Source organism: Thermobia domestica, chromosome 2 (assembly GCF_964235325.1).
Source record: "Thermobia domestica chromosome 2, izTheDome1.hap1.1, whole genome shotgun sequence".
Lineage (NCBI taxonomy): Eukaryota > Metazoa > Arthropoda > Insecta > Zygentoma > Lepismatidae > Thermobia > Thermobia domestica.
Genome location: NC_137455.1, coordinates 13,225,771 through 13,297,859, shown reverse-complemented (window position 1 = coordinate 13,297,859; position 72,089 = coordinate 13,225,771). Strand labels below are relative to the sequence as shown.

General features: G+C 34.3%; 2 protein-coding genes across 2 annotated transcripts; both read left to right on the top strand.

Moving 5' to 3' along the window:
• Positions 1 to 21,675: 21,675 nt before the first annotated feature.
• Positions 21,676 to 25,768, top strand: LOC145679654 (uncharacterized). The gene is made up of 2 exons (XM_081750231.1): positions 21,676 to 22,194; positions 25,335 to 25,768. Exons 1-2 carry the CDS (start codon positions 21,995 to 21,997, stop codon positions 25,765 to 25,767), a joined length of 633 nt encoding a protein of 210 aa, XP_081606357.1. The 5' UTR covers positions 21,676 to 21,994; the 3' UTR covers position 25,768.
• A 2,106-nt stretch (positions 25,769 to 27,874) lies between these two features.
• On the top strand, positions 27,875 to 44,868 carry LOC145678948 (uncharacterized). The gene is made up of 5 exons (XM_081749555.1): positions 27,875 to 28,295; positions 32,304 to 33,326; positions 33,795 to 34,113; positions 35,490 to 35,910; positions 44,751 to 44,868. Exons 1-5 carry the CDS (start codon positions 28,149 to 28,151, stop codon positions 44,866 to 44,868), a joined length of 2,028 nt encoding a protein of 675 aa, XP_081605681.1. The 5' UTR covers positions 27,875 to 28,148.
• Positions 44,869 to 72,089: the final 27,221 nt, after the last annotated feature.

Below are 72,089 nucleotides of genomic sequence, written 5' to 3'. Positions count from 1 at the left end.
TTTCATGAGCAACATTTTAAATTGTAGAGTTGGCGCCAATTTTAACGTATTCTGAAAAGCTGTGAAACAGCTCTCCAAGGTTGAGACGAAGAGTGTGGGAAACAAGATATTTGTTGAACCTTGGTATTTGATAAGAATAACTGTAATTTTTTTCTGTAACTTATTTTTCGGGTTCAACATTGGACATTTTTCTTTTCTTTCTTTTTTCTTTTTCTTTTTTTTTCACTTCAAGACTAGCTATGGAAGGAAGGACTGCAAAATTTAACGCTAACTGCAACAAGAGACTTCACAATTGTCGGCAGTGTTTACAGTTGCAGGTACATGTTAAAAGATGAGAAAAAGTGGCAAAAAGGAAAAAAAATTACTCAACAATATACAGTACACCCCTGCTTCAATGTGTGAACAGTGATAGAGTAAGAAAGCAAAATACTTATACCGTACATTTTACTCACATTTGTGGTAGCGTTCCAAATTAAGTTTTTTCACTATTTTAGCGAAACCATTGAAACTAGAAAAGTGAAATTTTTCTAGTCATTCTTCAGAGCCGTAACTTGGGGGTTGGGGGCAACTGCCCCCCAGAGAAGCTCCCACCGTTCAAGGGGGCGTAATTTAAGACAAAATGTTCTTATTCCGTATACGATACGAACATGAAATTATAAATGAAGCATCAAACAGGTCCACTACATTACATAAACGAAACAGCGCACAAAAGGTAAATAAAACAGAAATGAGTCGTGGGTTCATTTCAGTAAAAAATGCCTGGTATTAGGGGTCTTAGAAATAATATTTATTCGCATGGCTTTGAGATTTGTTAATATTGTTTCCTTAATTAATTTGTCATATATGGAAACGGGACTAGAGGTGTAACTAATGGCCCAACAGCCTCCGGGGGCCCATAAATAGTAAAAGAAAGATGGAAAGAGGGAGCCCAAGAATTAGAAAACCAACTTTTGCAAGTTGGCCCAAATACGTGTATTAATGCTTGCCCCCTCCCCTCCATAAAAAAGTCTAAGTTACGACGCTGTTATTTTTTATTTAGTTCTTTTTTATTCTTTGTTAAATGGTGTTGATTTCAGTGTTTGTTCATCGGCTGCAATCCAAACAGATAACAAATTGTGTTTAGAATATAAAATATATGGCAAAAAGCCTACATATCACAAGGCCGTGGATGTTTATCCTTAAAGTACTCATTTTAGCATTTTAGCATTTTAGCATCCTTAAAGTACTCATTATGCTTGTTCAATTAATTACACAAACCATTAACAAGTGTAGATGTGAATGAAGTTCTTTAATGCTGCAAAAACAAAATCGAAATTAAATCTCTGATAAAAGCCCACGGGGTAAAAACATAAAATTCAAAGGATAATCAACTTATTTAGTATAACTATTTCATTATAAATTATACCACTATGTCGTAATATAGTTAAAATATATAAGCCATAACCAAAAAAAAAGCATAGCCAGCAAATTGACCTAGTAATTCCATAGTAATTACTTCTAGTGATCATAGTAATTTATTTGATGTAAGGTATTTTTGTATGAAATAGATGCGTACATATGAAATAGATAATCACTGCTTTTGTTAACAAGTGCTTTTCCCTAACAGCACAATTACATAGCAGGCGTATGCCTATCATGTTCCCTCAGGTACATTGGAATACCCCAGTATGTGCCTTATGTACCTATGAGAGAGAAATCACATAGGTGGCAAGTGATAGTCACAGTCTATGTCCACCCCTAGGCACATGCCTGACATGTACATAAGGAACTTACCTAATATGTTCTAGGTATGTTTTTCACCATACCGTAAGCGAAAATTACTCCAAAATATGTTAAATCGCCTTTATGCGTAACTGGTTTACTTTAAGGTGAGTCTAAACAACACCTAAAACAATTTTAAAAAAAGTAGCCGGGGTTGTGCGCGAACCACCAACCCTTTGGTTACTGGGTGCGTGCTCTTCCGACTTGGCCACGGAGGCGATGAGGAAAATATCGCTTGTAGATGAATAAATTCTTGGGGTCTTTTTAATTTGGCTAAGCAGAGTGCTCTTGTAACCCTGTATATTCGACGATAGCCGTTTAGGATCAAATTAAATTCGCTCGCCATGTAATTTTGTAACAAAATGAAGCACGTCTCCTTACTTTATTTCATGGTTCTTCCATATTCACTTTCAAATGATCGGCGATAGTTGGCATCTAAAAAATACAATTCTTTATCGCTAACTACGTAAATAATTAAATGTTCACATATGTATGAAAGATTCATCTTAATTTTTATTCATCAGTTATGTCATTTCTTTCTTCTAAATTGAACTCCCAAATTTGATGCATTTGTTGCTTCTTTTTTCTAAGCGATTGTGTACTAGAAGAGAAATCGGGGCAGAAAGCACGAGAAACCGTGGCATGTTACTGCGCATGAGCATATAAAAACAGCTGACTGTCATTCATGCGTCGCTTCAGATATCAATTATGTGCCATAAGTATCTGAAAAAGTATGCACCTAAAGGAAGTACCCCGACCGAACATGAAAGATATGTGTCCCAAGTGACGACATAAAAACAAATGACTATCACAGTGCAAAACTGAGCCAGGTATATAAGTGTTACATTTGTGGTACACTTGTGTCCAAAATTGTTGTCGCATGTCTTTAGAAATTACATAAATAGAAATAACTCTCTTTCTTGTGATAGAAAATGTCACATTTCTTCTTTGAAATAAGCAGAAAAACAAAACACATATTTCCAAAAAATATTTCAATAAAAAATTAAGAAATAAGCAAGTTATAATTAAAAAAAGAAATCTCCGAAACTTTCATCGAAAAATTCTAAGTTCCATTTTCGTAAACGTGGCAAACGCGCAGCGAAATTTACAAAGAGGGAGGGAATTTTATGCTTTGTTAGAAATACAACGTAAATCTGTCATAAGGTTAGTTACTATACATGTGGCACAGCTCTAACAATCATTGCTATTAAGCATTTTACATTTAAACAAACGACTAAATAGAAATAAGCTACAAAATGTGCGAAGCGATCAGGCATTTTGTGTTAGTGGTTTCGGTACATACGTCTACCAAGGTACCGTCCGTATCGTGCCTTTGTAGAGTAGTCGGTTAAAGCTTCTTCTTTACATACTTTATTTTTCCACGATCATCACTTCGAATCCCATACCCTATAGTAACTTTTTTTTTTTAAGAAAAGATTGATTCTGTGAATTTTTTAAGGAACAATGTTTTGTTCTAATAATGCTCCTTAGTATTATTCTCTTCATTCTAGTTTATTTGAATATTTCCAAATAATTTAGAATTATGTCTTTAAAAACATTAAAACTCAAGAATTTTATAAAAAGCGGAAGCTTCATTTATAATCATTTTCATAACCGAAATGAGAAACTTACAAATAGTGGAATTATAATTAACATATGGCTAAGCTTTCATAAAACAGTAACTAATAAAAAAAAACATTTACTCCGCATAGTTTCTGCAAGTAATATGCAGATAATAGGCAGAAAAATTAACGTAAACTGTTAGATGTCGATTAAGAATTAGTAGGGATAGTTCTAAAGCCAAGTAGAAAATTATCTCTGCTTCATGAAAGTAATGAACATTTTCCAAAAATAATGGTATTTTTGCTATATCGGAAATTTGTTTAGTAAATAAATAAATAAATAAATAAAATACAATTACATAATTCAATCACTCTTACTCGATAGCTTGAAGAGAAACTGTTCGGCCGGAATCCTTCGGTTTTCTTCGTAGCACACGATGGGACACGAAGTTGATCCGAACCAAGGGAAAGGGTGTAGAAAGAAATAGTGTCACGCCACAGAACGGCATGATATGTGACAATGGCCACAGCAGTGACACGGACGGATCATGGCAGGGGAATGACATGGGCATGATACACTATGTGTGAATTGATATTTAACTGAAAACTGGCACATTCAGTACACGAGGGAGTCAAGTTCACTTTTGAAATTTTAGACATGTTTTATCTTTAAGATCTCTACTTGAATCTCCTTTCAGAGCGCATAAGGTTCAAAGATTCATGTTCAGAAATTGTTAAAAATGCAAAGTATATCTGTCATAATGTTAGTTACTATACATATGGAATAACTCTAATAATGATATTAAGCATTTTGCACGTAAACAAAGAAATAAATAGAAATAAGCTAGAAAATATGTTAAACGATCATGCATTTTGTGTTAGTGGTTTCCTTATATGCGTCTGCAAGTAGTTCGCTCTTAACTTACCTTTGTAGAGTAGTTACTTAGCACTTGCTCTTTATTCTTTATTTTTCCATAACCATCAGTACAAATCACATACCCGGTATTTTTTTTCTTTTCTTTTTTTGGCCTATGTTTAGCAGAAGGGGTCCAGCTCTTTTCTCTAAAAAATGTTACAATTTTGGTAATTTCTGCTCACATTCGGTTAGTTTGGGGTAGGGTTGGTTAGTTTAAATTAGGTTAGGCTAGTTTAGGTTACGTTAGGTTAGTTTAGTTTATGTTATATTAGTGTAGGAGTCTCGCATAATTTTCAAAAAATGATAGAATTTCGCTTATTTCTACTAATATTACGTTAGTTTAGATTAGTTCAGGTCAGCTTACGTTAGTTTATGTTAGGTTAGGTTAGATTTGGTTACGTTATGTTACGTCTAAGTACTTGTATCACTCATTTCTCCTGTAAATTTTGCGTTTTTTACGTGCTTCTGGACCCCTTGTACTAAACATACCCCCCCTTTTTTTTTTTTTAAGAAACGCTTGTTCTCTCTATTCGTTATAGTGTTTTTCAACAAGTAGTAGGGTGATTTGTTAAAGCATGATTTAGTGCCCTCTTTTTTTTTTCGATGATCATTAGTTCCAGCTCCGTGCCTACAGTATTTTTAAAAGTTTGTTCGCGAGATTTTGTTATACACCTCTCTTCTATTAATAAAAGGTATTTGATATTATTCTTTTTATGTTAGTAATTTAAATATGGGCAAACAATTCAAATTTTTGCTTTTAGACGTGTTAAAATTATCAAGAGTTTTATCAAAAGTAGCAGCTTCATTGTCATAAAGTTTCATTGCGAAAATGAAACTTTAATAAAACTTAATCAACATATCATTAATTTTAATAAAACAATACTTCCGTTTTTATCACGAAGGGGCTAAACCATGGCTATACAAAGGATCGCCAAGAATTTCGCATGTGAGTCATACTCTTTATTGGGACAAGTGTCATCTTACTTTTCAAAAGGAGTTTATAAACAAAATTTAATCTGCCTATTTTAAGAGTTTCGGAAGATACTATATTTTTATCACAAATTTGAAGCCGATTTCTTCCTTAGGATACCGATTCTAATGAAAGCAATATGATAAAAAAAGAAAACTGATTCGACTATCTTCGAAGTTTAATTCCAAACGATTCAGTCATTATCCGTGATGAAAGTGATGAGTACAAACTATTTCTACCGGGGGAGAATTTCAATGTACAGGGTTAAAGTAGCATTGCAAAAGTACTGGTTTCTTCGGAAGTTTGGACGGGAGTATTAAGAATTTCATTGGTCCCAGGAGAAAATGTGCCCCTCTGCTACCCCCTGAAATCATCAGTACGTGGTGATGAGGTAATCAATATCAACTTAATTTTTACAAATTGCCCTTTCTCTTTTTAGAAGCCAAGCTATCCTAAACGCTGGAATAAGTCTTCACTTACTTCATTGACGAATTTATATAAGTAGTTTCAAGTCCCCAATGACGGACTTGCAGGATACACTATTTTATCATGTATTTTGAATCTCCTTCTGCTTTAGGATATATATTTTGGCGACAGTGAGGTGGTGAAATCACGACCCTAGCCAAATGATTTGGCGTGGTAGACCTGGGTTCGATTCCCGGAGGGAGCTCATGTGGTTCGGATTTCACATTAATCAGTAGGTCGCGTCTCATGTAGCCTCGCTGTTGAAAGGGACTTTAAACTCAAAATCAACTCAACTCTAGCCAAGTGATTCTGATTTTCAAAAATTCGTTTTACATAGTTCAGCGTTTACCTGTGATGAGGAGACAGAAAACTTCGATTCATATGTTGAGAAAGTATTATATAAATTACCTTTATACCTTTTCCTGTAGATGCTGAATATTCGAAAACTCGATTACACCGAACCATTTATTTTAGTGAGGAGTTTATATATCAAACTTCATCTATATAACATGAGGGACTTTTGAGATCCTTTATTTATAGGTTAAATTTTAAAATTCCATTTCCCCCTTAGGATGCAAATTTAGCAAAACATTGACAAGACGACAGTGCTAATTATGTTCAGAAAACCATTTAACTAGACTAAAAAATGAAGCAACCACCCCTTTTGTTTACATGTGTTATCGAGATGTATTCAATAAACTAGCAATCGTGGAGCAATCAATTAGTGTGCACTCACCAAATATTCACGTTTGGTGATGATCAGCAGTTCAAATCCTGCATACTAGTTTTTTTATTTATTATTATGTTCACATTTTGTTAGTGATATTTTTTAAACAACTCTCTTTTAATCCAGCGTGGGAGGCCCGGGTTCGATTCCCTTTGGGAGCTCATGTGGTTCGGATTTCACGTTAATCAGTAGGTCCACGTCTTATATAGTCTCGCTGCTGAACGGGACGTTAAACCCAACTCAACAATCTCTTTTAATCTAAAAAATATTTCTCAATATTACTAATTTAATGCTATTCAATTTGAATGTGTGCATAAAGTATAATTCAAACTTTTATATTTATCAAATATTACAATTAGCAAGATTTCAATAAAAAGAAGGAACTTAATTGTCACAACCTGAAAATGAAACTTTAATAAAAGTTTAGTCAACATGCCCGCAACTTTAATAAAACATTACTTTCCTATTTATTATGCATCATTTAGTGCTAACTATATTTGTTGTATAATTTTGCAAAACAAATTAATTTAAATATTCTAGAAAAAGTAACTACATTTGTTAATTCCTTTTGTACACAATACTGTGATAAATCGTTACATTACTACATAAACAAGTATGAAAGTATCAAAATTATTCTATCGAAAATTTCTTCTAATTGAATGCAGAATATTTTAAAATCATCATTCAATGTTTTGTTGCATAAAAATGACCATAATAGGATTGCTTTTTTTGTTTACTCTACATATGCACTGCAAGTTATACGTAAATGTAGTTGTAATAATTAATATAATATAAATATAATATATATATATATATATATATATATATATATATATATATATATATATATATATATATATATATATATATATATCAATTGGCGATTAAAAAAAGTGTTGGTCAATATGAAGATCTGCAAGTATGATTTTATGCGAAGTTGTCTAATATATATGTGAAATTAAAATTAAATATTTTTTTTAAAGACAGCACTCCAAGTTAATTTGTTTGATTGTAAATGTAATATTTTTTTTTTAAAAAAAAAGCGCTTAATACTCCTTGATGAGGGTGAAAAGGCGACGTAAATAAGTTTTCGGTTTGATGGCTGATCTTGAGTTTGTCGTCTCTTTGATCACTGAGACTATATGAGACGTAGATCTACAGCTTAATGTGGGTTCCGATACATATGCGCTCTCACCGGGAATCCGAACTGGATCGTTTGCGTCGAAAAGGCGTACGTGAACCTTATAATCACGAAGGAACAGTTTTCACTTCAAGGAGAAATCCCAGTCGGAGGTGACTAGAAAGAGTTTATTTCGGAAGAAAGATTAAATATTTGCATGAACTTCAGAATGGTTAACTTTTTCAGGTCTAAAAAACCTATTTAGTTGCGTCTGAACTTTTGGAAATATAATTTTGAAGGTAGATAGAGTCTTGAGTGTGTGTGTTTTATAATGTATTTTACAGTGACCTTATTGTTTCTCATAGTCATTCTCTGAAATGAAGTTTTTAAAGTGGCAATTTCAGTCGAAATCTTTTATTTTAAGGTATATGTATGAAATTAAGTTAGAAATCCCCCTTCAGTAGTGTTTGAAGGATTGATCTTAAACGCTTCATACTTAACACGTTATCTTTCACCCAGTGCTTCTTCCGGACAAGCTCTGACAGTGCCCCCCGTAATACTGACAAGGAGAAGGCATACGATGTTTAATTCATCGTATGTTTATAATGAATAAAACAATAGAAATTTTCAAATCTATTCCGTAAGTGAACTTCGGAGCCATTTTTTTTGGGGGGGGGAGGTTGTAGTGCACATTTAAAGAGTTAATATTACAAACTGAAGAGCGCCATGGCCAAAAATAACGAAGAAAAACCGTCTTAAAGTTTACTACTCGCGAATTGACTGTGTGGCAGAGTGAGTAAAATCTGTACTTCATGTGTAAAGTGTCCCGGGTTCGATTCCTGTTCGAGTCACACATTTTTTTTTTCAACCAATAAAGTAGGCATTTGTAACTATAAGTAAAATATTAATTCATCGTATGTTTATAATGAATAAAACAATAGAAATTTTCAAATAACTTGTAAAATCTTTCAATGTTCCATGTTAACTGGCAAACAAAATTTAATCTATTCCGTAAACATGCTGATATCATGAGTTATATTATGGTTACGACCAGTGGTGTATTTGCGATTTTATTTCGGGGGGGGGGGGGGGAGCTTTGCCAACTTTGGTCCTGGAAATGTGAAAATTCTCGAAGATATTTCATTTACTTTAATATAGTAAATAATATTTCGGGGGGGGGGCTTAAGCCCGGAAGCGCCCCCAATAAATACGCCACTGGTTACGACAGTCGTTGTGTATTAAATGTTGTTGACGCTTCGTGTCTACATCTGTTGACAATGTACGAATTACAAAGCAGTTGAGAGGGAAATCCCCTTTGCTAATACTGGATGTTGGTATAACCAAAGGAGATTTCCTCCTCATTTCCCTTGTAATTTGCACACTGTCTACAGATGTAAACATGAAGCGTCAAGAACATTTTTTACACAACGACTGCGGTAACAATAATATTTACGGAATAGATTCAATTTTGTTTCTACCGTAGTTAAAATGGAACATTGAAAGATTTTACAAGTGATTTGAAAATTTCTATTGTTTTATTCATTATAAACATATAATGAATTAATATTTTACTTATAGTTACAAATGGCTACTTTATTGGTTGAAGCAAAAAAAAGTGTATGACTCGAACAGGAATTGAATCCGGAACCCTTTACGCATGAGTCAAAGATTTTTTTTTCACTTTGCCACGCCGACACTTGGTAAATGTGTGTGTCGTACAATTCATGCAGCGAGTAAAAAACTTGAAGACGGTTTTTCTCCGTTATTTTTGGCCATTGCGCTCTCCCAGTTTGCAATATTAATTCTTTAAATGTGCACTAACAACTTGCAAAAAGTAGCCCAAGGTTTACTTACCAAAGTCTGCCTTCTCCTTGTGAATGTGCCCCCCCCCGGAACATTAATTCTGAAAGAAACAGTGCTTTCACCGATTACTGATTTTTGTTTCTAATCTTGTAGACATATCTGCTGAGGTGGTAGTCATAATTTACGTTTTAGCGAAATATTTCTGAATAGAATTTCGTTCAGACAAAGGATGACTTCAAATCTATACTTCCTACACATTATGGATTACAGGGGATACCTAGTACTTTGCCGTACTATGTAAGGTATGCCGAACAAATTGTTCGTAAGGGGAATGCACAAGAAAGTAAAAAAGCAGTGTCATCTTTAGACTTTTATTCAAAACTTTCAATTGAAATATAATTTGTTGAGCATTGAAACAATTTTAAACAAATTCAAAATACTTTGATGGATTCCTAATTGCAATTCTTAATTCAGAAATCTGAGGACGTCTATATTCTAAGTGACGAAAATACCAAAGTTTCTTGTCTAACGAGTTAATTGGCTTCCTAGAGTAATTCTTTATTTCTTTTCTGTACACGAAAATACCTATGATATTAATCAAAGAAACTTTTTTCTGACGTAACAAGCAATTATTATAATCACACTTATTTCTAATTTAATATGATGTATAACTCTTGTTATAGATGTTATATCAGCTTGAGAGTTTATACTGTAAAAGTTATAGGAAGAGAACCCTTAGCTATCTAATGATTAGGCTGCTCTAGAGTGTATTAACTGCTAAGGGGTGTGGGATTAAGCATTGTTCTATTCTTAAATTATTATTTATTATTTAACACTATTTTGAAGAGGGAACATAATTAAATTAACTCTCGCAGAAAATAATAAATATTTTACAAAAACAATTGTTTCAAAAACTTTATCACATGAATAATTCATGTGATAAAGTTTTTGAAACAATTGTTTTTGTAAAATATTTATTATTTTCTGCGAGAGTTAATTTAATTATGTTCCCTCTTCAAAATAGTGTTAAATAATAAATAATAATTTAAGAATAGAACAATTGTAACTAATGAATGTAGGTGTGCAGTTAGCACTGGCGCTTCAAAATCAGGAGTCTCCGTGTTTCAATTACATATATGCCTTCTTGGCTAGAGATTCTCCATCCCATTACGCGGAGGCAGGGATACATATTTTTAATATATAGCCATGGCTGAATTGATAAATATTCTGTTCATTTTTGTTAATGTTTCAGTGCACCTGGATCTTTTGGTTTATCAACTTTATCTAAAATCTTTTAAATAAATAAAACACATAACGCAATCACCATAATTTATTCCCAAATTGAATACAAGAGTGAAGTCAAAACATACTCTTACAAAACATTATACAGCTCAAAGAAGACAGTAAATATAAATTATTTATTCTAAATGAACGTTTAAAATAAATGTGAATACCATATTGTATGTATACTGATAATCAAATAATTTCCCTAATTTCAGAGATTCAGTTATTCAGGTAAGATTGAATATTAGCAAGTGCAATCCTTCTAGTTAGTGGTTTTATACAGGGTGTTTCAAAGCAACACCGACAAAATATTTGGGATGTGATTAATGACACCAAGGTAGGACAAAAAGTATAGACCAGTCTGGGTGCACAAATCCTTCCTTTCGGAGTTATAGTATGCCAAAAATATGAAAAATGAACTTCAAAGGTCCATAGGTCCAAACCTATGGCACTCACCGTGGTCGGGTCAAGGCTTCACTTAGGAACTATATGTGCTCTCTCCAAATATCCAACTTTCACAATCCTGCGGTACTTCCGCAACAATTTTTAGAGAGGTAGTTGGTGAGTACTTCAAATCATATGCCTTTAGCCAAACTCCCTCTATAGAAATTGTTGCGTGAGTACCTTAAGATTCTGAAACATGCATTTTTGGTTAACTCACGTATTAGTTTCTAAGTGAAGTCTTGACCCGACTACGGTAGGTCCCATAGTTTTGGACCTATGGACCTTTAAAATTCATTTTTGTTTTTTCATGTTTAAGGCAGCCTATAACTCCGAAAGGAAACATTTGTAAATCCAGGTTGGTCCATATTTTTTGTCTTGTTTTGGTTCAGGAATCACCTCCCAAACGTTATCGATGTTGTTTTGAAACATTCTGTATATTTGATACTAAATAATAGGTATGGTTCAGAAGTATAAAAAAGATAATAATCAAAATTCAGTAAGGTTTATCAAATTTGCTTTGGAAATACGCAAAAATCTAGTTAAGAATTTCAAAAGTACTTTAAGAAATTTATCCTAATTTAGAGATATGAATCCACTTCATTTTAATGGCGTAGAGGCTCGGATTCGATTCCCGGTGGGAGCTCATGTGGTTCGGATTCCACGTGAGTTAGTAGGTCCACGTCTAATATAGCCTCGCTGCTGAACGGGACGTTAAACTTAAAGTCAACTCAACCCAACTTCATTTCAAGTTTGGTTATGAATAATGAAGCCCTCCGTTTCAATGCAAGAGACGTCTTCTTAATAATGCCAAACAATGGTAGTAATTAGGTATCTCTCTTGTATATGATTTTTAATTACGAAGGAATGTTATGTATGAAATTTTGGCGGCTTGGCAGTAATTGTGCAAGGAATTGGTAGGCGTAACAGCTAGTGAGTGGCTAGAGTAGAGGTAGCGTTTCGGCTTTAGGTAGTGAGGGTTGCGAGATCGAATCCCACTCAAAGCCCATTTTATTTTTTAAAAATATATTTCGATGATTGCATCACAATTTTTTCTGCATGCTTAATCACATATTCACATAACATTTTATGGATGAAATGTAGCCCTTAAAAGGGCTGTTTGAAACTAAACACGTTCTTAATATGATGTCCAGTGACCACCTGCTTCAACAACCGCTAACATTCGACGAGGCATTCTTTCTATCATTCGACGGACATAGCCCGTGCCATTCGTAGCAAGATCTTCCCAAGCATTAACGATCGAATCCCAGAGCTCATTGGAAGTTCTAGGAACTTCATTAGCCCATTTCTCCCTCAAACATCTCTTTACCTCTGCCCAGACATTTTCTATTGGGTTAAGATCTGCTCCGCGTGGAGGCCAATTGATTACCTCTACATCATTTTGCTCTGCCAGCCACTCTTGGACAACTCGTGACATATGGACAGGTGACCGGTCGTGTTGAAAGTGGATTGCTCCCTCAGGATAACGTTCGCGAACAGATGGCAGCATAATATTCTCCAAGATGAACTTATACTGCGCACCTGTAAGACGCCCATCAATCCTGTGAAGATAATAACCCAAATCCATCTGCAGATATCCAGCCCCAGACAGCCACTGATATGCGTCCGCTGGAACGCTTGTGCCATATGTATCGAGGATCGAACCTGGAACCTCTCTCACGAAAGACACAAACTGGTCCATCATTTGCAGAAGAAAATATACATTCTTCGCTGAAAATGACATTTGTCCAGTTCCGATGCATATTTTCCTCTGCAAATTGACGTCGTCGTCTGATGTGTTCCGCAGAAAGAAATTCCTTAATGGCTGCACGCCGAGCGAATAGATTAGCCTCCCTGAGTCGCCTAATAGCTGTTTGACGTGATCCAGGAAAGTCAGCGGCTTGTCGCAGTTGACGCGAATTTGAATGGGGAGTTTCCTTGGCTTGTTCAACCAGACGACGGTCTTGCTCATTTGTGGTAACTCGGCGTCTCCCATTACCACGACGACGAATTGTTTCCCCGGTAACACGATATCTATGTGCCCACCGCTGACCAGTTCTAGGGTGAATGCCTACATGCTCCGCGGCTTGCTTAGCGCTGTAACCTTCGTCAAGAAGCGTTATGAAACGAATTCTTGCTTCCTCCATGACGTCTACCACTCAAATGTAAGGGAATGTCTATCTAAAAGAAATCCCATGTATTACGTGGCATTTACTAGACACGAACTCCCTTTTATCGAATTTTGATTGGTTGTCATATCAGATATTTGGTAGTGTGAATTGAGTCCTTACTTAATAGCCCTACAGTATCACACGAAACACAGCCAGAGGCGTTTTCTTTCAGCTTTACCTTTGAATGTGCATAATGTAACTTGTATTCTCCAGGCGTTTCAATAACCCAACACACTTAGCTTCAGAACTAGTAACAGTATATATGTATATACCTCAGTTTCATTCAATGACATCTAGAATACTTCTTCCAGCACCGAGGTTATATAAGACGTAGACTTACAGACTAGCGTTTAATTTGAACAAATGCACATTCACCGATAATCGAATCAGGCCCGTATCCAGGGGGTCTAGGGGGGCCGGCACCCCTAAATTTTAGCTGCCCCCTAAAAGTTTCACGGTAGGCTTGCAAATGAACTATAATATGGTGATGAACTATAATATGGTTGGATCGGGCCTCCCCTAACTTCAGCCGGACCCCCTTTACATTTTTGGGCTGGCTACTGGCCTGAATCGAATCCAAAGTGCCCCCATTCCTTTCACAAGGATACCCCTTAGCCGCAAGTGAACGCAACATTCCTTTAAATTATATATACCAGAACCACTTTAAATCACATATAGACCGAATTTCATTCATTTTTAATTTTCTTCGTAACAATAAATCCTATTTAATGTATGTATACAATTTACCGGTAAAATAAGTACAACTGAAATAGGAAATAGCGATGGCCAATTCCAGAATTTTTACCTCCCGGAATCCGAAAAGTAAAATCGGAAACATTCTAGATTTCGGAAAATTCCGATTTTGGAAAAAATTCGGAATTCGGAAAAATCCGGATTTCAGTAAAATTCCGACTTAATGAAATATGCATTTCTGGATTGCGTATGTGTGACTTCTTTTACCTGATAAGGACCACCACCCACAATTTCTGGAATTCGAAAGAGGACATATTGAAGTTTTGCTTTTTCGCGATTTTGGACAGCCCTAGCCATGAAACTATGCACTTTTCCCCACAGGTCCATATGAACTTTTTCTCTTATTTTGATGTAAGGAATCACCTCTTAGAGTTTGTCGGTATACTTCATTAACACCCTGTATAAAACTCTAGTACTACAAGTAATGGCTGTTCCTTTGACGAAAAGAAAAAATGTAAATATTACAAGTAATGGCTGTTTCTTCGGCGAGAAAAAACAAAACACACTTGACCACTGGCGTCTCTGGCATGTAAAATTTGGGGGGGACATCAAGGAAAGTGATTTAAATGATACTACCAAGCCCAACCTGTTTATTATCTTCGATTCCATTTGTTAGCTTTCTGATTACCTTCACGGACCCCTGAGGTATATCAAGTCTGTTATAATCCTTTCATAGCCAGAATATTATATTCCAAATAGTGTAATAATTATTTATATGTTATTCTGTCGTTAGTAAATAAATTAGAATAAAATATTGAATATTTTGTACTTCAAAATATTGAGGTGGACGCGCCCTTCTCAACCCCCCGCCAAAAACGCCCATGCACTTGACGAAGACTCGAACATGGATCAACTGATTGGTAGATTAGAACGTTATCTACTACGCCACATACTCAGTTGCTTTTTTTTTTTGCTATACACTTTAAATATCCAGTTTGTGATTTTTGTTTCTGTTGTCTTACCATATAACAGTTTCTCTGCTTTCCCTGCTTCTCACACTATTCGTGTTATTTGTTGTGTAAATTGCATCTGCAAACGTAATATATTTTGTTAATTTACCAGCACCCACAGCTTTTAAAAGTTTTAATGGTCAATTACATTAACTGAACCGATTTTCCCGTATTTTCCATCGCGTCAAGAAGCAACAAATACTATCCTACGGAGAACATGCATTTTCTTATGTGACAGGCAATACCTATCCCGCCCTGAGTGCCATTACACCCTTTCCCTTGGTTCGGATCAACTTCGTGTCCCTTCGTGTGATACGAAGAAAACCGAAGGGTCGCGGCCGACAGTTTCTCTTCAAGCTATCGAGTAAGAGTGATTGAATTATATAATTGTATTTTATTTATTAATTTACTAAACACATTTCCGATATAGCAAAAATGCCATTATTTTTATAAAATGTTTATTATTTTCATGAAGCAGAGAGAACTTTTTACTTGGCTTTAGAACTATCCCTACTAATTTTTAATCAACATCTAATATTTTACGTTCACTATTTCTGTCTATTACCTGAATATTACTTGCAGAAACTATGTTTTATTTAGTTCCTGTTTTATGAAAGTTTAGTCATATGTTAATTAAAATTTCACTATTTGTAAGTTTCTCATTTCGGTTATGAAAATGATTATAAATGAAGCTTCCACTTTTTATAAAATTCTTGACAGTTTTAATGTTTTAAGGACATAATTCTAAATTATTTGGAAATATTCAAATAAACTAGAATGAAGAGAATAATACTAAGGAGCATTATTAGAACAAAACATTGTTCCTTAAGGAATTCACAGAATCAAGCTTTTCTAAAAAAAAAAAAAAAAAAAAAAAAAAGTGACTATAGGGTATGGGATTCGAAGTGATGATCGTGGAAAAATAAAGTATGTAAAGAAGAAGCTTTAACCGACTACTCTACAAAGGCACGATACGGACGGCACCTTGGTAGACGTATGTACCGAAACCACTAACACAAAATGCCTGATCGCTTCGCACATTTTGTAGCTTATTTCTATTTAGTCGTTTGTTTAAATGTAAAATGCTTAATAGCAATGATTGTTAGAGCTGTGCCACATGTATAGTAACTAACCTTATGACAGATTTACGTTGTATTTCTAACAAAGCATAAAATTCCCTCCCTCTTTGTAAATTTCGCTGCGCGTTTGCCACGTTTACGAAAATGGAACTTAGAATTTTTCGATGAAAGTTTCGGAGATTTCTTTTTTTAATTATAACTTGCTTATTTCTTAGTTTTTTATTGAAATATTTTTTGGAAATATGTGTTTTGTTTTTCTGCTTATTTCAAAGAAGAAATGTGACATTTTCTATCACAAGAAAGAGAGTTATTTCTATTTATGTAATTTCTAAAGACATGCGACAACAATTTTGGACACAAGTGTACATAGTCGCAAATATCAATTAGGTGTAACAAGCACCTAAAACTTTAGGTAGCTGAAGTACATACTTAGCACATCAATACCATATGTACCAAGTGTCGGATACCTAAAAAGTAACTGGGGTACCTAAATGGCACATGCCTAGCACATCTTGTGCAGTTAGGGTTGAGGGCTCCACCCTGGCTAAGCGGTTGGCGTACGCGTCTTTGGCGCGGGAGACCCGGGTTCGATTCCCGGCGGAAGCTCATGTGCTTCGGATTCCCCGTTAATCAGTAGGTCCACGTCTCACATAGCCTTGCTGCTGAACGGGACGTTAAACTCACAATCAACTCAACTCAACTGTTAGGGTTGATATAAGTTTATGTCACTTATTTATATATAAGTATGGAAACACTGTCAGATCTTCTATGTGGGGGTATTTCCCTTCTGGTAAGATCGTTAGGCATAATGGGAATTGGCATTTCACCTAAAATGGTGGATGGTATTTTTTCTGTGATCGACAACAGATAAAGTGTTAGGCAAAATGAGAATTAGGCAAAGTTGGAAGACACCGTTCCAGGCCTACCTGAGCACCTACCACGAAACCACTGACATCAACGCTCAAATGCCAGATATAAACTTCTACTATTATTGAGTAATCTGTTTCTAAACCTGTGATCTTCTCTATTTTTGTCTTCAGATGATAAAACGTTAGTTTATATTCAGGACGTTGGCCGTAATTCAAATCCCAATCATACCATCCTGACAGGTTTTCATGTTTACCGCAATTCTACCAGCGGAATGCTGGGATGTTTCCCTAGAATAAAGGACTAATCATCACCTTCACCATCCCTTAGATCTTTGTCAGCTTAAATAAATTAAAGTAAAAATAAAAAAGAATTGTGTTCCGTCATCGCGTAAAATAGAGACGTTTATTAAAATGTAAATTAAATTCCGAGAAAACTGAAAATGTCTGACAAAAACAGAGATAACTGCTGAAACCATTACACTGATTTAAATTATTACTTTGGTCTGATGAAGGTTATTTCAGGCTTTGTCCAGCACCTAGAATACGATAGAACTTCCATATATAATAACATGGCAGACGTCTTTCGAAAGTATGGCGTGGGAGACCCGGGTCCGATCCCCGGTGGGAGCTCATGTGGTTCGGATTCCACGTTAATCAGTAGGTCCACGTCCCATATAGCCTCGCTGCTGAAAGGGACGCTAAACTAAAATCAACTCAACAGTCTTTCGAAAGTATTACGCAAATTATGCATTTCTTACATTTCGAAATTCATCCAGGTGTTTATTAAATATTTTATTTGCTTTTACTTTTTCCCACTAGGGTAATATTAGAGCATGATAGTTAAAAATTATTTTCCTTCTGTTTGATAGCTGTTTTAAACTTGGCTCTATTTGGCAACAGAATGATTGATGTTCCTTCTCGAACAAAACAGGCAGACTTCTTGGTTTCTTTCCCCACCTGCAAGACCTCCTCATAGTGCTTCGCATTATTTTGAAAACAATGACAATAAGAACGTGCCGTCTGTTTGACCGCTGGTAACACCAAAACCTGTTTTTCACTTGTAAATATCTTTTCCTATGCAATATAAGCATTTTCGCTGAGAAGGCAGTCACCTCATATGTATAGTTTGAAGCAGATTGTGGCTGACGATATTCAGAAGTTTCAGATATTCAGAACTTCCGTATCTGTGTTTCGTAATTCGTGTATTTGTTTTATTCAAGTCGTTCGAACTGTATGATTCAATCGAAAAGAAGATATGAAAAAAGAAGTGGGAGTAATAATCGTGCATTATCAGACTCCAAAGTGAGGAACAAACTCATTAAAAAACATATACTTATAGGTTATCTATATGTGAGACCAGATTCTAGAGATTTATCAACTGCCGAATTTATTTTAGGCTTGAGAAATTTTCTACACCAAATAATCATCTTGGATTGGTTGAATTGGAATTTAGCATTCCTTTCAGCACCGAGGCTATATGAGACGTGGGCATATAACTTAACGTGGAGTAAGATCTACATAAACTCCTCAACGGGAATCGAACCCAGGTTCTCCCGGACAGAAGGGTATTTGTATCATTGGTATTTAATTATTTTATTTGACATATTGTGAGCATGTAATTTTAAAATTAATTTAGTTTCATTGAAATCATCTGATAGATATATCTGATATGTAGATAGGTAGATTATATCTGAGAGGTAGATATAATGAAGTCTCTAATAAGAAGCACTTCAATGTAGTTCAGAGGTGAACATATGGAAGTGAATATTTATGGGGGTCATTTCGGAAGTTATAAAATGCACAAGATCAAAACTGAATTGAGCCTCACAGCACAAGTATTAAAATTCAGAGGTCCTAAAAACAATCAACATGCACAGGTCCTAAAATGTATTCACTGTCAATAATCCTGCATGCACAAGCCCTGAGTGCAGTAATCCTGTAAACCTCTTGTGACACTAGCATCAAGTGTTGAATTTCATGCGTTGTAGCAGAATATCTTTACATATACCGAAGGAGGGCGAAGGAGGTGTTCACAATTGATAAATTATAAATGCTTCTAAAAGTAGATACCATGATAGGGAGAATACTGGGGACGCGGCAGAAGACCTAAAACTAATTTTACGACACAAGACCTAAACGGCACTAGATCTAAAAATCATTTGGCGGCATAAGACCTAAAAATCATTTGGTGGCACAAGATCTAAACGACACTAGACCTAAAAATCTATTGTGGAGTTACCATCGCGTCCATGCCAAGAATACTGTCAATCTATTAGTCAAAGTTTTAGATATACAGTTCCATATTACAGAATCAAATTCTAGGTTAGGTCTTACAAGTAATTTGTAGAAGTACACATTATATCGTTCTGAAAAAAATAGAAAAAAGATAAAGCCTATTGTCCTTTCCTGCTTTTTGTATGATAGCATTTATATGGTGTCAAAATTTTAACTGCCTGTCAAATGTGAATCCCAGGTCCTTCAATTATTTTCTTTTTCTTTTTTCTTTTCTTTTTTCTTTCTTTTTTTTTTTTTTTTTTTTTGTATTTCCACACCATTGACCTCGTATTTACTAACATAATATCGTGTTTTAGTTATATATGTCATAAATTTAGTTTTCATTGTACTGAAGTACATTATTTTTTACACATAGCTATATTTATTGTATTCAAGTCTTTCTGTAGCAAATAACTGGCATGCTAGTTATTATTAATAATAATAGTTTTAGTATTACTAATAAGGCTGTTATCGTTGAAATTAACTGCGTTCGTAACAGTATTGTGGTAGCTACTTACTAATGAAATGCTTTATCGAATATTTACGTCTGTAGTTTGTAGCACGGGTGCCCTAAGAATTTAATGGGTTATAACGTAGCCCATAGTACGTCATTGAAATTATAGGGGACCTTTGAAAAGCAACTTAATTGAAATGAATGAGAAACTTAAAAATATGTTTAAAAGAATTTTAATGAAATTCAAGAACAATACATTTTAATTACGTCCCAACCGTGGTTGGGGAAGGTGTATTGAGGTACGAACCATTGAAATAGTTTAGAATCAGTGCATGGGATTCGTTCTTTTTTCTTTTCTTTTTTTCCTTTTTTTTTAGTTTCTGAGTTTTGCGTCCTTATACAACGTCGTGGTTACGAAGGAGAGAACCGGCTTTTATAAGATTGCCAGATTGAACTGAACATAATGCAATGAAACTGATATAAACATTAAATACACACTATAGGGTCTATGTAGGAAAGCGATGTATACATTTGAAGCGCAGTAAATTTAAAATTGAAAGGAAAATTTTATTCAGTATAATTACTACATCGACATGTATAAACGAAAAAAAAATCAACAAATAACGCTAGACTACAAACGTGATATACAACACAATACGTATACACAATACTAATATAGTCATTTAGAGATGTATCCAGCAAGTTATTCAAGGAGACATGAATGTTTTACGGGATGCAGGCAAGTCACCGGGATGCAGGCTTGTCACAAACAAAAAGAAACCAAAAGTTTCTTTCAAGATTTTGAAAGCACTAATAACAGATAGATACATACATATTGCAGAAATATTTGCGTACATATTATTATTATTAGTAGGAGTATAGTAATAATAATAGTAGTAGTAGTAGTAGCAGTACATTTCAAATATGCTACTTTTTTGAGACGTAAGTCTTTATACGAGTAGGTAAGGTTAAAAACAGGTTATGTCACGTGAGGCACAGGATGGCTTAACACCCAAAATAAACTGCTTACCCCCTTCCCTCCCAATTTGGTGTTAGTCTGTTGTATGTTTATTAAACTTACAGCAAATTTATTTTTATTACAATTATAGCAAATTAAGAATGTTTATAATAGAATGTAAAAAAAAAAGAACTTCACTTCAACATGCTAAAATAATTAATACAACCTAACTAATCATCCACTTTGTACTCTCTGCTTAACTGGATGAACCCAGTTAGGGATGCGCACGAGACAAGATTTGTGGCTGTCTCGTCTCGCAAATGTGCTGTAAAAGTAATGTCTCGACTCGAAAATTGTATATTTCTCTTGTCAGGAAAATCCTGTCTCGACTCGTCTCGCGCACATCCCTAAACCCAGTCCTAAATTTAGAACAGTTTTCTGCTCATATTTCATATACAGTGGGAAATTTTAATATTATAAATTAAATTGTATATTATAATTAAATAATTCAATTGTATATTATAATTATATTTTGCTAAGATAACGCTGAAATAGAAAGTATTTTGCACAGCGTTATACAGCAGGCGTTATGCGCAATATGGTAACATGCATCATCAGGAATAAGCACCATTATTTGTTTCCAAAGAGAGAAAAAAGTTTGCGCACGTAGGATATCTCTCTGTTGGTATATGCATCAATATGTTTATTTATAAAAATACCGCCCATTTACTTGATTCACAACGCTGTCTAATTATAAAAAATATGTTAAACGCAAAATACATTAATGTGGAGACTTAAGGGGACATTTGCCATTTTGAGATTTACTAATATTAATGCATTACTCATGTTCTGTCTGTATGAAAACACTATTACATTGACTATATGTATGATTAAAAGTGATTTTATACAAAATTAGATAATTAATTACTGCATAATTAATTATTAATTATGCATTTTTATTACGTGTTTTTCTCTGTAATCAATTGTCAGAAATATTTTTGTAAAAAAGTATATGATTCTTTACACATTTCTCATTGACGTAAAATAATAATACACGTCAATATCGTGACAGATATTAAATTATTATTAATTGAAAATGGAAAAGTGCATTGCTGATACTACTGAATTCCGTATGAGGAACAAACTTTCAGTTTTGAGCACTATTTTTGTGAAAAATACTTTATTTATTCCTATATATTGCATATCAGGCAAATCCCTATATATTTGTCTTTTGATTGGTACCACAGTTTTGGATATAGACATATGCATTTCAAAGTAAAACATGAAACAATTTCGTAATATGTAAAATGCCACCCTCTTGGTTTGTGAGGTGGCGCCTCCCACTTCAGGCGACGTTTTTTTTCGGAACTTCTTGCAGTCTGGATAAGTCTTGACAGAGTTACCAACGCACAGTTTTATTCAGCTAGTGTTTTAGAAATGGGTCGTACGCGGCGATGTCCTTCCAGAAGTAGGAAGAGAAATAAGCATTCTAAGGCTATTCGTTTATCTTGGATAAAAAGGCGTAAAATAGAAGATAGCTCCAAGTGTGACACTTCTGTTTGTGTATCTTTGGAAGAAACAAGTGGAAGTTCTATGGAGGTTCCAATTGCAAGGGATGAATCAAATGATAAAGAAAGGTGAGATTTATTTTACTTTCCATCTTGATTATTAATTACTTTGAACCAACATAAAATGATTCTTTTATAAAATTGTTATCATTCTATCTAAATGTATACAGGGAAAGAACATTGTAAATCCAGTTTTATTGATTTTATACCAAAACTCATTTTTGTAGTCTGACTGAGCGTGTTCTTTACGCATATAGCTGCTTTTAACATCCAATTTACAGAGGAATGATCAAAATTTTTTACCACTTTGAGTAGTCCAAAACATCGTGTGCAACGCATACTTTTACGGTTGGGTGCAATCTCAAAATCGAAGAAAAAAAATGTACTTACCATGTTCTTTCCCTGTACCCTTCACATGTTTCACTAATCTTTTAGTGGATTATTATAATATTGCTAGGTGTATTATTTTTTTAAAATACAATTACGTGAATCATTTGCGTGTTTAATTTTATACAGCGATACATATAATAATAGTATTATGCGCAATGTTATATATGAAGGGCTTGGAACAATATGCCACATTTTAAAAAAAAATCACTATTTTTAGGACCTTGCATATCTTACGACCTGCAGTAGTCGATTTGGCTTTAAAGAAGTGGGGGAACACTCTCTATGTATTAATATAAAATGCTCTAATACATTGAATAACAAAATTATTTTGTAAGATTCCGGGGTAACGCGTTCCAGAACGAAATAAAGTAGGGGAACGGATATTTGATTTTCTGGTAAATGGAGAACGACGTTCTCCGTATTTCCTCCAAATCGACCACTGATAACCCGTTGATCTTGACAAGTTTGCAAAAATCGAAATTAGGATCAGTAGATATAGTAAGTATTCTTGTTTAAATTACTTTTTTATGATGCAATGGCAAATTTCACTTTTCTCTCGGATCATAAATATATATTAGTTTAGAGTCCCTTGTCAGCAGCGAGGCTATATGAAACATGGACCTACTGGTTAACATGGAATCCGAACCACAATCGTTCTATGCTCTCCCTTCGGGACTCGAACCCAGGACCCCTTGCAGAGAAGCGCACGTGCTAGCCACTAGACCAGCGACATATATATATATATATATATATATATATATATATATATATATATATATATATATATATATATATATATATATATATATATATATATAAAAGAGAACGTACAAAATCCTTTGTCCGCTCATCACGCTAATACGGCTGAACCAATTTCTTTCATTTTTGGGGGGTTATTAGGATTTGGACCCTAGATGGTTTTTATCATATCACTTTAATTTTTAATTACCAGTGTCTTGAGATAATTGACCATTCAAGTGTCCATAACGTACAAATCCTTTGTTATTAGTTCATCATAGGTAAAAATAAACGTATTTATATGCAACCCGCATGACCGTGTCACTCGGCGGGTTAACATAAATGACAGGCGATATACAGCGGAAAATAGCTTGAATCTTCTGTTTAAAATTTTTTAATTGATTTGCTTATTTTTACAGACACTTTTACAATATGCCAGCACCGGGATGACCGCAGCGAAGCGGGGCGGGTTAACATAAATGACAGGCGATATAATGTTAAGATTTACTGCAATCTTCTATGGTTTTTATCATATCACTTGAAAGCGAAAAAGTAAAAATTATCTAAGTAACAAAGTTTATTGCGTTCCGGGGTGACCGCAGCGAAGCGGGGTGAACGCTGCTAGTATATATATATTGCATCTTATGTCTGAATATTATGTGTTTGTATATGTAGGTATTTTAGGAAATGTATTCTACCTTATTTATTAAGTGTTTACTTTTATTGGTTCAATAATATATATACCCTAATACACTTGCCATCTTCTTTGATACTGTTTAGAATTCACCTGAATTAGATGCTTTACAAAAACTTGTTATAATATACAGCTAAAATAAAAAATAGGAATTAATTTAACTGACAACATATAGAATTACAATAAGGATTAAACGATTATTTTACTTTAGGACTATTAATATTTCAGACTTGAAGAAATGTACTTTACTCGACTCATTCTATCACACATTTTATAATGGTTTACTGCTAAAATATGTACACTTCGAGGAAAATCACCTGCTAAATTGTTCATTGTAACTGAAGGTTTAGAGGAAAAAGTAATTATATATATATATATATATATATATATATATATATATATATATATATATATATATACAGTGGCGGATCCAGGATATGATCAAGGGAGGGGCTAAACCATAATTTGTCGTTTTATCCAGTGTAAAGCAGAATTGAAGCCCATTTTATCCAATGTAAACCTGAGCGTCAAGGGGGGGGCTATAGCCCCTTAGCCTCCCTTTGGATCCGCCCTTGTATATATATATATATATATATACATTGTTCACTAACTTAAAAGGCTTTTTTTTCGTGTGATTTATTTCTCTCATTTAATTTCAACAATACATATTTTCTTTATGTATCGAAATGTTACTTTAAAAAAAAAAGTCTGAAATTCAAACTTTAAATCTATACATAATTTATTAGTGGAAAGCTATTTAAAAAATCATGCTTAATTTACAGATTATTCCTACTAAATAATTTTTAGAAATCCTTGGTCAACTCACACCTGAAGGGGACTCAGCCTCCTACAACAACATTCAGTTGTTTGTTTACATCAAAGATTCCGGCAGCGTGATTTTCGCCCTCAACTTTTTTTTTTTTTTCGTCGTGACTTTTGCTCCATATGATTTTCTACTCTTGGTTATTCCCCGAAAAGTCATGAAACCGAGTCTAAAATTGCACTGTTTTAATCTATCTAAATTGCAAACCAAAGAACAAAACCAGTTTCACATTTGAACTTCATATAAAAGTTACTTTTTTGGTTTTAATTTTCGAGCGACAATAGGAGATAATATAATAGTCATAGAGAAGAAAATCTAATTCAAATGTTTAAAAAGATAAACACATTTCGCAGTCCTACATACAGGAAAAAAGTAATTTTTGACCATCTGTCCTTCAATTATTCACCCTATTCATATAAGCCATATCGTTCAACATATAAGCACTAAATTTCTATAAATTTCATTTTCATTTCTATAATTTATTATTATTATTATTATTATTATTATTATTATTATTATTATTATTATTATTATTATTATTATTATTATTATATGTCATTTCAGCTCTGACACTGAGTCTCTACCATCTCTTGTAGTGGAGCCCGAAACAGAGATTGTTAGTCGCAATGACTTTCCAAATGGCTACCGAATTGTAAATTTGGGCCACATTCTCAAGTGGTCCATAAAGCTCCAAGAAAACCACAGAAAGATATGTGTCTTAGGAAAAATGGATTTTCATAGAGAGAGACGTTCAGGACTAGTGTCTTACCTCTATTTCAAGTGCCGCGTGTGCAAACGCGAAGTATGTCACTCTACAGAGGAGGAACAACAGTCGAAAAGATCTGTAATCAATACTGCAGCTGTTTGGGGTACTGTTTCCATTGGAAGTGGGTATTCTCATCTAGAGGAATTTCTCAGTATTATGGATATCCCATGTATGAGCTTCAAACTTTTCAACAAGATTGAACAAGATCTGGAACCGGTAAGTAATAATTGACAAATCCGTTTGATCTAAAAAAAAAAAAAAAAAAAAAAAAAAAAAAAAAAAAAACTGACAAATATACTTTCCTACTTATCAACAATATCACAAGTGGCTAATATAATAGTTGTATTGATATAGTTCTGTATAGAAGATTTTATCATAATAGCACTTGCGGAATGAAAGTAATCTTAGTTACAAGCAGGCCCGCAACCAGCCATAGAAGTCTGGGGGTGCCATAAACATGTTAGGGGGGCCCAAGTCTTAAAATAATTGTTACAAATATATAAATTCATGATTTTTTGTGTTAATATAGTATATGATGCATTGAGATCTGCGAGCCATGAAAAATTTAGGGAGGTCTGGCCCCTTGCCCCCTTCTAGTTGCTGACCTGGTTACAAGGGCAACGTAGTAGTTTCAATTGCCAAAAATGTGGAAAATTCGAAAACGTAAATTAATCGTTAAAAAAAGAAAAAGAAAAAACACATAAAGCACATAAATCGGTGATTTCAGCTTTGATAGCGATCAAATATGACGGATTTATAATAAATTACTTTTGCTTTTGAGAAAATCTTTTTTTTTCTGCACCGCGACTAAGAAAGACGGTAATGATGAAATAAGCGATAATGGTGGAATGAAGGAAGTGGAAGGAAATTAGAGAACTCCAAAGAAAACACTTACGCGGTGTTTGTCCACCATAAAGTCCACATTGGTGGGACCGAGATCGAAGCAGGGTCCGTTCCACCACTGAACTAACGCGATCTCATAAGAAAAAATATATAAATGGGTCTCCCAAGCGGCTAATTTTGAATTGTAAATAAATTAATGACAAATAAATTTATCACCACTTCATATTGAACGGGGGAGTCTGAAAGAAAGCATGAATTCGCCGCCTAACTGCGAATATTTGAGTCGTGGTGGATGGTAGAGCGTTCACCTGGTACGTGGGTTTCCTGATTTGATCCCATCTCGCGCCAAACGGACAGATATCATTGCGTGGGTTTACTTGGGGGTTCTTTTCTTTCGTCCACTTTCTTCATTCAACCATTTCATTCATTATCATCATCAGCGTCTCCTTCAGGATCGGTGCATAAATTTCATATCTAAATGCGAATGCAGGATAAATTTGGGTTAAACAAAATGGGGTCAACATGGGCAGCTGTTGAAGGGTGGGGTGTAGTAAGATTTTTGAACTCACCACATTTTTAATTTTGCAATTTCAACTCAAAATAATGGAAAAAAGATGTTATAAATGGTTCAATAATATATTAACAAGCAAATTTTATTACAATTAACGTACGTAGTTAAAATCTACTTATTTTCAATCGCTGACTCCATTGGAGAAAATGATAAAATAACTTTAATCACAAGGAAATTGAGCGAGCGAGACCTTGATGTGAGGAGTTCGGCGCTTATATATATATATATATATATATATATATATATATATATATATATATATATATATATATATATATATATATATATATATATAAAGCCAGTATATGCATCTGACCCACAAAACCGGGTTCCTAATGGTTAAAATACTAACCTAACCTATCTATTTGGAGAAGTATCAAAGTTGAGACTTTGATTTAGGGGTTTTTGATTACGTTTTCGGAGTTTGCACCACTCTGCGACCCAAGCGTAGTCTCGCTATGATCCTCAGCTTCCGTAACCCGCCATATAACGAATTGTGGATCACACTCGTTTTGCTGCTCTCGTGGAATTTTCATATTGATGTTGTCAAGAATACTTTATGGTGTGTGTGATGAGATGGTTGCGCACCGGAGCCATACGAGACTTTAATCTGTAAATTAACGTGAAATCCAAACCATTGATCTTTCACGAAATATTACCCGAATCTCCCACACAGCAAGCGAGAACGCTATTTAGCCACAAGGAAATAGTTTTAGAAACCTTTCTGCAACAAATCCTCCGGTATTTCGACTGTAATTCAGCACTCTTGCAGGGGTGCGGGGCCGTAGGCTAACCAAACATTGATGATTTCATGTTTATGAGATGCGAGATCGGAGAGTGAGCATATGTGGGATTCAAGAGGTGAAGCCTCAGTCGCTATCTACATTTTATACAAAGTAAAATTCAAACTGATATTTTCTGAACGCTGCTAGTCTTTGCAATGCATACCAGACAAAGCATGCAGAGACAAATAATAACTATTTATCCGTATAGTTTCTGCACAATCATAGAGAAACTGAGTCACATTCTCGATGACTAGGGAAATTTATCTTGTTCGTTATTGATATCACTCAAAGTAGAAAGTAAATGGGTAATGAGATTTGTAATGAATCAAAATTAGAACAAAATAACGATATGCCATGTTTTCTAAAACAATGTATATCTTTTATAGGTGTGGACAGATTCTCTTTGGAGTCAGATGAAAGAAGCTGGAGAGGAAGAAAGAAGATTAGCAATTGAAAAGGGTCATGTAGATCCAGATGGTATACCATGGATAACTGTATACGTGGACGGAGGGTGGAGCAAAAGAAGTTATGGACATGGATACAATGCAGCTTCTGGAGTGGTGAGTATAATTATACAAATTTAATGACTTATATAGGAAGGAATTAAAAACTAAACCATATAGAAGTCAAAATAAAAAATTAGGACAATACATAGGATTTGTGACGTAGAGTACCACTAAGGAATGATTTTCGGAAATGCGACAGGGATAGAATGAAAATGGTGTCTGAAATATTTTAATAAAATGGAATTATTTCCGAATCTCGTGACGTTAGATACTTTAAATTTGATATTTGCATTTCTCATTGAAAATCATTTGACATGTTTTTAGCGTTTTGTGATGTTTTAATTAGATGGGACGAAGAGGAGGGAAGAAAAGGAAAATGGCGAAAGGGAAAGGAAAATAGGAAGGGGAGAAAAGGAAAATGCAATGGGAGTTGCAATTCGTATCTTGCCAATATCTCGGAAACTCTGACGGTTAGAAACATAGAATTTCGTATTTGGACTTTTCATTTAAAATAATGTAGCACGTATTTCAGTGCCTTTTTTTTAATATGGCCCAGAAGGGAAGAAAAATGGACGTGGATTATAATTACTATAATAAGATGTTCACTCCGGGTTAGAGACTTGAAATTTGGTATTGGGATTTCCCATTTAAAATAAATTAACACATGTTTCAGCATTTTTTGATATTTTAGTGAAAGTAGAAGAAAAGAGCTACATTGTAATTCTTATAATAAGATGTCGATATCTTGGAATCTTTGAAGGTTAGGAACATGGATGTGGTATTTATACTTTTCAATGAAGATTATTAGATACTTATTAAGCGTTTTTATGTACACCGGTGTATATCCTAGAAGGAAAGAAAAGAGGCGGGAAGAAAAGATGTTCAAATCTCGGAACCCCGGCATGTTAGAGACATGAAACTTGGAATTTGAACAAAAATTCGGGAAATGTGCAGGTGTATGATATGAAGAGCAAATGTAGGGGATCTGAGCAGTAGCGTAACTAAAGGCTTGGGGGCCCTCCCGCAGACAGCGTGGAGTGAGCCCCCTTCCCTACTTCCCACTTCACGATTTCGGGGCCCCTGATGGCTTGAGGCCCCCCGCAATACAGGGTCTACGGGGCCCTTATTTACGCCCCTGGATCTGAGGGCGAAGCCCCCGCGTACTGAACCTGACTCAACCTGCAAACCTGGGTTGGAGCTAATCCTTTGACAACTTCAACTGAAATTCAATATGCTTGCAGGATTATGAGGTACGATGCCATAGGTCGAGTAAACGCCTAATGAGATGCGAGGCCGTACACGGAGCGATTTTCCGGATCTGAAATGAAATTCGGTGTGCTTGCAAGTTTATCAGATGCAAGGCCGTTGGCCGATCAAAAGGGATAAGGGAGGTTGTGGGCGAAGCCCCAAATGAAATTAAATATGGTTCTAGGTTCATGAACTGAGAGGCCGTAAACCGAGCAAACTAGGAGATCTAGGGGTGAAGCCGACGAATATTTTGTCTATATATTCAACTAACCACATTCTTTTTAAAATAATGTTTGTAAGTTGTAATTTCACCCTACCAATCATTGTGAAGATGGGAAATGAATTGTTTTGTTTGCTATCCACGTTCTATTTGGGGTGACCCTCCCTGCTGGTCTAATGGCTATTATGCGCGACTTTGGTGAACGGGATCCCGTGTTCGATTCCCAGTGGGAGTGCATTGAACGATAATCTTCGGATTTCAGGAGTTGTATATCTACGTCTCATGTAGCCTCGCTGCTCAAAGGAACGCTAAACATAAAATCAAAAGTTCAACTTGGCATTCTTTTATGAGCACAAGTAATATAATTTTTGTTAGTATACATTCTGTGGAGATTGGAAACACCTTCCGCCAACAACAGGCTTTCAATAGTTTCCGCTTCCACTCCTGGCTGTGTGAATTTTTCGCGAAATACGTATGTTCATATGAAACACCCAAATAAGCTCCGAAACATTCCTGAAAGCTTTCACAGATGAATGGATATTATTTTTCTTCTGAAGCAGAAATAGTCTTTTGTGAAGGTCACTGCAAATAGGGGTGGGGGTTTATTGACCACGAAAGAGAAGATTGAAGAGCTGTTCCCATTTGCAGCCTTCCTTCTGCGAACTCGATATTATCTCATTGCCAGAAGCAACAGCTGAAGTGAAGGGATGAAATTTTATAACCACAATACCTTTTCCTTTTCCAGTACATTGTTTGTACTAGCAGATTTACAATTTAGACTAGCGGCAATTATCTTAGCCAAGATTCCAAACACCTCCTTCCCCAACTGGGATAGGTGGGGGAAAAAAAGACAATCTCTTGTTTCTGACCCTGCCGGCACGAACTATTTTTATACTCTTACATCTCGACCGTTACAATAGCTGTCATATTCCATCGTCTAGTTTATTCCAGGAATTACAATCTTACTCCTAGCAGGTCACTTACAATAATACGTACAACATACAGTACTACACATTATACGCCGCGTTCCCTGTTTCCATTGTGATAAACAGCCCGAAAGATTTCAGAGTAGTGGCACACACACAAAACTTGCGTAGGGATATGTACAGTTCGTCGGTAATCATTCGAGAAAGTGAAAGAGCAGTTAGAAACGTCCATTCGCAATATTTGAAGTACCGCTGTTCTATTCAATTTAGCAGAAAGCCTGCTCTGTTTCTTGTGCAGAGGTACAGGAAAGAACAACGCTACATATGTTCCCTTCGCACAAAAAAAAAAAAAAAAAAAAAAAAAGGCGAGAGAGAGAGAATCCAGTTTCATTGCGATTTTATGGTCAACTTCCTGGCCTGAGCTTTGTCTGCTGAAGCGGTTAAAATCCAAAGAGAAAAGTGTCATTTATAATAACATAAATGTTCAATCTGTGGTCAAAAATAGGCCGGTTTTCAATATTCAATAAATATTTGACATCCTGAAACAAATGAAATTTCAATACTTTATAAATATTATTTAACGATTCCTTGCTCTTAGGGATGTTTTTCCATTTTACCATTGATTTTTAGTTATTTTTTTATTTACTAAGTTTTCCACATTTATTTTTCTGTCATAAACCTTTTGCATGAAACGAACAGTGTAAGCATGAAAAAAAGTTTGTAGTAAGGAACATAATATATTACGGGGAAAGGGTATCATGATTTTACAGAGGCTTACGAGAGGCATCCCAAGTAAAGCATCCCAATACAATTAAAGTAAATAAAAACTACAACACAACTACAGAAAGAACTGAAAAAGCACCAGTAGAACAAGAAAACTTCCAGTCTTGTGGTTGCATGCTGCTTTACCCTATAGATCATTATAAAAGTATTCATGTACTCTGTGTCTAGTCTGGCATATGTTCCATAGAACGATTGTGGACTGAGTGAATATGCAACCGCAATGCTGCCTTTTCAGAACCTCCTATTATTATTATTATTATTATTATTATTATTATTATTATTATTATTATTATTATTATTATTATTATTATTATTATTATTATTATTATTAGTAGTAGTAGTAGTAGTAGTAGTAGTAGTAGTAGTAGTGGTAGTAGTAGTAGTAGTAGTAGTAGTAGTAGTAGTATTTTAAATACCGTGATCTCAGCCTGTTTCAATATATTTCCGCATCTTTTCATATAATGTATAAAACGAACCTTTCACATGACGCACTGTCAACAATGGATGGATCCAAATCTTTCTAGTACTGCTTTGTTTCCTTTTTCTTCGCCGTACGTACATCAAGGCAAGGAGATGTCGTTTGTTTATTGCTGGACTCATGTTCTATCCTTCACGTTCAAATTCTAACTACTTCTTGGCACCGGCATTACCGGGATGTGTGGGCAAAGCAGCGCCGGATCCGGTTTTGCCGGCCGCGTGTGCAAAGCATCCTCGGTTCCGGTTCCGGCATTGTCGGTACTGGGCCAGCATTGCCGTGGACGTGTGCAAACGCTCTAAGGTCTACACTGTGTTTTGTTAAAATTGAATACGTTTTACGTTTTATCGTGCATAATGTTGCTAATACTTAAATTTTACTTACATTGTTGTATATATTATCTTTTCCAGGCATGTATTATTGGTCAAGAAACTAACAAGCTATTATTTTTGGGAGTGAGAAACAAATATTGTTCAGTGTGCGCTGCAGCGTCATCAAGAAATAAAAAACCAAGCGACCATCGATGCTACCGCAACTGGTCATCCTCATCTTCGTCGATGGAAGCTGACATAATCGTAGAAGGCTTTTGCAAGAGCCAAGAAATGCATACGCTTCGCTACAAACGATTTGTGGCAGATGGCGACTCCAGCGTTCACTCCAGGATAATCGAAAAGGTGCCGTATGGACGTCAAGTCACGAAAGTTGAATGCGCAAATCATTGTGTGCGGAATTATACATGTGCGCTCCACAAGCTGCGTATGCAAAATAGTTTTCCCTTGCAAGCCAGAACAATTTTGCGAGATAGAATTCCACGTCTAACCGCTGCTGCTCGGGGAGCTATATCCTATAATGCAAAACAGAAGTGTTCAGTGCAGGATCTTAGAGATGACCTGCGAAATGGTCCATCGCACGTATTTGGGAACCACGAGAAGTGCAAACAGTACTTTTGTACAAAGAAAGAAGATAGAAACTTAGTTCCAGATTTAGAAAAGGCCGGATTGTATTACCACATTATGGCTGCTGTAGACCAGTTAATAAGAAAGGCAGACCGATTAGTTCCAAACGAAACAACTAATCGGGTTGAGCTGTATATGAGCCTTCTGTCAAAGTTCAATGCTGGTAAGAGGCTTAATTTGACAAATCGCGGTGCCTTCCAGCGCCGATGCTATGTTACAGGACTATCATATAACAAAAAAGCAACATGGCACCGTAGTCCTTGGAAATCTGTGATAGAAAATAGTCCTGGAATGTATTTCAGGAGATTTATGAACAAGAGAAGCCGCAAGCGTTCTCACTCCCGTTCACGACGAGTAAGAAGAAAATTAGAACTTCCACCAGAAAAGGACAGAGATTATGGGCCGAACGCGGATAAACCACCGCTGTCTCCGACTTCGCTTCAATCAGCCTGTGAAGCCGAGCTCAAAACATACGACGTAAGTTTTCATTTCTTAAACCATATTAAATTATTTGAATTTTTTTAAAAGTTTACTTTAAGTTCGTTTTATCATTTATTTTATACCTTTAATAGCACTGAAAGTTGAAACAATATTTTTGGAATATTTATTTTATACTCAATATTGAAATTGCATTATTGTTTGATTTCTAATACTTATAAAATAGTAAAAAGGCCTATTTCTTACCGCCCATTGCATGTTTATTGAATACTGAAATTATGTTACTATGAATACTTATTCAAAAAAAACAAACAAAATAATAATAATAATAAAGCATAAATATTTTTTTTTCTTAAATATCCATTGAATAACAATCATAAAAAGTGTAAATATTTCATATTAGTGATTCAATGAATGTTTGAAAAGTAATGTTTAAAAAAATTTATGCTATACTATTTTTTATTTTTTTTTATGAATTTTTGGTTTAATAAATATTATTATTATTAGGTTACAACAGAACAGAGAACAAATATAGAAGTTTCTTCTAGAGGACAGCACGGTAACTTAGTTTACGAGGAGCAGCGTCGTAACAGACTAACAGCGTCTATGTTTGGTAGGGTAATTAAGCGTAAAGATAACACCGCCTGTCATTCATTGGTAAAGGATGTACTTTACAAAAGAAATGTATGTACACCAGCCATGGAATATGGGAGGAATTATGAACATGTGGCTCTCCGAAGGCTTGCGGCTGAGAAAGGCTGGACAATACAAAAGAGAGGACTGTACATAGATCTCACACACGGATTTTTGGCCGCTAGTCCTGATGGTAAGAACATTTTTTCATTAGTAAATCTTTCCGAATGAAAATTATTTTTATTTATTTTCTGTATACAACCATCTCGTACTTAGAAACCTGCCCCATACTTTTCATGTCGGAAATAGATGAGATAAAGCCTACTATTAATTTACTTCACTTCAATGCGTGGACATGGGAGAACTAAGAACCTATAGATATAGGTTATTTACTCTAAAGTATTTTGTGTACTTTCAGTATCGATTCCAGTATTGGATTCAACAGTAGCCCATATGAACAAATACAATTTACCTGACATGTATTTATTAATATTATCTACTATAGTCGGTTCAAAGAAAAAATGAGAAATGTTGCTTTTGTTGAAAATTTTTTCCAAATATAATGTGCGTTTTACTTCTTTTAAAAAATCGAATGTTATTTTTTCTATATAAAATTGAATAATTAAGTACAATAAATTTTGAATTCACAACGCGGTCGCTCCTTCGCCATTATAACCCTGACCAAAGGTTTTTCCTGTTTGATGGGCTATCGTCCTATCCTATAAAATTTCTGGTGGATTTTGTTCTCTGAAGTTTTGTTCGTAGTTTCGTTTTTTATGGCTCCGTTTCTTTGTAAATTTTTGATATTGATATTTAAAAAGTTTGGGAAAGCAAAAATTACTGCTTTCATAATAAAAACTAGAAGCAAAAGTTACAGCTGCTGTAAAATATTCGTAATTCTGATTTCCGTTTATTCGTAGCCGACTGAGGGGCCTGTAAGTAGCAGTATATGTGCAATGCGAAAAAATGATAACGAATTTATTTAGGGAGGGCCTTGAGCCCAATAGCTCCCCTAAATATGTCCCTGGAAGGAACAGTTAGGTGGCCTAACTTACGCCTTTTAGAAAATGTTAACCAGTTTACTATTCCTGTTTATCATGACTGTTTTCCAGAGGTTCCCAACCGTATTTACCCGGCGCCTTCCTTCGTAAATATTGTTTTTCCTGAATAAACTTCAACGTTTACAAGGCGATTTTTATAATACGCGTAGTTATACTTATACAACAAATAATTTAGTATTCCATTCTTCAATAACACACATTGACTTACGTATGTGATTGTGTGCAAACGTTCACACCCAGTTCTCGTACCAATATGACTTCAAATAGTTATGATTTTGGAACTGCAAGGGAAAGATATTGCCCATAATTTGTAATTCACGAGAGTTTAATTTGATTGAAGATTTGCAGTTTGCCTTTAGTTATGTCTTTTCTCCTGAACCAGTGTCGAACAAATTTTACTTTTTGACTAAATTTGAAATAGGGAGGATACTAATTTTTCATATGCAACACCTTAATCGTCACAAAGTAATAATTAATATTATAATTGGTATTATCTGCATATTTACAGGGTATGTAGTTGAAGAGAATGCACTAGTGGAAGTCAAGTGCGTTCCTTCCCTTAGGAACAAAGATATTCAAGAAGAAATAAGAAAGAGGAAAGGGACATTTTTCTTACTTGTCCAGCCGGATGGAAGCTTGAAACTAAAACAAAATAGTGATTACTACTACCAAATTCAGGGACAGCTGAACATTGCCGAACTAAATAAATGCTATTTGGTAGTGTATATTGACGACAAAACACCTCTGTATATTGAAAAGGTAGTAAGGAATGAAGATTTATGGAAGAATATTATGCTTCCTAAACTCTGTCGTTTTTTTAAACAATGCATGCTACCAGAGATTGTCGATCCGTTAATCCCACGTGGAATGAAATGTAGATCCCGACTACATAGTGAAAGCCCAGGAGGAAATCCAGAGAAGAAAGGAAAGCAAAGAAAATAGTACAAATAAAAAAGGGAAAAAGTGAGAAAGGGAAAATATGTTTTACATGTTTGGAACGACCTATTCTCAAACATTACTATTTGTAATTCCAACAAGTATTCTTCTTCTTCTTTATATTATTATTATTTGTATCCCTATATTGTGCTGTTTTGTTGTTACAGTAAATGCAAACATTATTTTTTTTATCAATATCGTCAGTGTGTGTTCAATATATGTATTTATGTTGTCATTATTATTATTATTATTATTATTATTATTATTATTATTATTATTTTGAAATGTTGCTTTAATAATTTAGTTCTCGTAATATTTTGGACATTTTTAAAAGCAAGATAACGCACTAAGTAAAGAACTGTAGCGACTAAAGACTCCAAAGTTTAAAAAAAGGGTAGTGGCTCTACAGATAGTTACAAAGTCACGTGGCATTCTAATAAATCCATAAAATATATAGCTACATATAGCCATTACAAACAACAAACACTTGCAACCTTGATTGATTTTGGAACATACCATAGCGGGTTTGATGCTATTCTCGTTGGCTTTGCTCTTTCTAGCGTCCACCTGCATAGAACAGTCCTGCTTTACGTACAACATAATTAATAATTTTCAAGACAAATGTGTTTAAAATAATAATAATAATAATGTTAGTAATAACGTTTTGAAAACGTAATAGATTTCGTGGAACAAAATTGTCAATTGTATATTTAGGTAGGAACACGTAAGCGTGTTTGCACACGATACCGTCAAAATCGGTGGAAGCCCCGACAATATCGTTGCCGGTGATGAGCGAAGTAAGGGACACACAATGTATATTCTGCACTGTTTTTCTAAAACTCTTCTCCATATATGAAAAGAAATAAAAAGAATAATAATAATCGGGAAAATTATTTTTTAAAACAAAGGATTACAATTATTTTAAAATATTTGCGTTTTGGGGGCGTGGGAATCTAACTTTCTAGGATCTTTTCTATAATGCAAAAAGATGAAGTTATATATATATGTAAGTGTATATGTAAATAGAAAGTCATATAGGTGAAAAACAAGTGTCAGTGATTATTAGTATTAGTGACAGCAAAAGCATACAGTGTAGTGTAGTGTTAAGAATATTAGTTTTGGTGCACAAGTGTTAGTGTGGTAAACACAGGTGAAAACCATTAGTGCAGTGAAAGAAATAGGTGAATACCAAATAAATATATTTAATATATATATATATATATATATATATATATATATATATATATATATATATATATATATATATATATATATATATGTATGTATATAAAACATGTGGGCGAAAAAACCTAAACACACAGGGAAAACCTGCAAGAAACAAGAAGAAGCCTAAGGTAAAAAGAAGAAGAAGCCAAAAGGTAAAAACATAAATACGCAGAGAACACAGATACCAAACACACATACAGAAATACACAATAAACAAGCAAACTAGATTCAAACTTTTTTTCCTAAATTTTTAGTTTTTTTTTTTTTGTTGTTGTTGTTTTGTTTCGTTTTTGTAAATTTTCCCTTTTTTGGTCTCTTTTCCTTCCCCATCCTTTCCCTCCCAAATTTTCCTACTTTTTTTCTTTTTTCACTTATGGAAATAAAGAAAAAAAACTACCATAGAAATCATTCGCAGTGATGATAACTCGTCGGTTTTCGAATGCTCTAGGTAACCGACTAAGAGTAACTCGACTGAGCGAATGTAAAAAAAAAAAAAAAAAAAAAAAAAAAAAAAAAAAAAAAAGCAAAAGCAAACAGCCCTCTGAACATGCAGTGATTTTTCCCCAAGATGTCACATGCGTTGTCCCTACCTTCCAAATTCTGTCGATTGGATACAATTTGAACAAGGCAATATGGGATGGAATCAGTTCCCTTCTAATCTCGGAAGGAGGTTCCGAAAAATGTGGTCTTTACTTAAAAGTTAAGAGAAATTAAATGAATATATTTGCTCCAAGAAATCGTTGGCCTCCACAAAAATAACAAAACACATGACCTGTCGTCGGTCTTGTTTCAAGCATTCACCGTCGTTCCCAATACCACCAATTACAACAGCGAACCTGGGATTAATACTGCTCATTTGTAGCCACAATTGACATAAAAGAAAGGAGCGATTGATTTCGATAAATACTTAGCAGCTAGCATTTTCGCCGATCCCAAGCTAGTACTAGTAGTAGTTTCTCCTCAACCTACCGAACACACACACACACACACACACACACACACACACACACACACACACACACACACACACACACACACAAAAGGGCGGGGTAAAAATAAACATTTTTCTTTGCTGTTTCATTTTCTTTTAGGTAAAAAAATAAAATTGAAGAAAATTTTTAACAGGAATGGGTAGAAAACAAGTCAGGAAAGACTTGTAGCATATGAGCATGTCACAGCAATCTTTGCTCATTTTGATACAGCCGTCACTTCGAAAATATTTCCTTAGTAGTGTTTAACCCTTTAGGGGATTTATAGTACGAATCAGTACCATGGAGTAGTGTTGTATTTAAACGCTTGAACACGTATTGAACCCGGTTCTTTTTATTGTTCAAGTCAAGCATGGATCAAAGAACACCCCAGATTCGTTTTGCAACCGGATGGTAAAGTTGGCGGTGCCAAGGAGGGGCAGGAGTGTGACTTTTTTTTTTTTTTTTAGGAAAATTTCAAAAAAGTTCGCACCTTAATTTTCAAGATATCAAAATTAAAATTTTGCATGCGGATTGTGTGCATCTTTAATTATTTCTCATTTCTTTTGAGATTCCTATCTGAACCCGGACCCAAGGGGCGCAAATATTCCGAGAGGTTGGTTTTTCAGAAAAAAGTCCGGTTTTTACCGAACTTTCGGATTCATGTGTACGATACAGACATGTGGGTGGTACTGTTGGAAAGGACACGTAATACTGAAGAAAATGAAGTTTGAACCATAATCCTAGGCCAAATAGTAATGTTATATGAATTTTTAGAATATATGTATATACAGGGTAGCCCAAAAGTAGGAATACAGTCTAGTGTACTGATTGACTTATGACATTATATATAATTTACTTATTATTATCCAGACAGGATTTACTTATGCTAGTTTATTTGATTTATTTTCACTTATACGTTAAAGTGGAAATAGAACGAAGCAAATAACCTCACTATCTTAATAAACGGTCATATTTAATCAATGCAGGGTTGTATACCTACTTTTGGGCCATCCTGTATATCTATAAATGGATCACCTTCAGATTTTCAAAAAAAAAAATCTGTTCTTTGTTTTCAAGATATCGAACTGAAATTTTGCACACGTACTGTGAGTAGTTATATGTAATTATGTATACAGGAAGTCGTCTTTGATAAGACTTTAATTCCCATATTAAATCGTATAGTATACAGTGGAATTTATCACTGTGTGTTCCCTCGAATAGCACTGAGGGGGAGATTAGACCCGGAAGTGATAAAAATTATCAAGAATGATTAATTTTGTGAGTCGATAATTTTTAATTGGAGCGGAAGAGGCTGTGATATGATTTGTTTTCTCCCCTTTTGTAGCGGAAATTGAATATAAGATATGAATAAAGTTACGGAAAGCAATATATGCTTTGAGTCACGTAACTTGTGTGTTCGATTAGAATATCAAAGGAAGTAATGATATGTGTATCATCTTGTTTTAATTGGAGCAGACTTCCCTCCTTTTGCGTGGGCAAAAGGGTAGTTTTGGATAATAAGCATAGAGATATTGATTTCGTTTGCATGAACGTGGGATGAAATACGTGGGCGAAGATAAATCCCTCCTCCTTTTGTGGATAAGAAGCAAAAACTGATTTATAAATAAAGTATATTGCCTTACATGATTTTAATGTTGTGTTTTTAAGTGCTAAGTTGTTTGTAGACGGTGTAATTTGATTGGAACGACTGGATTTATTATTTAAGGTAAGGAATTTCATTTATTTATATCAATTGAATATTAAAAAAAAATATAAGATGAGATAAATGCCCTGTTATTAGATATATAATGGTAGTACTTTGATTGTTGAGTTGCTTTTGAATTAACTCAATTATTGGCAATTATTAATTATTGGCAGTGAGGCTATATTGTTGTATATGCTTACAAGAATTTGCTTGTAATGATTATATTAACAATTTGAAAGACATAAGATGGCGCCGGGAATGGAACCCGGCTTTGCTATGGCAAAGACGTGCACGTTAGCTAATGCCGGGAATGGAACCCGACTTTGCTATGGCAAAGACGCGTACGCTAGCCGTTGCCGCGGGGGGAATGGAACCCGGCTTTTGTACGGCAAAGACACGTACGTTAGCTAACGCCGGGAACGGAACCCGGCTTTGCAACGGCAAAGACGCATATGTTAGTTAACGCCGGGAATGGAATTTGGGTTTTTGAAGGTAAAGATGCGTACGCTAGCCACAACGGATGTTTATTTTGGTGCTGGGCCAAGCGCTTTAAACTTGGAAGTTAAAAGAGCTTTATTTGAAAAAAGAAAACTATTTACATGTAATTTTAAAAGAGAATTATTAAAATAATGAAGAGACTTTGCTTGGTTTTTAAAATGGCTGAAGTCTTGTTAACTATCACTAGCGTTGAATGACAGGAGGCGGGACTGAAAACTGGTATCTTGCAGAGCTCTTGAAAATTGACCTAAAGGAGTTTTAAGCTGTTGAAAATTGACAGGAAGGCGGGGCTGAAAATAGTGCTATCTTACAGAGGGTGTTGAAGACATTGACAGAAGGGTTGACTTTAATGGGTGGAGTGTCGGTTACGATAGATTGGTCATTGGTGGTTTTCCACCATTTTGTTTTTCTTTTAGCAGAGTAAGAAGCAATGGCGAACATAAAGATTTTGAATGAATGAATAAATGGTGTACAAGTTTTAAATGACATTGCCTTATTTAAATATGTAGGAAAAAAAAAGAGACTGTTTTAGCATACAAAGTATGGTACATTTGCGAAATGAGATGTGTGAGTTTAACGGGAGACGTATGATTAAAGTAAGTGAACGATGATGGGCGGAGAAGGGGAAATATTGAGAGAACTATGTAACGATTTTATTGTGTTTAAGTTCGATGATTATGCCGGTGAGGTAAAAGGAGACGGTAAATTTTGCCCTATTGGTTTTATGAAACTTGTAAAGAAAGGTATATAGAAAGTGGAAGGAACTCCCGAAAAACCTTTGAGCAGGTGTTTGTTATGAAAAAAAAATGTTGAAATAATTGGCGGGGACCCCAAGCACCAAAGACGAATACTTTAACATTTTAGCTTGCAGACAATAATGAAATTTAAGTTAGTATATTGTTGTGTTGGTTTGAACTTATGAATAGTGGAATAAAACAAGAAATAGTTTACTTACCTAATGTGCATATGGCAGAACACACTTTACGTTACGGTAACTGATACTCATGTATAGTAGAAACTGTACATGTTTTGAATGAAAGAACATAGGAATTTACTTGATTTATAGTAAACTGATTTTATATGTATGCGGAATATACTTTTGTGAATGATTTTGTGTATGGAACTTGATTTGTTTTGCGTGACCGCTATTTTTGTTGAGTAAGAGTTTGCAGCGGCACGAGGAATTTTCGTGACGAAGTATATGCGACCCGCCTTTTGCTGTGGTGCGATGAAAAACGCGGGCATTGCCTATATGGTTTTGATGGTAGCGTATTATGGTGACGCGTGCGACCAGACCTGGTGTGGAAATGGCCGCTTATAGTATGCAAAGTCGCAGATTTAAAACAAAGATGGCCGACATTGCCAAGTTTTATGTACAGTGAATATTAATGGCAATAAATGATTATGATAATGTAAAAAAAAAAAAAAGTATATTATATTGCGTATAGGTACACCGTGAGTAGTAATGGCATTAAATATGCACAAGAATAGATGTTGTGCTATATGCAGTATACTATATTGCATATAGGTACACCGTGAGTAGTAATGGTGATAAATGACCACAACAATAGATGCTATGCTATATGCAGCATACAATATTGCAAATGGGTGAACAGTGTATAGTAAATTTAATGGATAACAGCGGGAAGGCATGATGTGTTGTATATATCGTATGGAAAATGCAAAATACATGTACAATGCGTGTTGGGTGACACTAGTATTAATTGATGACGTATATAGCGTACGGAAAATAGATGGATGTAATGGGTGACAACAGCATGAACGGATGGCGTATATAGCGTATGAAAATGCAAATTTAGCATTTAGTAAATATGATGGTTGAGAATGATATTAAGGGATGACGTATATAATTATACTTATGGATATGTAACTTAGTTGTATAGCGGGTGAGAGTAACATGGTATGAAAGATACAGCATTAGCACAGCGGCGGTATGATAGCGAGTGCTATCGTGTACATAGTATACATTAGATTTTAGGGATGCGGAAAATAGACGCAAAGCGCGTACTAAATGGAATAGCTTTTACATTATTGATGTTAGCGACTGCTATCGTGTACATAGTACACATTATTGCTAATGGATGATCAGTAAACGTATAACATAAGAAAAGAATAGTGTGAGGAATTTCCTTATATACAATATATGTAATAAACATGGTGACCATGCATAATACAGACATTGGCGTACACTGGGTGGCATGGATACCCTATAATTTAGTTTGATTTTGTTTATGTATTGCAAATAGGTGCGGTTACCACTTAGTATTAGCACAATTTGATTTTTATGCCTCGTTTATATATTGATATACATAATACATGGGAAACATACCGCATAATACGTAATATTAGCATAAAGGGTTTATATTAGAATATAATAAAGTATTGGAGATTTGTTATTATAATAAAGTATTAGTAGACCATTGTACATTTACACATTGCCCGGCTAGCTTTTAGTAATTGTGAAACTTTCCCGCCTCTTTTATATTAGTACGTTTTAGGTGCTATATGTAATAAAGTATAGTAGATATGATCAATGCATACCGGATATCAGTTAGTACTAATATTAATGTGAACATTTTCACCTTTGCTACGGTATATGGAATAAAGCATAGCACAGAACCGTAGTGGTTGGCATACGGGCCATATAATTTTACTATGTCAGTGAATGGATAGCAAAGCAGTTTGTATTAGGTTTACAGCATACATATATTACTATTTGAATGAACGTATACCAGCTACCACTTTATGTGATACATACCGACTCATATTGTAGACAGCAAGGAAATATTAACAGATTTTTTATTTTATGTGTATAGGAAATATATACAATGGTTGGCTACCGCATTGTATGAAGCTTACATGTTCATTTTATAATACATATATTAATATACCATTGCATGTATACACACTAACACTTTGTATGAGGCTTATTGGCTCATTATACGGTAAACATGTTTTATTGCCTTTTTTATTCGATATATTATACACTGTAGTGGGTAACGGTAACATTTATAGTAAACAAATATTATCTTCTGTTTATGTATAGCAATTGGTTACTAATTAGTATTCATGTTCCGCCATTTTTATATTCATTTGTTTTATATGTTGTACGTATTAAAATAGTCATAGTGATTGGTATATGTACAGTATAAATTAGTTAATTTTCCACCATTTTTATTTTACGTTTGATTTTTAATTATAGTACGTATAGCAAATACGTACAGTGCATATTAATTTGTATTGGGAATATATTAGTTTGTTGTAAGTGGAATGCACAGGATACGTACCGGTTAGTATTAATGTGAATGTTGTGCGTACTATAGGATGTAGTACATATATATATATATTTTAATTGAGTTGATTATTTAATACAGTTTTAGTATCTTGTTGAATTTTAATTGGTTCACTTCATGTTGAAGCTCCGAACAATCTGATTGTTATTATTTATTGAATCGCTTCTTATATTTTATATTCTCCTTTTCTATGAAAAGTCGTAAGAACACTTACATTGTACACGTATAAATAGTTGAATTGCTTCTTATAGAAGCTCTGAAGAATCGTTGATTGTGATTATTTATAGAAGCTCATAAAGAGAAACTACGTTTCGAACTTGTAAATAAATCGCTTGCTATGCAAACTGAGAGCAACATAGTTGCGAGAATATTAAAATTCTTATAGAAGCTCTGAACAATCGTAGATTGTGATTATTTATTGGATCGTTTCCTTTGGAAACTCGTTGTTAAAATGCGAGAATATTAAAATTCTTATAGAAGCTCTGAACAATCGTAGATTGTGATCGAATAAAATTATACGTTTCGAAAATACTAAAATGCGAAAATATTAAAATTCTTATAGAAGCTCAGCTTATTTATTCTTTTGTGTTATTTATAATAACACTCGTTGTTAAAATTGATTGTGATCGAATAAAATTATGTTTCGAATTTTAGTTGGATCGTTTGTATAGAAGCTCATAAAGAGAAAATGTTGAAAAATACTGAAAGTTGTAATAGTAAAGTAACAAATAATTTGATTTTTTCTACCATTAATAAAGTTTTGATTGACGGTATAAAGAATGTTTGTTTCCGGTATTTTTCTCCTTATTATCAGTAAAGTATTTTCATTGGCGCGGCATTTGTTTGTTCCCCCCCCCTACTATTGTTTTATCAGCGATTTTTTTTGTTTGTGTTGGCACATGTGTTGAAACATGCTGAAACTGGTTTGAACCAGTTTATTATCTTGTAATGTATATATATATTTGCATTGTTCAGGGAATGTTATCATAGATTTGTTGGCGAGGACAACTGCATGACGTGTTTTATTGCTTGTGCAAATTTAAGCTAATATTTTTATAATAAAGATATCACAGTTAATACATAAAAGAAGTATTGTAATATTCATTATATATTTGCAGTTGTACATATAAAAGGAAGATTTTAAGAATAGCAGAGAGTGTAAGAGACATCATAAAAAACGCTAAAGGTGGAAAAAGAAGAACTGTTGTCAGACTTCCAGCAGAGTTAGCAGATTAAATTAGAAGAAAATCGTAAGTACATTTATATTATACATACTTGATTATTTAAGGTTGATTTTGAAAGAAATATTGAATGTTAATGAAAATTATAATTATTAGGTTTGATATATATGCGAGTATTTGAATAATGCAATACAATTATTTAAACTTAATACATTTATGTATAACGATTTTAGCGAACACATGTATTTATTATTTTCAAATCATATTTTTAAATATTTTTCGGTTTACACTCATTAAGTGTTTTATTAAAATTTTAATATTTTTACAGTATAGCAGTTTTGATGTTGATTTTTTCAAGATGAAAATTCTATTGTATATGTTGTATGTATTTGTTTATAAAATACTCAAAATTATTTATGTATATTTTCAGATGGAATTCCTCGGCGCATCGATGGTAAACGAGTTTAATGAAATTGACGAAATTTACCTGGCTGCTGTTATAGAAGGCCTGCACACGAAGGAGCGCGTGTTGGAGACTTGGTGGCGTATTATGGATAAGCAACGCCAAGGCCTACGGGGAACTGAAAGGTATGATACCTTGCTTTCCACTCTGTTTCAATTTTATGAAAATGATCAGGCGGTAATCTTACAATACGCAATGTCTAGCGCTGACATTGTTGATTTGTTTACACATGGATTTTTCCGTGAACAAGTCATGTACCAGTGGGCACATGATAAATTTATACATTTAAATTATTTTAATCAAGGACAGGTTGATAGAATAAATGCAGCGGAGGTAGCCGAATTTTGTAATTATGGTTCGCGATTTATTTCGATTAATAACGTGGTGCCATCTGTTGTTCAGAATCCCGTAACTTCGGTCCACCAAGAAAGTGAACCCTTGGTAAATACACTTCAAGAAGAAGACTTTAATTTAATTGATGAAATTCTTAATGAACATTTAGTAAATGAAACAGATGGTACACACATGAATCAAAATTCCGCTGTGGTCGTGAATCGTGATGAATACGGAACATCTGACTATGTGGAGGCCTTGTTTAATGAATTATCTGAAATTGGACAAAATCAAGTGAATGTTGTACCTGAGGAAATAAAACAATCAAGTGTACAATGTTCACGCGATACTCGGGGTTACGGGATGAGGTCTCCACAGCCCGGGACGTCTGGGTACGTCCCTATGGTGCAACGTAGCGCACAAAAAGATGTTGAAAATACAGGGGAAGGTAACTTCGAAGTGGTACGTGAAAGCAGAAAAAGTTTCACTAAGTTTAACTTGGTGGGACATGAAATTGCGGTTAGGCCAAGGGGAAATCAAGACATTAGAAATCCTGCGGCCTATATTGAAAACTTAATGAACTTCGCATTAAATAATGTACTTACTGATGCGAGACCTAATGATTTTGTTGGGATGTACATTGATTCCTCAAATAGTAAGGATAACAAGGCAATGTATGTTCCGTGGAGACGCCGCAAAGATATTTCTGCACAATTCATCTTAGCTTCTATTACTAGAGTGTTAAATAGTAATGAAGACTTCCTTTTAGGTCATCATGTCCTGTTTCGTTTTCAAATAGTAAACGTAATGTTCGGTGCTGGAAAAAGTAGAAGTAATAATTCCTCACTGAACAAATATTTACCCCTGAACGAATTTTTAGTTCAGCATTTAGTAGATCTTCCGGGGAGCGATACGGACAAACTTTGTTTGCCAAAGAGTATCGCTTGGGGCATAGCTAAGCATACTGAAAACCGTGTAAATTTAAGTCATTTAACAAACCCTGATCGAAACACATTAAAGCATAGAGCTATTGCCCTCTGTACGCGTGCAGGTGTTAGTGTTAAAGGAAGAAATGGTTGTGATTTTAATGATGTTGAATTATTGCAAAAACATTTAAGTCCAAACTATCAAATTATTATTTATGAAAAAGTTCCGGAAACAGTACGGGAATTTAGAGTACGTTACCCAAGAACAGAAGTAGAGCGAACAGATTTACAGGGTGCAAAACCAATTTACATTTATTATGACGAAAGGGGGAGTATTAGCCATTTTAGGCCAATTAGAACCATTACTTCATTTTTAAGAAGAAGAAAGTATTGTTTACATTGTTTAGTTGGTTATAATGGAAATCCTCAATCACATAAGTGTGAAGTAGTGTGTTCATCTTGTGAACATTGTCATCAGCGAGATATTAACATGTATAAAATGAAATGTAATGCATGCAACAGATACTTTACTAGAGGTGAATGTTTTGATAATCACTTAAAAGGTAATAAAGTTGGCAAAAGTGTGTGTGAATATGTTAAAGTTTGCACCAACTGTAATGCATTCTATGATTTAAGAAAACGGAAATCGGATCATACATGTGGGGAATATTTTTGTAGTACATGTCGTGAACATGTACAGGAAGGTCACACATGTTATGTGAAGAAACTGAAACCAACTCATATCAAGAGGTTTCTTTATATTGTTTATGACGTGGAAACCATGCTCAAGCCGGAAAATGAGCGTGGGGAAAGGGAACATGAAGTTTGCCTAGTTTGCCTTAGACATGTTTGCCATGTATGCATAAACAAAAACATTGATGAGCCCTGCACTACATGTGGTGATGAAAACGGTAATCGTTCGTTTTCTTATAAAACCATTGATGAGTTTATTACGCATATTTTATTAGATAGACCTCTATTTATTAAGATTTGCGTAGTGGCACATAATGGGGGTAAATATGACAACATTTTCTGTTTGAGATCTCTCATTGAGTCCCAGCATATTATTCCAAAAACTTTAATTCAGGGTCAAAAGATTTTTAGTATTTCTATTCGAGATAAAATCATTTTTAGAGATTCTTTTCTTTTTCTTGGATGCAAATTAAGCAAATTACCAAAAACATTAGGCCTTTCTGGAAATTTGAAGAAGGGAGATTTCCCATATTTGTTTAATACTTTAGAAAATCAAAATTATGTAGGACCATATCCGGAAATAGAATACTATGACCCTGAATCGCGGAGTGCTGAAGAAAAACAGCGGTTGGAGGCATGGCACGAAGAACGTGTGCGTTTGGGAGAGCAATTTAATTTGCAAAAGGAAATGCTGGAGTACTGTGAAAACGATGTGAGAATTCTCACAGAAGCTGTTATCAAATTTACTAATATTATAGAAGAGAAAACGGATGGGTTACAATGTTTTCTTGTTTCGTCTACAATTGCAAGTTTAGCCATGCAAACGTATCGTACATCATATCTTCCTGAAGAAAGTATTTCTGTTATACCACCTTTGGGGTTCCATCATAAAACTAAAACTAGTGAAAAAGCAATAAAATGGCTAACATATATGGAACACCAATTGGGTATAGAAATCCAGCATTCTGGACGAAACGGAGAACAATCTTTTGGAAGGTATAATGTTGACGGATACCACGCAGAGCTTAACGCTGTTTTTGAATTTCTGGGCTGTTTCTGGCACGGGTGCCGGCTTTGTTTCCCGTATAACCGTAATGCCGTAGTAGATAACGCACATGGACCGTATAGCACATTCGAAAAAAGATACGAACATACGGAACTCCGTCGTAAATATTTCAAGGGAATTCTAAAAATGAATTTGTATGAAATATGGGAGTGCTCTTGGGATGACAAAGTTCGCACAGATGTACAGTTGCAAAAGTTCCTTAAAGAACATTGCACTAATGCAAGCGACTTTCTTATTCCTAAGAGTTGCTATAACGGAGGACGTACAGAAGTCTTTCGTTCGTATGTGGATTGTACGGATAATGAAACCGTGAAATATTACGATATTACATCGTTATACCCCCATGTCATGGCAAGGAAACCTCTTCCGGTGGGACCACCTAAGGTGCATAAGGGGCCAGTTTTCCCAGATGTGGGAAAAACAAATGGGATTATAAAATGTACTGTATTGGCTCCAAAACAACTCTTTTTTCCCATTCTCCCGTACGTGGCACAAGGTCGATTACTATTTGGACTTTGTAGAACATGTATGGAAGAAGAAAGTATTGACAATTGCACACATAGCGATTCTGAACGCGCAATGACTGGAACTTTTTGTACACCAGAGCTTCACCGTGCTCTTAAAAACGGTTATCAAATCGTCAAAATATATGAAATTTGGGAATTCGAACTTATGGGTTCTGAAGATCGGAATTCACCTAGTTTATTCCGGGACTATGTGAATACGTTTCTTCAAATGAAGCAGGAAGCTTCAGGCTATCCTGCTTGGTGCAAAACTGAAGAAGACAAACAAAAATACATTGACGATTATTATGCTCATGAAGGCATCAAATTAAATAAAGAAAATATTAGGACGAACCCTGGACTTAGGCAATGCGCAAAGTTGTACCTCAATTCCTTATACGGAAAATGGGGACAACGTACAGATATGACGCAGTGTGTGATTGTTGATAGTGGGGCAGAGTTCCATAGGTATCTTACAACACCGCGATATGAGGTTCATAGTGTTATTCCAGTTGGTGACGAACATCTTATTCTCACATATAAAGACCTGGAAACTGAGAATGTACCTCTGGAATTTTCCAACGTCATACTTGCTGGGTTTATTACCTCATGGGCTAGGCTAGAATTATATGACTTGCTTGTAACTGTAGGACCTGATGACGCTATTTACTGTGACACTGACAGTATTATGTTTACGTGCAGAAAAGATAAGGAACCTCCGTTAAAGCTTGGAAACTATTTGGGTGATCTCACTGATGAAATAGAAGAAGGGTGGGAGTTTGTAACATTTATAGGTCTTGGGCCCAAAAATTACAGTATTAGGCTTAAAAATGCCTCTGGGGAATTTCGATATATACACAAAATTAGAGGAATTACATTGAATGATAGAACTTCTCAAAAAATAAACTTTGAGAGCTTCTATGCATTAGTTAGTGGTGAAATAAATTCAACAACTATAGAGAATCCAAATAGTATTGTGCGAAAACAGGGGTTCAGGATCTTTTCACGTAAAGAAACAAAAACACACCAGGAGGTAAACAAAAAACGAAAACGAATTGACGACATACATTATACTGGACCTATACCAAAGACACGAAGTTTACCTCATGGTTATGTACAGTAATTTTAGCCTGACCTATAAGTGATTAATTTATTTGATCGTTTCTTATATTTTATATTCTCCTTTTCTTTGAAAAGTCGTAAGAACACTTACAGTGTGAATTTTAGTTGGATCGCTTCTTATAGAAGCTCTGAACAATCGTAGATTGTGAACCTACAAATTGTTGGATCGTATGCATGGCATACTCTGAACAATCTTTGATTGTGAACCTACAAATAATTCACTTCTAAAGTTCATAAAGAGAAACTACGTTTCGAAAATACTAAAATGCAAAAATATTAAAAATTTCTGTGAACTTGTAAATAAATTGTACGTCAGAGCATACTCATAACAACAGCTATGCTGTGTTTCTAGTCATTTGAAGTTTTAATATTTATTTTGTAATTTTTTTAAAATTTATTTTTATATTTTCTTTTTCTATTTTTACGGATCGTTTGTTATACAAACTCTTAAGAACACTTACAGTGTGAATTTTAATTGGATCGCTTCTTATAGAAGCTCTGAACAATCTATGATTGTAATTATATTAAGAGCTCATTGTAAAATGTTAATTTTCTGAGTGTATAAATGATTGTATATAAAGTAAAGTATCTATTGTATGCATTCAGTTTAATACAAGATGTTAAAGTTTCAACATCCTTCTACTATTTTAATTGCTGGTCCTTCACGTGCAGGTAAAACCTGTTTTGTGAACCGTTTATTAAATGAACGCAATGAAATGTTTACTATAAAGTTTAATGAAATTGTATGGTGTTATGGTGCAGTAATACCAAATTTGGATGCAAGTGCACAAATTAGATTCGTAGAAGGAATTCCAGATATGAATAATTTTGAAATACAAGAAAATTCATTATTAATATTAGATGACTTAATGTCTGAAACCAATGGTGATGTTGCAAACTTATTCACAAAATATGCACATCATAAAAAATTAACTGTTATATTCATTGTACAAAATTTATTTCCAAAAGGAAAACATGCACGTGATATAAGTTTAAATGCACATTATATTATAGTATTTAAAAATCCACGTGATAAATTACAAATACAATATTTAGCTAGACAAATCATGCCCCGATATAGTAAACAAGTTGTAAATGTGTTCGAAGAAGTAACACGCCAACCTCACACTTATTTGTTATTTGATTTAACGCAAAAAACAAGTGATGCATTACGATTACGTACAAATATTTTTCCTGGTGAAACACTGCACGTATATGCAAATGTAAAAGACAGTAATTCTGTAGTTTACGTTTAGTTTAGTTCAAGATGTTGAAGGTGAAACAACACATTGATAGTCTCCGTGCTTTGTGCAAATGCAAAAGTGCAAAGCGGAAACAAATGATTCAACATGCGTCTGGTGATTTAATACGTACTATTTCACAAGTTGCTAAAAATACAATAAAAGGAAACATTCCGTTAAATTCGCGTCAGAAGCAACGTTTACGTAGACATAAAAAGATCTTGCGAGCTTTATCTGCGCAACGTTCATCACTTAAGAAGAAAAAGAAAATTTTATTACAAAAAGGAGGTGCATTTTTACCATTAATCTTAGGACCATTACTTGGTGCAGTAGCAAGTAGTTTATTTGGAAGGTAGTTATGTCAGAATTTCGTAAAATGATATTAGTTCCTGAAAATGTTATGCAACAAATGCATACAAATATGAAATCAATAGATTCACATCAATCTCGTTTAGATGAAGAAATGAATAATATTTTAAAACGTAATGATCTTAGTATTGATGAAAAATGGAAATTGTATCAACAAGCATTGCAACAGTACTTAAATTATACTTCATCAGTTTCACAAAATCCTATCACATTACCTATTATTGAAAAAGATGTTGTTGAAACAACAACTGAAGAAAAGAATAATTCTATTTTACCCTTTACATCTGATATTTTACAATCAGTACCAAAAACACAACGAAGGAAAACAGACCTATTATTAAAACAGTTAACAAGTTCCAATAAAATTCATTGGGATCAATCAGGAACAGTGCGTATTCAAGGAAAAACAATACCAGGTTCTAATATTATAGATTTAATAAATGATGTTGTACGTACACGAAAATATTCAAGAAATCCAATAGGCATTCATGAATTTAAAAGTTTATTAGATGATCTTAATGTACCACGTGAATTTATTTCTACTCCTATAGTAAAATCACATAATAAAATTAAAAAATCACAAAGTCCGTCAACAGTAGCCAATATATTTAAAAATTGGAAAGATTATAAAATGTGAAAATGGTAAAATTATCAAAATTATATTATGATTATACCAATCCTGCTTCTTTATCTAGTATTAAAACAATACAACAGAAAACCAAATTATCAAAAAAGAAAATTAAAGATTGGTTAGCTTCTCAAGATGCCTATACATTGCATGCACCAGCACGTAAAGTATTTGAACGTAAACAATATTATGTTAGTGCACCAAATGAAACATTACAAATGGATTTAGCAGATATGCAAAATATTGCAAAGTATAACAACAATTATAAATATATTTTGTGTTGTATAGATATTTTTTCACGATACGCATATTGTGTTCCCTTAAAAACAAAAACAGGTCCTGAAATGGTAAAAGCAATCACAAAAATATTAAAAAACTTTAAACTACCCCTGTTTAATGTACAAACTGATTTAGGTACAGAATTTTATAATCGGCATGTAAAACGTTTATTTAAAGAATATGAAATTAATCATTATAGTGTGCATTCAGAAATTAAATGTGCATTAGCAGAACGGTTTATAAGAACATTAAAAGAAAAATTGTATCGTTATTTTACTGCTAAAAATACATATCGTTATATAGATGTTTTAGATCAATTTGTAAAAAATTATAATCATACGTATCACAGAAGTATTAAAATGGCACCTGCTAAAGTAAATGATTCTAATGTAGATCAAGTGTGGAATACGTTATACGGTGATAAACTGGATAAAAAGAAATTAATATGTAAATTTCATCCAGGTGATTATGTACGTGTTAGTAAATATAAACATAAGTTTGAAAAGGGGTATTTACCAAAATGGTCACAGGAAATTTTTATTATTGATAAATGTATTCCAACAAATCCTATTACGTATAAATTAAAAGATTGGAATGGGGAAGAAATTAAAGGTATATTTTATACACAAGAATTACAAAAAGTAAATCTTAATTCAAACAAAACATTTTTAATTGAAAAAGTCTTAAAACGAAAGAAAGATATGATGTATGTAAAATGGTTAGGTTATCCGTCAAGTATGAATTCATGGATTAAAACGAGTTCTGTTCAGTCTTCAAAATGAGTTCAACGATAAAACATGATTTCTATGTTACTCTTCCTTCAAATGCTAGTAGTGACATTTTTAGTAATAATACAACGTCATCATTTACAGTAAAGCTTGCACAACCTATTCACTTAAGTGAAGGAGAATGGTATGTTGCATTAACACAACTTAATATACCATTTAGCTTTTATAATGTTCGTGAAAAAGAAAAAATTGTAATTCAAAGCATCATTGATGATGAACTTGAAATTAATGATATTCATATAATACCAGGATATTATTCTTCCGTTCAATCTATTTTAGATATGATTCCGGAACATGTACGCATGTTAAAATATTATAAAAATAAAAATCAAATTAACATTAAGCATTCTTTAAAATTAAAAGATCAATGTATAATTGGTATAACAGAAGGATTACAACATATCCTTGGATTTCTAAATGAAAATACAAGCTATGCTCACGATACTGTTTTTCTAAAACCTTTTAATATAGAAGTTCCATCAATAACACGAGCAAAATTTCCATGTAATTTAGAGTACAATATACCAAACATTATTAATGTTTGTGTTGATATTGTAAAACAGCAAGAAAATATTGGTCCGATACTTCGTAAAATTAGTGCGTATAATATTGAACATGGGCATGTAAAATGTTTTCTATTTCACACACCACATTATGTAAAAGTTGAAAAATCATATTTTAACACGATTGAAGTAAACTTAAAAGATGAGCACGGTTTAAAATTGCCATTTCAATTTGGAACTTCAAACTTGACACTTCACTTTAAACGAAAATGATTTCTGAAAGTATAGATGATAGTTTTTACATCACATTAGTTTCAAATGCTAGTACCGATGTGTATCCTAAAAATAATCCGTCACATTTTATAAATCAACTAAAAAATAATATTCAATTATCACAAACCGATTGGTATGTAGGATTAACTGAATTACACGTTCCTTTAACATGTTATAATGTTACCGATGGTGAAAATGTTATTTGGTATAAACTAAAAAACGGTGAACCGCAAAAAAGTAAAATTGTAAGTGGGTATTATCCATCTGTACATCATATCATTGATGAATTAAATAAAGTATCAAAAGATATAAAATTTTCTCTATCAACTATTGTGCAAGTAGATTGTAATGAACGCGTTGAATCGGTTACTTTGTCACCAACATTAGCGTTACAATTAGGTTTTCCTGAAAATAAAAATCTTGTAATTTATCCTCGCGGAATTAAACAACCGTACGTTGATATTGGTTATCCACATCAAATTTTTATTTATACTGATATCATACAATATCAGTTTTTAGGTGATACAAAAGCACCTTTATTACGTATTGGAACAATATCAAATGTGAAATACGGTAAAGTGCGAACATTAACATTTCAAGATATTCATTATTTACCACTTGCAAAATTTTCCTTCAACACTATTGAAATACTACTAAAAGACCATGCAGGGCGAAATTTGCCATTTCGTTCTGGGACGCTGAGTGTAACACTTCATTTTAAGCGTGCTCTTAATAAAATATAATTTATTTAAAACATGAAATTTAGACGACATTACGGGCATGGTATCCCATACTTTTCAGGACCTGTATATCAACGGGGACATGGCATAGGTAGTTTTTTCCAAGGTTTATTTCGATTTGCATTACCATTTCTTAAACAAGGTGCAAAAACGATAGGTCGTCAAGCATTACAAACGGGAATACAAGTAGCGGGTGATGTATTACAAGATAAACCGTTTAAAGAGTCTGTTCGCGCACGTGTAAAAGAAGCTGGTGAAACATTAAAGACAAAAGCTGCTAACAAAGTTGGTCAGTTATTAACTGGAAGTGGTAAGAGACGGGCACGCAAACGTAAAGCTCCTACCATTATTCAATTTGGGCCTCCAACAAAACATAAACGCACAAACAAAAGTAAAAGCAAACGAAAAAGGAAAATAAATCGTGTTAAAGATATATTTTCATAATGGCATTACTTAATTCAAGCAGTGTAGAATGTTGTACCAACGATTTCGATTTATTTAGTACTCCAATGACACAAACTGCAATTGAATCTTGCTTTAATGCTGAATACCGTCCAATTTCAACATTAAGTTCTGATGGACCTATTGAATTTTTTATACCGGGTGAAACAGGTGAATTTATTCATACTGCATATCTTTATCTATATGTTCGTTGTAAAATTACAAAACCCGATGATACACCTTTAGGTGAAAATGATAAGGTAGCACCAACCAATAATTTTTTACATTCATTATTTAGTCAAATTGACATTTCATTAAATGATAAATTAATTACTTCATCATCAGGATTTTATCCTTATCGTGCATACATTGAAACATTATTAAATTATTCCCGTGATGCTACTGATACACATTTAAAATTAGGTATGTGGTACAAAGATACCGCAAAACAATTCGATACATTAACTGCTGATAATACAGGTTTTCAACAACGTGCTAATTATGTTAAAAATAGTAAATCGTTTGAAATGTATGGTCGTTTGTATACAGACATTGCTGGATTGCCACGAGCACTGATAAATAAAGTAGGTCTTCGTATAAAATTGCATCGTACTAAAGATGCTTTTTGTTTAATGTCTCCTGCAAATACTTCTTATAAAGTAAAACTTGAAGATGTAACTTTACATATTCGACGTATAGATGTTGCACCCCATTTAGCAATGGAAATTAATACTAACATGGTTCGGGAAACAACAAAATATCCTCTCACAAGAGTTCAAACCAGATCTTATACTATTCCTGCAAATGTTAATTCATACAATCTTGATAATATTTTCTTGGGTAACGTACCTAAAGGTCTCGTTATTGGGTTTGTTTCTAATTCGGCATTTAATGGAAAATCTGAACTAAATCCATTTCATTTTCAACACTTTAACGTTAACAAACTGCAGCTACAGGTCGGATCAAAATCTTTTCCTCCCAACCCTCTTACCCCTGATTTTAAAAATGATTTGTACCTTCTAAGCTACCATTCTCTGTTTTCCGGTACTGGTTTATATTATAAAGATGATGCACATACTATTACTCCTGAAGAATATCCACACGGCTATACTCTTTATGCATTTATCCTATCACCTACAGCAACATTAGATGACTGCACTTGGGACCTTGTGCATGATGCACCTGTAAATATCAAAGTTTCTTTTTCTGAAAATTTAACTGAACCTATAACATGTGTTGTATATGCACAGTTCGATTCCTTAATTCAAATTGATAAAGATAGGAATATATATACCGATAATACTTTTTAAAATTATCATTTTACTAAAAGAAGTATAACTGTAAACTTCTAATCAATCAATCAAATTACATGTGTTCTACAGGTACAAAGTTGGCGCTAGACATTCTATATTGTAATATACTGCCTGATTATTAAAAGAGTTTGCAAGGTGTCATACCATGAAGTGTGTGAAAAGTATTTTCCTATCGTTAGCACCATTTATAATTATTGGTAAAGTTATAAAAATATCTGTCAATAATATTTTCAATATGTTAATTGAATTCATGAGAATATTTCATATACGTCACTAAGTCTTCCAACATATACGCACGTATGTATAAAATGTGATGTGTTCCAAAAAGTCATGTACACGGACGATATAATAAAAGTGTTACTTCGTGATAAACTCACTGGTGCAAGTATTACTGGAATTTATGCAATTGATAGAATACCTAAAAATGTGCAACCACCGGGTGGACTTATCATAAACTTGGACAGTTCTGCTTCTACTGGATCACATTGGGTGTGTGTATTCATTGATGAAAATCAAAGAGGCTATTACTTTGATAGCCTGGCATTACCAATTCCAAAAGAAATAAAAACGTTTTTAAATAAAAATTGCAAAATATATTTTACAAACAGTTCCGCATATCAAGATGGAAATTCAATCTTGTGTGGATATTTCGTTCTATATTTTCTTCATCATATTGTACGCAAGAAAAGTTTTGAAGCATGTTTAAATTTATTCAATATAAATAATCTTAAACAAAATGATAAAATTGTATTTAACCATGTAACCAAAATATTAAAAAAAAAAAACAAGTAGATTAGATTAATAAAATGTTTTATTTACAATTTTAAATCTTGTGTTTTTATTTACAACAACAATAATCACATTCTTGCAAATGCATTAGTTAATGATGTTGATCTTACATGTTTCCACCAAGAACATAATTGTTGTGCATTACGAAATGCACATCCGGATTTTTTCTCAATTTTAATATTTTGTTCATGAAACGAACACAAATCATTAAATACGTTCGCATGCAATGTGTTTAATGATGGACATTGTTTCCTTTCTAAATCAATAACATTATCTAATGCAAAAATCTTTTTAATCCAAACTGATTTTTCTGCACCTTTGGAATAAAAGGTTGCATCGTGTTTACAAAGTTGATATACAAGGTTACGTATGTGTGATACAGTATAACCACATTTATCATTCCAACTTAGTCCATGTAAGTGTAATGTTAACCAATCAATTTGTTTTTGACAACCTAACGGTAGTAAATTATATTCTATTGGTGATCTTATTAAGCAATGCAAATTTACTGTATCATCACATGCAGTTAAACAAAATTCACGAATAATAAATTCATGATTTGAAATCTTGAAACCTTGTATGTCAATAATGTATTCATTAGCAAATGGTGAAATTTCATGTTTACGTTGCAATAAAAATGGAATAATTTGTCCAACAAATTCAGTGTTCTTTAAACATTCACGCGTTTTTCGTATAAAGTTTATACTTGAAATTTCACTATGTCTTTCTTCAAACACTTCAAACAAATCAATAAGAGTTATTTCATTGGATAAATACTGCACTGCAAAATCACCAACGTTCTCAGGATTCAGTACAATTGGATTAAAGAGTAAGTATACGTTTATAGTTCTCAAAACACATTGTTCACTAATTTCATCATCACTACAATATACACATATACTATTTTCGCAAAACATTTTGTTAACACAGTTCAATCACATTCACTATCAGGATTATATCTGTCTTTTTCAAGTAATATGCGTACGAGATCTTCTCGTGCATTCATATCAACCGTAAGTTCACCATATGTAATATTAAAATAGTCTCTTGTTAATGGACCAATAGCATGAGTTAATCCGTAAATATAAAACAATTCGTCTTGTACACGAGGAGTCATTAACACAAACCATGCACGTATACCTAAAATGTCATCCTCACAATAAAAACATTCATGAGCCCACTGAAATGTTTCATTCCAATAACATGCATAACATATCACATAACCATCAGGAATCCATTTCACAATACAATCTCTAATACAGTTTACATCCACCTGGTTATCACTACATTCACAATTCCAAGCTAATTCCGATGCAACAGGTGATGGTGCCGACGTATCCACATTTGATACCACGGCTTCGTGTAATTCCGCCTCAGAATCCAATTGATCCTCCGAAAACTCGCACACTTCGTCATCGGATAAATCATTTGTTTCTTCACTATCTGATGATAAGCAAGGATAAACTTCTACATTATTTGCATATCTTTCTAACAACGTTTCATTAAATGATGAATCGGGAGAATCTGGATGGTCTTCTATTTTTGATTTCTTTTTACAAGATGTATCATTCTCATCGTCAGACTTTCGCTTCTCAACAAGTTCTTCAACCAAGTGATGCTTGTCCATGGCTGACAAAATTATACACTCAAATTTTAACAGTAATATTTAAAGAAAAATTTTCAATGACGTCACGCGCTCGCGCCCGCGCATATTTCCCGTTCGCGTCCCTGCGCCCACACCCCCGAGCCGCGTCGCGTTTTCCGGAACTTATCTTTATTATTATCATTTATATGATACTCACTCCTCTTCTACTACATCCTGTTCCTATTTATCATTTTTCTACTTATCAACAACATACCACTCACCCCCTTCCACTACATCCAATTAACCTTTATCATTATCAACATCCGGAAAACATTGATATCAAAACATACAGTCTCTATAACATAGTGTATACCAATACCGGAAATACATTGATAAATCAATCTTATCACACCGGACTTCCTGTATACATAATTACATATAACTACTACTGTGTACATAACAGCATATTTTTCAAGAAATTTTCAGATCCCTACGTGAACCCAGGCCGGCCAGAGTTCCCAGGTGGGTGACTCTTCGAAAAAGAAACGATATCCCGGTTCAGATGCAGATACGGACATGTGATGGTAGCGTTTGAAAGAGCGCGTAATACGAAGAAAATGGCGTTTGAACCATGATGCTAGGCCAAGTAAATAATGACGCAGTAAATTTTTGTATATATATATATATATATATATATATATATATATATATATATATATATATATATATATATATATATATATATATATATATAAATGGGCCCAAACATTTTGAAAAAAAATCGAAAAAGCTCCCGGTTTTCCACCCTTTTCTCGTTTCTGGTGTATAATACGGACAAGCGAGTGCTACCGTAGGAAAAGATGATGCTCTATTCTGAAAAAAAAAAAAAAAAAGTACGAACGATCCTACGATAAATAGTAAGGAAGCAGTGACTGTTTCAGTGAAAGTCTAAATTTACCTCACGAAGTGGAAATCCCAAAAGGTTTAAACTTTCTTTGTGGATTGACTAATTAAGAGTTCCTTCGCAATCTGCAAGATGTTAGAAAATTAGTTAAAAAGGAAAAGAGACAATAGCTGTGTAAATTCCATTGACGAAAATGTGAAAAAATACATCGGGAAATAGTGAAGAAAAATCCAAAAGAACACGTTAATTTGCCAGCTACTTCAGAGAAAGTATATTTATTTATTTATTTCACATTATAACGGTTGTTATTACATCTCCGGCTTGATGATGATGTCATATGGATAACGTCCTTCTCGGCATTGGATAGGAGAGTACTTGGGGCCTGTTAGGTACTATTCCAACATTTGCCTGGTGTGAATGAAGAAAAACCTCTCTTGGGATAGCTGACCTGCAAAATCTTTTTCACACATTCTTGACCGATTTATTATTATTATTATTATTATTATTATTATTATTATTATTATTATTATTATTATTATTATTATTATTATTATTATTATTATTATTATTATTATTATTACGAGGGTCATTCAATAAGTAAAGAGACAAAGTCTATATTTTTAATACTAATCATTTTTTTTTTTTTTTTTCAGGGTTGTTAGCTGGCAACCTTGGGATATGCTCTGATCTGCTGTTTCGTAATTTTATGTCAACATAACTTCAAAAATATCAATTCATCATGGCAAGTCCTCTAGAAGATTGCACCTTAGAAGAACAGCGCTCAGTCATTAGGTTTTTAGTCGCAGAAGGTGTAAAACCAAGTGAATTTTTTTCTAGAATGTTGAGACAGTACGGTAACAGTTGTATGAACCGTGCGAATGTGTACAAGTGGGTTGATCGGTTTAAAAGTGGCCGAACAAGGTGATGAACCCCGATATGGACGTCCAGTGGAAGTTTCTGGTTCTTCGTTGGAATCGAGGATTGACGGACTTATTCGTGATAACAGAAGAATTACTGTTGAAATGATAGCTGAGGAAGTTCAAGTAAGTGTTGGAACTGTTCACAATGTCATTAGGAACATTTTAAAGTACAGAAAAACGTGTGCCAGATGGGTTCCCAGACGGTGCAAAGGTGGCTTCGGGGTAAATCGAAAGATTTCTTCGACAAGGGAATTAGGAAGCTGCAAGAAAGATGGGACAAATGCATAACTGTAAAGGGTGATTATATTAAAAAATAGCCTTAGTTTTGAAAGATTAAAATAAATCTTTATTGAGGTATAGCAATTTGTCTCTTTACTTATTGAATGTCCCTCGTATTATTATTATTATTATTATTATTATTATTATTATTATTATTATTATTATTATTATTATTATTATTATTATTATTATTATTGGAATCATTTGCGTGAATGGCCCCAGGGTCAAATTTCGCTGGAAATAACTGTTCGAGTAATTCTACTCTTAAAAAATCGAGCCAGCCATCCTTACTGGTCCAACTAAACACAATTTGGGAGAGAGAGAGGTTATAAGCTGTAGGACGGACAAACTACAGATTGAGGGCGATTAATTTCTTCTTGGTTATGGCCCTGATTATTACAGCAGCCAGTAGGCTGTGGCTCGCGACCGATCTACAATGTTAAAATTCAAAATGTCAATCTTAAATTACTCCAAATGTACTCAACATTTTAACTCAAACGAGATATGTATACATTAAATACATCCTTTGAAAGTGTCATAGTGATAGATAGGGCCAAAGGAATGAGCAACATGGCGGAAACAACATTGGTCAAAGTCATTGTTTTCTTCTTATAGTTATCAGTCATACAAGTACAGCCACTTCTACAGCCTGATCTAGTTAACGCTGAGAGCTAAATAAGGTCTTACATTAATCTATAACATTATAGGTAATCTTTTTCTTAGTCTCTGGTTGATAGGTTAAGTGGTTCGGTAGCTGCTCTCAAAAACATAGCTCTCCATTCAGACTTCTCTTGTTACTTCATATACATATCCTGCTTATTATGCAACCGATACGCGCAGAGAGCCAGTGTGAGTTCCGTATAAGCAAGGATATTTCATAACTTTCTTATGAACGTTGAACTTTAAATCTTAATAGTGCAAAGACCAATAGTATTGAAACACCCGATGTATATATATATAATATGTGTGTGTGTGACAAGGGATGGAGCGTATACCCACCTAAAAAATTAGCATTACATCACTGTATATATTGTATATATACACGGTGTTCCAGAAGTCCCCTAACATAGGGTAAATATTATCGGTTTTTCAACAAAATGTAAGAGGGGAAACCGTCACCAAATATGATGTTTTCCATCCAAAAGTGAAGGAATTTTTAAATCGGACTACTATTTGGGCTGTACACTCTTTATGCGTCCAATAATGAAAATTCAACCTTGCCATTTATCTGGATCAACAACATAAGTGAATGAAGTTACTGTCTTTTACGCTAACGTGTCGATGGTCAGCCTCCATTGAAAACACAGTTCTCATTCACCATACTGTTACAAAATTTATTCACCTCCTGACCCGCCCTTCCCTCCTCCAGTCCCTCTATTAATGGAAACGTTGCATTTTCATTTAACATTATGCACATAAAGACTACAGCCCAAACGGCTAGTCCGATTCACTTTAGACTGAAAACATATTTGGAGACCGGTTCCCCTCTTACATTTTGTTGATAATAACAGAGTTACGCTATGTCAAGGAAGTTTTGAGACGCACTGTATTTAAATGGCTAGGGTAAATTACCCAGTTATGGGCCCGGAGGAAGTTAAAAAAAATATGTATTTCACACATTGTATCACTAAATTTTGTGAGTTTCTTTATTTCATGAACAAATAAATTTTTCCTGAAAGGAAGTCTATTTAGACATAGTAAAATCAGAATGTATTTATTTATTTATCTTTTAATGAGAACCCGAAAATGAGTAGTTGTTGGTACTTACCAAATAGTCATTTTGCGCTTTATATTTAACTTATATGTTAGTCCTACAAATGTACACATTTGCGTGCGGAATGAAATGGATATTTCTCCCACTTTTTTTTTTTTTTTTTTTTTTTTTTTTTTTTGCTAAAGATCATGAAGAAATAAACCAATTTTTAGATTTCATCAAATGTTTTGGTAAGGAGTAACTTTGTTATACATGGTGTTTTAGAACAAGACCGGCAACGTTTGAGAGGTGATTCCTAACACCAAAATAAGACAAAAAAGTATTGATCAGCCTATGGTCAAAAGTGCATAGTTTGGGAGTTACAGGCTGCTGAAAACGTGATAAAATTAACTTAAAAGGTCCATTGCTACACTGCTTTGAGACTGATCGGAGTTGGGTCAATACATCTTTTAGGAATTAATATGCGTTCTATCTAAATATCTATGTTTCAGAATTCCCCGGTACTTGCGCAACAGTTTTTACAGGGGCAGTTTGAAAATACTTCAAACCTTTTGAGTACTGTTCAGCTGCTTCTCCAAAAATTCTTGTGCAAATTCCGGGAGGTTCTGAAACATGGATATTTGGATAGAACACGTGTTAGTTTCTAAGTGATGTTTTGGCCCGACTCCAATCGGTCCCATAGTAGTGGAGGGATTGACTTTTAATTTATTTTTTCACGTTTTCGGCAACTTGTAACTCCAAAACTGTGCACTTTTGACCGTAGGTTGGTATATAATTTTTATTTTGGTCACCTCCGAAACGTTGTCAGTGTTGTTTTAAAACATCCTGTAAAATAGGGCCAGGGGTGGATCCAGGACGGACTTCGGAGGTGGCGAGAGGGGAACAGTCGGGTTTGTGGCGGTAAAATATTCCACTGGCGATCTGTAGTTGGTACAAATTGCTACTTAGGTACACTGTTCATGGTGTGGGATTTCCCTGAATTCATTTATAAATAGTACTATATACATCTAAAAAAAATATTTACCTTCACTTACTCGGACACAGACGCGCAGCCAGAATTTTTTGTATTGAGAGGTGTCCAGTACTACAAGACAGTGCTTGTATGTAATATTGAAACGATTCTGCACTTGAAAAAAATATACTTATTTAAAATTTTACCAAACTTCCCTATGATAGAATTAGATTTTTTTTAAATTAGGATTTATAGTACAGATGAAGTGTAAAATCAAATTATGAGAATACACCAACAATTTATCTGCTAAGGAATTGTGGTTTTATTACGGAAGTGTACGGAATCTTTTGAATTATTGTTTTTGAGGGTCTGGTGTAAGCGGAGTAACCCGTGGGTGCGCTCGTGCTCAGAAATAAGCTTAGTGGCTAAGGCATAAAATTCTACAAGGCAGTTAGTGACCAGTTGGGATAATCTTTTTTAAATTAAAAATCAAGAAAATCAGTATTTTTTTTTATTTTAACGCTTTACTCTTATTCCATGGTGGCTGCAGGAGATCTACTACCTTTAGTGGTATCTGAACATTTTTTTATTGTTCTACTGTACCCTATCTCTTATCGGAATTGAACCCTGGATAGCGAGCTCCGAAGGCAAGTGTGCTAGATACTAGACAAAGTAGAAGACCTTAAAATCAAATTAATCTCTAGTAGACTGTTACCTTGAATAGTATCAAATTAATATCTCTAGAACTGCTTTATATCCTTGTGCCAAGCAAAGGGGGTTTATGTACACTCATGCCCAAAATTATTGTCGCATATCTATAACTGTTTTCTTGTAAGAATATAATTTGATAATGATTTTGCAGGTTGCTTTTAATACTGATACTATGTGTATAATCGGGAAATGTATGTTTGTGGCAAATTTCAAAGGAAAAGAATTATAAATACGAAAATTATAATTAGTAAAATAAAATGTTGCTAAATGGACAAGGCAATATTATTTTCGTTTTATTGTACCTATTTACTGCTCTTTTGACATGAAATTTGCCACATATAGTCTATGTCTTTGCCACATGTCATTTGAAATTTGCCACATACACACATACTAACATTGTAAGAAATACTGGGCGGATTCGTTATCAAATTTTATTTCTAGAACAACATATTTATAGACATGCGACAATAATTTTGGACATGAGTGTACATTAGAAATCCTAATTTTTGATACCGTTCAGGAACGTAACTAGAGTTCTGATTTTGGGAAGCCATATTAGCAAATGGGCTCCTTCATATAAATAACGTTAAATAAATATTTGGAGGGCTAAGTCAACTTTTAGGAGGTACGTGGGGCCCCATGTTCTCTCCTAGCTACGTTCCTGGCACCGTTGTAAGCATGCGACGAATGTACAATTTTTAACAGTATGACATAAATGCACATTCTTTACGGTTTAACGAAGCGATCAACATAAAATATGTGCAACATTTCCATTAGAACAATAAATAACGCAAAAACACTGAAAGCATATTCCTTAACCTATTGCCTAGAATCGAGCAGAAAACTTGAATATCATGAAAGCCTTTCACTTAAACGCGAATTTTTTACAATAAATTTAAAAAAAAATAAACAGACGCCACTTGGAAATGTCATCGACGAAAGACAGGGGAAAAAGTAGATAACGCCGATATTGCCACTTAATATAATAAATCTGAAAAAATCTTTAAAAAAAAAAAAAAAAAAAAAAACTGGTCTGTGCCAATTTCAGGTTGATTTACCCTGTATTTTCCTGAAACGAAACGAAACCATTTGGTATGTTGGGATGGAAACACCCTACTTTACATTGAGAAGCTAGTTCCAACTGAGCTCACTACAAACGCTTGAAGCGACCTACGCAGGTGACCTCTGTTGACACTGATACAAACTACGTAGTGGATCCCCCGGCTTTAAATGTAGAGTAACGAATGTTTGTGACCGTAGTGTTTATCAAAGACTCTCTGGATTTGTTTGTTTGTTTGTTTTTTCATTTCAAACAGTGTGAAACTGTTTCATAGTTACACTGATTCTCCTTCATAATTACCTCCTTCATAGTCTAACATATGATCTGCTGAATTTTTACACTTATCTCCACATTGACAAAATTCCGTGCAAGGTAATTAGCGTTTTTTGCAACGGCACGCATTGCATCCAGTATTACAGACACAGTGAAGATTCAAAGAAATTGCGTCCGGTGCCGGTGGCTGCAAACACAGAATAGGCTGGAAACGATGTTGTTCTTCTGTTCATCCATAATTTGTTGGGGGTTGGAACTTCGGGATGGGAAAGGTGACCGTTTCTCCACACAAGGCACACGTAATGGGCTCTCCAGATGTGAAATTTTAAACTTGCGCATGTTGATGGAAGTCGTTACCCTTTGGTACTTTTGAGAGAGAAGAGTTGCCATCGTAACTATGAGAGGTCGCTACTGGAGTCAGTGCCTGTTGAGTACATACCACAAACAAATCGCTCTAAATTACTGCATGTTTCCTCGGTTGGTAGGTCCACAGTCTGTCTTAAAGAGGCAAAGGACTCTACTTTTTGTCGCTGTTTTGATAGATTTTAAATGCTGTTTTATTTTTAAAGCAATTTTTCCAGAAACACCTGACAGTGAATGCATGGATGCTTAATAGTCCTCTACACAAATCAGTTCCGAGAGCTGAATAGAGATCCCATAAGTCAATTACGCGTCTTCCCTCGAGATCACTGACAAAGTAGACTTGCGGGACAATGTCTTCAAAGTAATGTAACAGAAGCAGTGCTACGTCTGTATCTGGTGAATATATTGTCAAGTGAGCATCAGGGTATTTTCTTCGAGCATGGATTGAATAAAGAATAATGAGTGTATCCGCTTCTTCATGACTGTGATTTTTCAGCTCGTCTTCCAGCCTGATGCTGTTTCTGCGCAATCCTCCCACACAATGGTGACCTGCTTCTGTGAAGACATGTTTCGGAAGTAATCGATGGTCTCTTTCGCTAAGAATGCTGTTAAATGTAGTTTTGTGCTGGAATGTGGAAGAAAATAGCTCATAGATACATTACTGATGTTTGTGGAAGCATCCACACGGAACTCGAGTGATGTACCTCGACTTCGCTTAGCTCGCAATTTATCTTTCAAGGAATTTACTATGCACTTATCGAATATAATGCGAATTTCGTCTGACGATCGTGAGAACCACTCTATTTTTTCACAAATTTCGTTGCAAAATCACCGCAGGTTTTCATCGTCGGGGTCTTCTTCATGCTTTGTACAACTGACATTCCATCAATTATCATGATGTTTTTACCTTGAACACTCTTGCTCGAGTTTTCATCAATTTCTGGCTCGGTACTGTTGCGTGAATGTAGCATTCCTTCCAAAGTGCGAATAATAGTGGCTTTAACTGTGCCCACTATAAGCGAACATCTGCAGCAAAGAGAGCTTGAGGGATTGTAGATAGCTCAAACTCTCCAATCAATTTTTTTATGTCATTGCGTGTACGACAGATGATTACAAAACGCGGTAACAAATTTCTCTCTTCCTTCAATTTGATGATTTTACCGGCTACAGTTTTTGTTAGCTCCTTCGCCAGATGTTTGAAGGACCCCAAATTAAGCTTCCTCATTTTATCAAATACTGTCTGCGCGGAATCGTGAAGTCGAGATTTCACGAACTGGTCTGCTTGTTCTGTCCCTTGTCATCACAGAGAAGAATATCTGTTTTTATTTTCTCGGGAACAACTGCTTTGGTTGTGATGTTTAGAAGCTCTCCTGTTTCGGCAAAAGGATTACCATAGTGAATTAAAATCGTTCTTAACTCGTCTGCATTTTGCAGCATTCGAGTTTTTGAAGTTCAAACGAGACGATGATGGTTATGCGACTGCACGTATTCCTTTGATCCATATAACATTTCAAATTCTTGGAGGACTTGAGTTACAACGGGTGCCGACCAAAGATAGCTATCTAGAGCTGACTCATTTTGTGTCAATTCAGTGATGCCTGCTGTTACTTTCAGTGATCGAATCTGATGTTCTGTCCCGTGATCTGAGCCAATCGATGTAAAAGGATGGCTGAACTTGCTGAAGCAAAAGTTTCCTTCTTTTAAGTTTTCAAATAGTACTTCAGGCTTGCTTTTCTGCACAATACAGAGTGGTCCCTCTAGCGTAGCTTAGTTGATCATTAAAAAAAAAAAAAATTCTTGAGCAGAAAGATGAAGGGACCAGTTGACCTCCCTTGTAGCCCAAATGTAGCGCAGCATAGCTTCAAATTGCTTATTATAGTTCCTTACTTGTTATTTAAAACAATATAAAGAAAACACATCATACAATTTTTAAAATTTGAAATAAAATTATTTCTCACGTTATTATTTGAGTTCATAAGTAATAATTCTTGCCAAGTTTTAAAAATTTATTATTTTCTACGTCGTTTGGTGTTTGTTGCATGAAGATTAGTCAATTAGTTTGGGAGATATAGGCTTTTAAAGACAGCGCTGTGCATTCGCGAAGGTGCCCACCTTTGATAGCCGCCATATTGGATTTGGATGAACAAAAAAAGTGGCAACCGTGTCACAATTTTAAAGCATCACCTAAAAAATCAAGTGTTAGTTCAATTTTAACAAGAAATGCACACGGATGTGCAATTTCAGACATAGCGCACCCCACTATAATGTTGCATTTCAATAAAGACTTTTGATATCCCATCGGTCTTTATCTTATTACACTGGTGTTTGAAACGCACTAACTGCATTTATTTCAGTAAGCCTAATAAATTAAGGTGGTACTTTTGTTCCTTTATAGATTACAGCATTTCATATTAGCTTGTATTTACAATGCATTTACTATATACTATAACATTTCTTCACGGGGGCGCGGTGGATCAGTGGTAGAGCGTTCACCTCCAGTGCTTGGGGTCCCGGGGTCGATCACAGCTCACGCCGTGTGAACTTTGTGGTGGACAAACTCTGTGCTCGTGGGTTTTCTCGGGGTTCTCCCGTTTCCTCCAACTTTCTTCATTCCACCATTTCATTCATTTCTCATCATCACTGTTTCATTTAGCCTAACCGGCATAAACATGGGACGTAAAACTAAAGATTTTATTTAATTTTTACAAATTTCCGCACAAGCTGTAATTTAAATTTCTGTAACCTCCCTTTAACGAGTATCTCCTATTTATGGACAAGTATTCATTCCCTTTTGGCGTCCGTTATTATTAGTTTAGTGCATAATCTATACCTGTTTGAGATCCCCAATTATGGTGATACACAACTGATTTGCATTTTATTTTCTCTTACTTTTTTAGTGCTAATATTCAACTAAGCGGACCTCGAGAACTATTTGAGATCTGCAAACCACAGTTTAACAAACGTTTAATTACGTTACCGTAAAAGAGGTTCAAAAATGATTGAAAAATGACCCTTCTTGTTATTTCTGATAGCAATTAGTCTTGTCTTCCCCAATCTTTTCTCTTCGAAACCTTGCCTCACGGTCTTCTCATGGCTGGGAATTAAGCTATTGTCATTTCGAAAGTATGCATTCTGTGTTCTTGCCACCGCCTGCTCGATGGAGCGGATGTAGGAGGCAGTGGTTGTTGCTCCGCTTTTGATTTCTTCCACAAACTACTCTGTGAGGATCAGGTAAGACTTTGTACCTGCTGCACCCCCCAAGGTCAAGAAAGGACACGTCATTCATTCACCAAATGCTGCGTATTTTATCTTCAGCGAGGTCATATTTCTTTATCTAAAATAATACTATGTACTATGAACACTAGTTTAAAACTTAAAAAAAAAAAAATGAACGTGCAGTATTGAGCCTATCGTCTGGAGAAATTTTGCACTGAATACGATAAATAGTTTTAGTATTACTTTGCGCCGAATTTAATAATGTTATTTTACGCAGAAATGATTATGATCGAAAACGATAGAAACGACCTTACTGACAAAACGTTTAACGTGTATTGATTAAACAGTTATTCAATATATCACAAATAGTATACTTGTTTATGTCTGAATATGTTTGATTTTAAGTTGCCTGATATGTCAACCTTATTTTTTATATATCTTGCTAACTTAGTATTATTTTACGCTTGACTACATTCGCTTGATACAACAATGCTATTTTCAACTTGGTATTAGTTTGATTTAAAAGTTCATATGTCAAGGTTGATTTCAGGCTGATATTTTAAGTATTAACTTGATAGTGGTAACTAGCTATCTGAATTTTAGCTTGATGTAGATATAACCTTAGCATGCCATGACCTGCCGCAGAGAGAACAATGTCCCACATGGAAATCTAAAATGGGATAATCTTTATAGGTTGTTCCATATTTTCAAACCTAAAATTGTAGTAAATAGTGATTTTTTTGTCGTGCGTTTGGCCTATCCATTCCCCATAGGTTTTTCACAATTCCCTGGAAAATATTCTGCTGGCATGTTTGATGGTCACCTCTGTATATAGTTACAATAACGGCAGTTTCGTTCTAATATCGTTCTAATTTCGAAAACTGAACTTTCGAGAACTGAAAATTAATAGAAAATATATTTGTTTAATGATACGAACGTTCTTAGCAAATAGAGGTGGACAAAGATTAAGATGATGTGACAGAAGTTTGGAACATACTTCAGATTAAGATTTCAGGTGAGCTTGCTACTACTATATTATTATATATTTTAAGGAAAAAATATGTTCAATATAAATAAAACATGATGTCAAACAACTGGGGGACATATACTAAACATTTGCTTAGTCGGTTGCCTTGTTAATGATGTTCTTTGTAAGTCATAGTATTTGATACTTGGTTCCTAGCAAGAAGTGATTCTTAGCTTAACATGATTTGCGATACTGTTCACCATTATCTTACAGAAGAAATCTCCTTTCTTAGCCTAAGGTGCTTCGTGGCATATCTTCTCCCTCGCTTCTTAATTTTGAGACAAGAGGAACACTCACATTCATTGCATAGAATGGGATATTGTCATTGAAATGTTTAAATTGGCTGGCAGTTCCTAAAACCCAATAAAAGTTTGAAATTAATCGAAATTTAAAAGAACATAACGATATTGTGTTCACAGAACAATACATCCCATTAGAAACATACAATTTACAAAACAAGTCCAAGTGTCTAAATTGCTTTTCCTTAAAAGGTTATGATATCTAATACAAAACCAGGTCTGGCACTCTTCTTAATCTTCGTACATTTCTATTTACAACTTTTTTCGAAATTTGGTAATCACACATTGCTAATAAGTCATTGCGTGTAGCATTTAAAAAAATATCCTGCAGTACTTAAAATTTTTTATCTTTGATTAGAGCAGTTTCTAAGAACGTCTTCTTAACGTAAACTTTTTTTTTTTTTTTTTTTTTTTACATATATGCCATATACCTATCAGTTGTCGTTTCCGAATTAATTGTCTCTGTATGCCTAATGGTAATCTGATCAAAAAATATGAAATGATCTGTTCACATACGATTTTGCTTAAAAATATTGCCATAATATAGTAAGAATCATAGTTTGGTTAGCTTAGTAATAGTAGCAATGATGCGTAAGCTAACCATATAGCTACAAAGGATCTCTAGGGACCCCTTGTTCACCATACTAATCGTAAGTAAAATTTCAATTTATGGAATAGTGTATGGAGTATTTTTTATCTAGTATCATGTTTGAAAAAGTACCATAGTACTATTTAGTAAAATATTTATCTTATTTATATCTGTCGATTTAATGATGTCCATTACACATTTACCATATTTATATCGAATGAGAGATAACAAAGACATAGTACTGAATAGAAAATAGAGGTGGTCTTTTGTTTCTGCTTCTTTGAAGCCGTAGGTTCTTCAAATCATAAAGCTTGTTGCTAAATCTTCTAACGCAGTGCTTCTCAACCTTTTCCATCGGCGTACCACCAAAGCACATCATTACTCAATACTACCATATGTCGTACGTACCCTCAACATCGACTCGCGTACCACCGGTGGCACGCCTACCATAGGTTAAGAACTCCTGCTCTAACGGAATAAAATTTGCCCTATGTCTTATCTGCTAACTTGGAAGTGAAACGAGTAATCACCATTTCTAGCAAGAAACAACTTCCTCTCCTTGTTTTCTAAGATTATGGAGAGAAAGTAGGTCAATTATTTTTTCTCTGAAATTATCTAAAGTTGTTAATATTCTTACATCTTTGAGGTTGACAACCAAAGTTTCACAATAAAGAATAACGTTTCTTTAGAGACGATACATAAGGGAAGATGTATTGAAATCTTAAGTAGGGGACATGTAGCTGCCTTTTCCATTATCAATGCAAGGAATTTGGATTTAGTTTTGCGCTTACCTACCATAAAGAAAAAAATCCTCAATAAATAATAATAATAAAATTAGTATGGTACCACTGTAGATGAGAGCGAAATATTTTATTGAAGTTCCTGTTTTCAGCGTCTTAGCCTTGAAAAATTTC

Excerpts from the sequence above, each read along its gene's own strand:
- LOC145679654 (XM_081750231.1), top strand. The coding sequence starts at position 21,995 with ATGGGTCGTACGCGGCGATGTCCTTCCAGAAGTAGGAAGAGAAATAAG. Across the intron at positions 22,195-25,334 it reads GAATCAAATGATAAAGAAAG|CTCTGACACTGAGTCTCTAC; the intron begins GTGAGATTTATT and ends ATGTCATTTCAG.
- LOC145678948 (XM_081749555.1), top strand. The coding sequence starts at position 28,149 with ATGAAAGAAGCTGGAGAGGAAGAAAGAAGATTAGCAATTGAAAAGGGT. Across the intron at positions 34,114-35,489 it reads TTTGGCCGCTAGTCCTGATG|GGTATGTAGTTGAAGAGAAT; the intron begins GTAAGAACATTT and ends GCATATTTACAG. Across the intron at positions 35,911-44,750 it reads AATCCAGAGAAGAAAGGAAA|TTGTACATATAAAAGGAAGA; the intron begins GCAAAGAAAATA and ends ATATATTTGCAG.